The sequence below is a fragment of the Manihot esculenta genome, chromosome 9, assembly GCF_001659605.2.
Source record: "Manihot esculenta cultivar AM560-2 chromosome 9, M.esculenta_v8, whole genome shotgun sequence".
Lineage (NCBI taxonomy): Eukaryota > Viridiplantae > Streptophyta > Magnoliopsida > Malpighiales > Euphorbiaceae > Manihot > Manihot esculenta.
In genome coordinates this window covers 28,644,487-28,716,575 of record NC_035169.2, presented here as the reverse complement: position 1 = coordinate 28,716,575, position 72,089 = coordinate 28,644,487, and the positions used below count along the sequence as shown (strand labels likewise).

The window sequence follows — 72,089 nt, the reverse complement described above, 5'->3', positions numbered from 1 at the left end:
GATTCACGCATCATGAATGCCATGAGATATAATAGGTTGCTTGCATTAGATTTCACGAATATGTTGCATTGCATATTATGTTGATGATGTGGATGAATGTTGAATGATCCTCTAGTCCTCGTATGGTATGATATGATGTGATATGGTATGACATGATGTGATATGGTATGGTATGGAAGTCCAGGTCGAGGCCCATTCTACGCCCCTGGCACTACAGTAAGAGAAAGACCAGGTCGAGGCCCATTCTACGCCCCTGGCATTATTGGAATGTTACGTTATGTATGTTATGATAAGAGAAAGACCAGGTCGAGACCCATTCTACGCCCCTGGCATTATTGGAATGTATGGAGGACTATTGGTGACAAAATTCATCATTGATGTGATTAGCTATGATGTGATGCATTCCATGTTATCATGTGTTTTAATTATAATGTTCCATTATTCTGCTCACTGGGCTCTAGTAGCTCACCCCTCTCCCTTAACCCCCAGGTTTGCAGGTACATGGTAGACCAGGAGGTCAACAAGAGTAATGAAGTTATGGTCATGTAATAGCTAGTGTGGACATGATAAATGTTATTATGTTATGTTAGTACAGTCATGTAAAAGTGTAATATTGAATGTAATGTAATGATGTTTATGAAAGTTTAGAGTTGTGCTTGACCATAGTAGTATGTCAATCCCTTCCTAGTACATGATCTTAATGTTTAGTGATGATCATTGTAAACCAAACTTAATTTATATTATGTCACCCCATTGGAGCATTGATGAGGACTCCAAGGTGGGGTTAATGTTTATGTTTATGAATAGTGCATGCACAGGTTGAGTTTGGTGGTTGAATGGAAAGAAAAGTTCAAAATTTTTATGTATATTGTTGATCATGTATGGGATTGAACAGGTTCACAGGATGAATGTTTGGCTTGCTACGGGTCCCGACGGCTTTAAGCCGATCTGGATCCTAGCGCCGGGAGCGGTCCGATTTTCGGATCGTTACAGAGTGAAGCGGAATAATGAGATGACTTATGGAAATATATAGAAGCCTGGGACCCTAATCCATAAACTCGACTCTTTTTCTGCCCGCCAACCGCTTCGTAGTAAAGCTGGGCCTCATTTATGGGTGTCGGCTCATTGTTTCCCTCCTGTTGCTGTGTTGCTGCCTCCTTTAGTTGTACGTATTTATCCTGTATTATAAATTTCAAATAACGTATTAGTAAAGCGATTTAAGTACATCAAAATTGTTTATAACTACATTTATTATCAACTTATATAAATAGTTTTTGACCTAGCATCAACAAACTTCTCAGTCCCCTTTCTCTTATGTGTGGCCTCGAAAAGCTCATGAGGATGTGGTTCTCTTCCTAGTCTTTCTCTATGTTACCAATTATAAGAAGGATAACAATTAGCATCGCAAAAAAGTATTTATAACAAAATAAATATTAAAGGGATTACTAATACCATCCTCTGCTGGTGGGTATACTGTGAAACTGATCCGCAAGTGTGCCTGTAAATGCCAAATCCTGACCCTCCAGCCTCACTGCGCCTATTGGCAGAAAACTTGTCACACTTCTCTTTAAATTCAGAAGTGTTCCAAGTTTCCTGCCACTTCCTCAAAACAGAATCTGGTGTAGCTAGATTCTTCGTCTTCCCTTTTCTGATTTCCCACATTAAGCCCCTGTATCTCTCAGCAGCATTTTTCTACCATGCAATTTTGACCAAGCTGTCAATTGCTTGGTCCCATAGAAAGTATTTCTGTAAAAAGATTAAAGTATATGAGTAGTTAGTAATTACACATTTTATATTATAGCTCAAAATGCTTAAAGAATTATGCTTCTTGAATTCCTGCCAATAAAACTCCTTAGTGTCATTTGGCACTGTCTTCCAACAGTGCCCTTCCGCGACCAATCTTTCTTTTATTATCAGAGTAATCCTGCGACTACACATCTCCGACGGATGTAAACTACATGAACAATAGTGAGTTAGTATAGGAAAACATTGAAATTAATCGTAATTAAGAAATAATTAACTATTACTTGTTATTAATGAGTGAAATGGTCTGTCAGAATGACTGTGTGCCGCCTACAACAGTGGTCAAACCCGCAGATACTGGAGCAGATGATGGAGTAGATACTGATGCAGATCCTGTCCCTCTAGCTGATGTAGTAGCAGAAGAGGATGCAGGTTAAGCTGACTGTGAATGTGATACCGAAGGTCATGGAGCTGGAGTGGGACGGTGAGGAGCTATAGTGTGACGGTGAGGAGGTGAAAGGGGACGGGGAGGCAATGCATCGACACATGGTGGAACTGGTGGACATGATCGATCCCTATGACATGGCTGTACACCGGATGCAAGTGGTACTCATATCTGAAGCTCCGTATCCCCAAGTCCCGTCAATGTCCGTGGTAATTGCGGCTCATGCTCTTGTAAGTCATCTGCAGTCGCCTCCTCTTGACTTGTATGAGCAGGAAGTCGAACCAGTCCTCTAGGCTTCTTAACCCTTCCACGACCCCTCATCTGTGATATCATCCAGATTTACTTCTGCATAATCAATATCATCTTCTTGAAAATGTTCATATGTCTTTGAAGACGTTTCAGATACTTCAACAATGGGTCTACCTCTAACTTTCATCACAGGCCACCAATCATTTTTGTCACGATGCTTGCTCGGGTATGAAACATAAACGACCTGTGTTGCCTGAGAGGCTAATACAAATGGCTCGTACTTAGTGAATCTTCGCTTATTGTTAACATCGACTATTCTATACTGTCTATGCACCTTGGTACTCGTATTTGGTGTTGGATCAAACCAGTCACATTTGAAAAGTACAGTCCGCTTAATTGGTAACCCTGGATACTCCAACCGCAACACCTCAACCAACTGTCCATAGTAGTCACTTTCTTCAGAACTGTAATTACTTCCTTTTATACATACACCAAAATTTATTGAGTTAGTACTTGAATTTCTATTGATTGTGTTGAATTTACATACATTAACACAATACCCATCAAAAGTGGTGACACTTCTGAGTGCAGTGGATATGGCAAGACTGGAGAACATGGCAAGAAATAAAAAATTTTACAAAAATCAAAAGTTGGGAGATGAGGAACGTTCTGACCCCAACCCAACCAAAAGTTGCACAGATTATGACAAGACTGGAGAGCATGGCAAGAAATCACAAATTTCACAAAAATCAAAAGTTGGGAGATGAGGAACGTTCTGGCCCTAACCCAACCAAAAGTTACATAGATTATGGCAAGACTGGAGAACATGGCAAGAAATCACAAATTTCACAAAAATAAAAAATTTCACAAATATCAAACATTTCACAAAAATTTCACAAGACTGGAGTACATGATTATGGTAGAACACGAATCAGGTAAAACATGAATAAAAAATCAAGCAGAACATGAATTAGGAAGAAAATAGTGCACCTGTGGACACTGTCTGTCGAGAATGGCAAGACTGGAGAGAGAAGGGCTCACTCGTGGACCGTGATGCCAAAAAGGGCGCACCTGTCGACGGTGGATGGCGGCGGACGATGGATGGAGGTAACGGTGAAAGTTCCAGAGGTTCGACACAAATTCGGATTTCAGAGAGATTTTAATTTTCCAAGAACATGATCTAGGAATTTCATATAGGATATTTTGTATTTCGGTTTATAAAAATATAATAAAATCACCTACAAATTTTTAACAGAAAATATGTCCATTAGTATTTCACTAACGGACCTGTGACGGATGGTTACGGGCGTATTTTTCACTAACGGAAATATTAACGGTTATGTACATGCGTTAGTGGATAATATGTTTTCCATGTTCTGTTAGAGATATCCGTTGGTATGATTAACGGATTTCAATCCGATAGTGTGATGGTTTTATTAAAGGGTGTTTTTAAAATTAAAAATATTTTTCTTTTTTTTGATAGATTTTTTGACGAAAAAATTTTGATGGGATAAAAATATAGAGATTTAAATGTTCGATTTTAAAAATAAAAATATAGAGATTTAAATATTTAATTTTAAAAATAAAAATATTATAAATTAATTTTAGTTTCTATTAAATGATTTTCCTAATTTTAATTAAGTGATGGAGGACCGTAAATTTATTTTTTTTCCTACGAGTCTAATTAAATGTTTTGATTCCGAAATAAACTAATATAATTGCTTGTATAATATTTAGAGTCACTATATACCTTAAAGTTTGATTTGTTACTCTGAATTGTATTTGTAATACTTTTCAGTTTGATATTATGTCAAAGTTTTTTCACTTTAACTTTTTAGGTTTTAAATTTAAATTTTTTATACAAGCTAGCCCGTCTGAATTAAAATAAATTTTCTAAATTAAATTTTTCTTGAAATTTAATAAAATTTTTATTTAAAAAACAATTCAAAAGTATGAATGAGAAATTTATGAAATTATGATCAAGTTATGCCTATAATTTTTAATATATAATAAATAATAACTAATATATAAAAATTTTAATCTTATTGTAATTTCTAGGAAAATGCTCATTGTATTCTAATTAGTAATAAATAACACTACGTAATTTAAAGACAAAATGGTAAAAGAAAATTCAATATTTTTGTAATTATAGATTTATCCTTTACAGATTTTAGCTTGTGTTGATGGCTTTTTCGGATTTTAGAGTTAAAAAATAAATATTTATTTTTTTAAATTTAATTTAATATTATTTATTAAATAGCGTAGACGGTTAGACCTGTCATTTATTTGACAGACTGTCTGTTTGAAGCGCTTGTTTGACAGACTTTCTATCTAGGTCGCATATCATACAGATGCCTCATCAATTTTTTTTTAAAATTAAAAACAAGCCTGCGCAGTAGGCAATGCAAAGCTGCAGCAGGCTTTATTTGAAAAAAAATATATTTTTTATTTTTTTAATTAATATATTATAATAATATATTTATATTATTTAAAATATAATTTTTTATAATAATAAATTTTATTATTTTTAACATATTAATATAATAATAATATAATATTATTTTTAATTATAATCTTATTATACTAATACACCTAAATTTGACGCGAAAAAATAAAATAGATAAGTATCATTTTTCATTTGTGCAAGTTCTAATCAACCATCGTTGTTGATTTACATCAATAAATTCATAAAAAATGTAAGTCATTTTAGCATATTAAAGAATAGAAAGTAAAACATATCGATAAAAAAGCCTCTGTTAGGGTAAAAAGGAGTAACTTTTAGAAAAGATAAAGTCATTGAATGATGAGTAGACTCTGTTACCAATCAAAAAATAACTTTTGCCTCACTCACCACTTGAAAAATGAAATAAAGAGATGTTGCATAAAATCAAAGATAACCAATCGAGAAAGAAAAGAAAAAACAACACACAGGCATAGCAGAAGAAAGGCTCCCTCACCATGAAGCTCAAATTTGTCAAACAACGTGAAGAACACACCAAAATAATATTTACACCTCACCTGAGTGAGGAGGAAGAAGAACCTACTGTCGAATGAGGCGGAGGGAAAGATCGACTGTTTCAAGAAAAAATTAAAGTCGTAGAGAATAAAACTCTAAAAATTTGAAGAGAACTAAAAGTGCTGATTGAATATATTTTTTTAATGATAATAATATATAATAATTGTTATGAATATACCTAATAATTTAAATTAATCATTTTAAATGAAGTAAAAAATAAATTTAAAAATTATTTGTATTAATTTTAATTGATTATTGCAAAAAAGCAACTGAACAAATAAAATTTTAATATTTTCTTGAAACTTGAAGTTTATAGTTGAATTATCCCAACTAATTAGCTAATTTTGATTGAAATAAATTTGAGAAATACTAATTTATAAATTATTTTTCACTTTTATTAAATGCAATGGGATTTAAGTTAACAGTAAACATATTATTGAAGTATGGTTTTGTAAATTTGATTCATATCAAATAAGTTTGAAAAATTATATCTAAGCACATGAAAAATGGATTAAACATTTTCTCACCTAACATTGACTTTCCCTCAGAAAGAAAGAAAAATAAAAAAGAAAAGAAACAGTTGATGACGAGGCAAATCATAGTTGGAAATGAAAGAGGGATATACATAGTCAGACATAGTAACCCATTGGGTATTTTTAAAATGTTTAATCTAATTAATTTTATTAAAATGAGTTTAATTACTGTATAACTGTGTTTAATCAAACTTGATTTTAAAAGTTAATATCCATACATTTTGATATTACAATTATTTTCAAATCTGAAAATTGTTTAAGTTTGAATTTTAATATAAACTTATTGTATAAAAAAAATATTGATTAGTTTGGATCAAAATTAAGTTTCAAGTATTAATATCAATATACTAATTTATTTATAAAAAATGACTAATTAAATATAAAATATCTATAAATTATAAATATTATATTTAAAATAAAATTTACATATTTTATAAAATTATTTATTTATTTTATACGAAAATTATGTATAAAAATCAATTCGCTAAAATAGTCTACCAAGAAATAAGCAGATGGGTAAATTCAAACTTAAAATTTCAGTCCTTTACTTTTTATACTTCATAATGAAGTAAGAAAATAGAGTTGTTTTGTAATTAGCTAAATGTGCAAGAGAGAGGATGTGAGGTGGTAGGTGCTTACGGCAGCCATTCCGACACTAAGTCAGTAAATTGGAGAATAGAAAAAATATAAGAAATTGTTTGGAATTCAAATATAGTTATGTAGGAATTGTGTATCTTTATCTCAGTAATCGTTTTCCTGTTATACTGTAAAAAAATAGAGATAAATATAACATTTCTTAATAATCCAGTGATGATGTGTCTGGTTGCTTGATAAGAAATTTCTCCGAGTTAACTGGTCCGAAATCATGTGATTACAGGCGTAACAAAAGTCCACTACATTGTACTTGCTAATGGTAACTTTATGCTGAAACTCGACTTATCCAAGAGAAGGCGAGTCTTGATAATGAGCCGAATATTAAGGTGTCTGAGTCTTCTTTTCCTTCGGTGGGACCACATTTGTAACAGCCCGGACGTGATCCCCGGCACTGTTACCGTTCACGGCCCAGGGCTATCCCTCGCCTGGCCTCTTGCCACCTCGGGCTTTCCACTGGCGTCGTGAACAGCTCTTAACATCCATTCACCCTCACGGGTTCCTGGCAGGATTTGTCCCCTTGGGTTCTTGCATCGAATGCATCATTCCCCAAGTGGATTTGGCCCAAATTTCCCTTTGGAAATTAGATCGCCTCCCCCACTACTCGAACCCTTGACCTCCCACTTTAAGGGAATAGTCTGGTGAGAGTGAGTACCAATTGTTCCAATGCTTTCGGCGGCCGAACATGGAAAGGCTTCGGGAGTACTTTTGGCCTCCGAAAGTCTTGTTTGAACGAGCCAAGGTTCGGCCGCCGAACCTCAAGTTCGGCCGCCGAACATGCATGAGTTTAGGGGGCACGTTAGGCTGCCGAAGGTCTTTGACCAGGCCACCTATAAAGGGCCCTCAGATCGGAAATGGGTGAGTTTTCTCCCCATTCTCGAGCTCAGGTGAGTTTTTGTCCTCCCTTGGCCGTTTTCATATTTTTCTTCATCTCCTTCATGTTTTCATGAGTTCCATGGCTGTTTTGAAGAGTTTTCAAGCTTAGATCAAGTTTTGGGAACTTGGAGACCCAAGGAGTAGTTTCCTCCCATCTCCAAGTTAGAGCTCGCACAAACCCTCGATCTTCAAGAGGTAAGTGTGGATCTATGCTTTCCTTTACGTTTCATGAAGTTTTAAGTAAGTTTTAAGAGGTTTTAATGGTTAAGTATGAGTAGATATGCATGTTAGGCTTTATGTGGGTTTTTATGCAAATGTATGTTTATATGATGCTATGTTGAATGTTTAGGCTAGGTTATGCATGTGGGAGAGTGTATGCATGAGTGGGAAAGAGCAAGTGAGATTATGGGTTGTTTTGATGGTTTTGGCCTATGTGGGTCATAAGCTATCTATGTATGTTTTGATGTTGTTTTTGGAGTTTAATCAAGTTATTAAGCTCCTTTGTGTATGGTTAAGGGTTTATGCATGTTTTGGTAAAGTTGGGTGCTTGTTTTGGGGTGTTTGGAAGGTTTGGGAGGCTTGAATGCATGAGAAGCTGAGTTCTGCCCTTCTGGGAAGAACTCAGGTTCGGCCGCCGAAAGTAGTTTCGGCCGCTGAACCTGCCTTTGGATGCATGGATTGGCCGTCTAACCTTGCCCCCGAAAGCTGAGTTTTGGCTTGAAAGCAGACTTTCGGCCGCCGAAGGAAGGATTCGGCCGCCGAAAGTGCCTGACTTTCGTCTCTGGAGTGGGACTTTCGGCCGCCGAAGGTGCCACCGAAAGTGCCCTGTCCAGCCTTTTCAAGGTTGTTTTCTATGCAGGTTTAAGTGATGTTTTAGGGGGTTTTTGGGGAGTTGTTTATGAGTTGTTTAGAGTGTGTTGGCACCTCATTCGAGTCCACCTGTGTAGGATCGGACCCGAGGGATCGAGGAGGCCATCAGCGTTAGCAGTTGCAGAGTCGGTCCAGCGTCTGCCAGAGGTGAGTAGAACTAACTAAATCTTTTATTTTATGAAATCAAATGCCTAGAGCATGTTCATGCATCATGTTTATATGTAATAGGTTGATTGCACTAGTTACACGAATATGAAGCATTGCATTATTTACTGTTGATGGAGATTGGACCAAGGATGACCCCACTAGCCCTAGAGATGTTGTGAGACCTGGCCGGGCCAGGCATACATATACAGTTGTTGTAAGACCTGGCCGGGCCAAGCATACGAAGGTTGTGAGACCCGGCTGGGCCGGGCATACTGAGACTGGAAGGGATGTTTTGGGGTTGGGTCCAATCCGTGATATAACTTGTTTGTGCTGTGACGCATTTTATGAAAGCATGTAATTAATGAACTGTTTTCTTTGTTTCTACTCACTGGGCTTTTTAGCTCACCCCTCTCCCCTAACCCCAGTTTTGCAGGTCAGTGGTAGGCCAGGAAGACGTCAAGAGTAAAAGTTTTGCTTATGTAATAGTTTTATATTAGCACTTTTAGTGTGGACATGTATTATATATTGATAATGATTTGTAAGAGAATGTAATGTAAAGTTATGTTTATGGATTAGTACTGTGCTTGGCCCTGAGACTTGGTTAGTCCCTGTTTAATACATGATGTATGTTATGCTAGATGTTGAGTTACGTTTGAACTAATCTTGTGGCATGTGTTGTGTACCACGCTATGGTAATGGATGAGGACCCTAGTGGAGGTCTTGTGTTGTGGCTTGATGCATGCACAGGTTAGGTTTGGTTCTCTGGATGTGACTCCGGCTTGATGTATGCTATGTAGACCCAGCTAGAGTTTTGATGAGGGCTCTAGTAGGGATCCTTTTATGTTTTCAGTTATGTCGCATACAGGTCAGGTTCGGTTTGTACTTCAGATGTTTGAGTTTTTATGTTAAAGTTTTGATCATGTATGGGATTTGACCAGGTGATAGGAGGTATGTTTGGCTTGCTACGGGTCCCGGCGGCCTTAAGCCGATCTGGATCCTAGCGCCGGTGGCGGTTCGGGCCGTTACGGTAGGATATCGGTTTCCGGGTCGTTATAACATTAATCACTTAACAGATTCTTGCCACGTAAATTTATTTTGTGGTAATAGCTCATAGCTTACTTTGGACAATTATTATGTAACATCAAAGGTTCCCCGCTAGTTTTTGATTTTTCATATTCGAAGGTGATGGTTTTTCTGCTCTAGGACACGTGGCACGATTTGGTTAGTATTTTCTGTTTATGTCGTTTTGCCTACTTTTTTCCATAAATGATAATTACCTTATTTCTCGAGCCGTATTCAAAGTTTTGCCAGCTACGCCACTGTACAAGAGCCCCCTTTTCTTTTTCTACTTTAGCTTACAACTTATATGTGGAAAAATGAATAGGGATACTCTCTTTCCTTTTTCTTCCCCCATTGGTAGAAGTTCTACCTTCGGCCCTTCCTTCGTTAGGGGTGCTTCCTTTTCTTCTTCTATGGATAACCAGATCCATGCGAAGGATACCATCATGGTCTACGGAGAGTAGCTGAAGACGGGCCTTCATAAAGGTACAAGTATAGTGCTCGGCTCTGCGTATTGGCTGAGGACTGTAACCAGCCTGACTATAATAGTTTTTAGTGCCACAACCCCTGGGAGGAGGGTTGGATTGTGCAAAATTGATTCTGAGGGTCAGACCAGGAAGACAGTTAGAGAAACGGTTCTCTTCATAAAGTTTTACTTGGATAGATGACTCTTTTCTGGAGGATGAGGCCAAGCAAGAGGGCGAGAGACAGACTGAGAAAAACCCCACCGATTGGGTCTCTACTAATAACGTAATAGCTGTTAGAAAATTCTTATGTAATAGAGTTTTGTGAGGAGTGAGTTGAAGTCCTCCTTCTCCCCCTGTGATCTTTGGTAATGAAAATATATTTTTTGAATATCTATTCTTAGGTGTTTATATGTTCTGTATCTATCCCGTACAATCATCGACTTAAATAACTAGTTAAGCGATTACCGCCTCACTAATCCCAGAACCTGGTGGTCATCGTCTTTTGTCCAAAAAAAGGAGGCTAAAGCAAGTTCATTTAGCAGGACCTAATCCCCTATTAGTGGTCATAAAATAACCTTGGAGAATTTTTATAAAGCAGGATTAAGACCTGAACATATGGTATGGTGGACTCCCGCTTTATGAGCATGAAGTGCTTTAAAGAAATTTTGCAATATGGGACTTACACCCGGTCCCCAGACTCGCCCCGTCAACTTTAATTTTTTGATTGGCACCTTCATGTTTTTTTTTTGGAGGTTGGCACCCATAGGTTTGCCTATCAATTGCTTACCCAATTAGCCTAGCATAAGATGCCTTGTTTTTTAATATTGGCACCCGGTCTTCTGGCTTGATAGAACCTGCCTTATGGCATGGCGTGAATGCCTTGATTGGAGGGACTGATGCCCAAATTGTGGTCTGGCAGAACTCGCCTTGTGGCTTGTCCTTACAGAACCTACCTTGTAGTCTTGTTTAGTGGGATTAACGACCAGATTATGACCTAATGCATACTTGTCTTATGGTCTGGCTTAGTAGAACCCGCCTTGTAGCTTTGTTTAGTGGAACTGACACCCAGATTATGGCCTAGCACATACTCGCTTTGTGGCCTGACTTATACTCACCTTCTGGCTTGGCCTGGCGGAACCCTCCTTGTGGCCTTGTTTAGTGGGACTGACACCCAGATTATGGCCTAGCGCATACTCGCCTTGTGGCCTGTCTGGCAGAACCCGCCTTGTGGCCTTGTTTTGTCTCCTTAATCTTTTTGAAGAAGACAATCTCATCGTTTCTTATCACTAAAGAGAACAACATATGAAAACACTTCATTAACTATTATTGATAAAATTTTCTCAGATTACAAATATTTCAGGAGTTGGGGATGATTCGTCCATCTAGCTTGGTCAGTTTATCGGAACCTAGGCGAATGACCTTTGAGACCCTAAACTGTCCTTTCTAATTCTCCTCCAACTTTCCAGATCCAGCACTACCACTTGTTATATCTATTCTTTTGAGGACTAGGTCCCATATATTGCAGCTTGACCTTACAGTTGAACATTCTGGACATTTTGTTTCTATAAACCGCTATTCTTATTATGGCGTTCTCTCATAGGAATTCGGCTTGATCCAAATTAAACTGCATTTCTTCGGGATTCTCTAAAATTTCAGGATGTTGTGTCAGGGATAATTGCCTTAGCCCCGTATATGAGAGAAAATGGCGTTTCTCCCGTGGCTATTCTCAGGGTTGTTCTGTATGCTCATAGTGTATGGGGCAATTCCTTAGGCCAGTTGCCTTTGGCTTGGTCGAGCCTTTTTTTTTAGCACTTGTATGATAGTCCTATTTGTTACCTCAGCCATTCTATTGGTCTGTGGGTGATAGATTGAGTTGAACCTCAAGTCAATCTCCAATTTCCTACAAAAATCTTTAAACTTGGAATTCGTAAACTAAGTTCTATGTTCGGTGATTACTACCTTTGGAATTTTGAACCGAGTGAAGATATTTTTGCTAACGAAGGAGATTTCTTGTTGCGTGGCAATAGACTACACTGCCTCAGCCTCAGCTCACTTGCTGAAATAATCCACTGCCACAATCATGAACTTCATTGACCCGGTTGCCTTCGGGAACGGGCCAAGAATGTCTATCCCCTACTGAAAGAAAGGCCAAGGGATTCCAATTGCTGCTTGCATTTCTCCTGGGGTCTTTAGGATGTTCGTATGTACTTGACAACTTTGACACTTCTGTACAAGCTCTTTTGCATCATGCATTATCATTGGCCAGTAGTACCCTTGTGTGAATGCTTTCTGGTTGATCGTCCGGACTCCTGCATGGCTCCCACAATCACCTTCATGAGTATTTTTTAGAATTTCAAAGCCTTCCTCCTTCGTAACAAACATAGCCATCGCTGAGTTGAGGACCTTCTGCACAACCAACCATCAATTAGTGCATATTTAAACTATTTTCTTATTACCTGTTTGGCAGATAACTCATCGGTTGGTAAATCATCTTGTGTCAAAAATTTGTATACGAGTGTCATCCATGACTTCCATTCTTTTACGGAAAAATACTCTTTCTCATCAGTCATCGGAGTATGCAATTCTTCAAAATGGAACGGCTGAGTCAAGTGTTGCTCATTCGCCGTCGCCATTTTAGCTAAAATATCTGCTTCTTTGTTGTCGCCTCTAGCCACCTGGTGAAGCTCGCAGCTGCCATGCCCATCTTTAATTCTTTCCATCAAGGATCAAACCTTTTTTTCGCACTTTACAATGTTCGATTCTCGAAAACAAAGCATACAAATAAAATTATTAGGTGGGGATTTAATGCAAGTATAATAATATATGTAATTACATTAAAAAATAATAAAATTAAAATTAAGTTGAGTAGAAAATAATTTATTTGATATGACATAACGATTGCCTAAAAATTTCGATTTGTTGATTTATGTTTTTATTCATATTTTATGATTACATTTTCTGAATTGAATTAAATGAAATTTGATTATACATGTCATGTCATTCGTTCTCGAATGCTAGACATTCAGAAATCCAAAACTCATCTATCATCGGCAGAGCCCAATCTTTCTTTCATAACCATTGACAATTAATGATATTTATTACACAATAATTTCCAAAATTTTTATAAATATGAAATTTTTTATCTATCTATTTGCAATTGAGATTCGGTCGAAAAAATGTTTTTCAAAAGAGAAACATAATTGTGTTGAAAAAAACAGTTTTAAAAACGCAATTTTATTATTTTTGTATTTTTATAATTATTTTTAAAATAATTTCAATTCAAATTTTGAATTTATTCTAACTATTATTCATAAGAAAGTGCAATAAACCCATCCAGTAACACAAATATCAAATTGAAGTCCCGTTCAAATATGAGTGCATGAAAGGTTTACACTTGTTGATCGGCTTTAAGTTTAAATTTACTAATCAATTCGAGTGTCCATTCCGAATGAGACAGGAGAGTTTAATATGTTCATTATTTTTTTATTGTAATTTATTTAATGAAATAATAAAATTATAAATGTTTTTAAAATAAATTTAATAATAATTTTTTTTAAAATTTAAATAACTATGAATATATTAAAAAAAAAGCTCTAAATAACTTGACGTGTGTGGCTGACTTGATAGAAGCGTAATAAGCAAGGGTCATAAAACTGTATAATGCCAAAAGCTTGTCGTTAAGCAGGAAAAAAACAGATTCCCGCAGTTCTATTCTCGTGAGAGTCGGTAGGGTCTGCGCCGAGCTGTAATTAACTTCAACCCATAAAGCATAAGACTTCTTTAGATATTAAATAGATAGAGATAGATTAGGCATCGCTCTTCTCTATGTAATGCCTTCACTCTCGTCCGTATTCTCTGTAAGTGTCAACCCATGTGTCACAATTCCTACGTTTTCTTGTCCCTGCCTAGAAATTCGAGTTCCTTCCCCAACTTCTTTCTCTTTCAACAATGGAGACTCAGACTGACCCTTGCTTGTTCTTTCTTCAAAACCACTCCAACCTCTCCATCCTTTGACAGATTTTAAACTTATATTAACCCGCTTTTGATTTGCCAATTTCTTGATTAATTTTTTCTTCATCTATATACATGGCCTTTCCTGTCTGGTTCTTCTCAGCTTTTATCTTCTTGTTGATCTCAGTCTCATGTCAGCCCAGTGAACTCTTCTTTCCTGGATTTAAAGGTGTTGATGACACCAATATAACCTTGAGCGGAGTTGCAGAGATTGATGAAGATGGTGTTCTTCGGTTAACCAATGAAACCAGTAGATTAATGGGCCATGCTTTTTATACTTCTCCATTTCAGTTCAAGAACTCTAGTAATGGCAAAGCTTTCTCTTTTTCTACTTCTTTCGCTTTCGTTATTGCCCCAGAGTATTCAAAACTTGGTGGCCATGGCCTCGCTTTCACAATCTCAACTTCAAAGGATCTAAAGGCTCTTCCCAGTCAGTATCTGGGTCTTCTCAATGCAAGTGATGCAGGTAATTTTACAAATCACCTTCTCGCTGTTGAATTCGACACTGTTCAAGACTTCGAGTTCGAAGACATCAACGACAACCATGTTGGTATTGACATAAACAGCTTGAAATCCAATGCATCTGCTCCAGCAGCATATTACAGTGACGATTCTTCAAAGCAGGATTTAAATCTCAAGGGTAGATATGCCATCCAGGTTTGGATTGATTATGATTCGCTGCAAAATCTTCTCAATGTGACTATTTCACCCACTTCCAAGAAACCCAGATTGCCAATCCTTTCATTTCCTGTAGATCTCTCACCAATATTTAAAGAGCATATGTACGTTGGATTCTCTTCTTCAACAGGTTTGCTTGCTAGCTTACATTATATACTGGGCTGGAGCTTTAAGATTAATGGGCAGGCTCCAGCTTTGGATCTTTCTTCTCTGCCTTCACTTCCTGCTAGTCCCAAAAGGAAGCACATGGGTTTAACAATAGGTGTCTCAGTCCCATCGGTTTTTCTCGCAATTGTCTTTATATCATCTGCTATCGTCTACGTAATTAGAAGAATTAAGAACGCTGATATAATAGAAGATTGGGAGCTGGAGATTGGGCCTCATCGATACTCTTATCAAGAACTCAAAGAAGCAACCAATAGTTTCAGCGAGAAAGAGCTGCTTGGGCACGGTGGTTTTGGCCAAGTTTATAAAGGTACACTACCCGATTCAAAGGTTCAAGTAGCAGTCAAGCGAATTTCAAACGAATCTAAACAAGGCCTGCGCGAGTTCGTATCTGAAATCGCCAGCGTTGGTCGACTTCGTCACCGAAATCTCGTTCAATTGTTGGGTTGGTGTAGGCGAATAGATGATTTTCTTCTCGTTTATGATTACATGGCTAATGGGAGTTTAGACAAGTTCTTATTTGACGAACCAAAAATGATTTTAAATTGGGAACAGAGGTTAAAAATTATAAAGGACGTTGCTTCTGGGCTTCTTTATTTACACGAAGGCTATGAGCAGGTAGTGATTCACAGAGACGTTAAGGCCAGCAACGTTCTCCTGGACAGTGAACTGAATGGTAAACTTGGCGATTTTGGACTAGCAAGAATATACGAACACGGCTCAAATCCCAGCACAACGAGGGTCGTGGGCACTTTGGGTTATCTAGCACCAGAATTGTCAAGAACAGGAAAGGCTACAGCGAGCTCAGATGTGTATGCATTTGGCGCACTTCTGCTCGAGGTTGCTTGCGGGCGCAGGCCTATAGAACCCAAGGCATTGCCTGAAGAGATGGTTCTGGTGGAGTGGGTGTGGGAGAGATTCAGAGAAGGCAAAGTCCTTGATGTGGTGGACCGTAGGCTCAATGGGCAGTATAATGAGAGTGAAATGGCAATGGTTATAAAATTGGGAATAATGTGCTCAAACGATGTGCCAATAGCACGCCCGACAATGAGGCAAGTGATGAGGTTTTTGCATGGAGAGTGTCAAGTGCCTGAAAGATTGAGGACTCCAGATCAGGGAGCATATGCTGATGGGTTTGATGATTTTGGGGTGAATTTTAGTTATTGTTCTTCAACTCAAATCGTTGTACCACGATGATAATTAAATATAAATTAATATTATTTTTATATAAAATTAATTTATATTTAAAAAATAATAAAATACTATATCTGATATACCATTTCACTATCATATTTTAATTTTTTAAAATTAACTAAAATTACTCTCAATATAAAATATTGGTATTAATTCATGTCCTTTTTACTATTGTATAGTATTTGTTTTTAAATAGTTAACGATTTAGTCTATTTAGAAAAAAAATATTTTTATTTATTTATTTAAGTAGTTATTTATCTGTGAATTATTAAAATGCTCTTTCCAGTAATTAATATCTACAATTTTAAAATACAATTATTCAATCCGTGCAATTTTATGTGTATAATAATTTACAACAGCAAAAAATGTCTATAATAATTTAATATTTTCATTTTCAAATCATAACTTGACTTCTTGTAATTTCAAATCACAATTATTTAATTTTTACATTTCATAATAAAGACTAAATAATTAATAATTTAAAAATATATAAATTAATTAATATATTGATGATGTGTCCATCACTGCTTCCTGATCGTGGGGTTGAGTTTGAGTGTCATCCAGATCATGAAGAATGGGAGAGGGAAGAGAATTTGGGAATTGAAAGAGGGAGAGAGCACATTTTCATGGGTAGATTTTCCTTTTTTTAAGGAAGAATTTCATTTTAATTCCTAAACTTTACAGGTTATTCAATTAGGTCTAAATTTCCAGGTACACATTAATTTATTTTTCTTACTTTCCTAAAAAAAAAAAACTCAATAAAATAATTAAATATATTAAATAAATAAAAATAATTATTTAAATAAACAAAGTATATGTAAAATATACTATAAAAATTCTTTTTATATTGCATGTTTTAAAAATAACTGGATTTAGATTAAACTGACTTATTTTAAAGATTCTTAGCATAGTTAACTCCACGGAACTGATGCAGAAATAAATATTTAAAAAATTATAATTTACATATTAATTAATAAAAAATCTCTAATTTCATATTTTTTAAAATGGAAATCAACTTTTATTATTAAAAATAATTATATAATATATTTTAGCTATTATATTAGCTCTTTTAAATCACGAAATTATCAATGACTGAATTATGATAATTAAATTTTTCTATAATATCTTTTTTTATATATAATAACAAATAATTAAAAATGAGTAATTTGTTATGGAGTTTATTGTGCATTGAATAATTGAATATAGATTAAAATAAATTTCTCAGGGCTAATTACTTTAAAATACTTTTTATGAATTGAATAAATTAAAAATATATATTAATAAATTAAGAATTTATCACCAAACTGAGCAAATAAATCACTAATTAATAAAAATATATTCAAATAAACTTTAAAAATAAGCTTAATTGATGAAAAAAAAATAAAATTACCTAAAAACCTAAGAGTGAAGAAGTTGTGGGTTGTCTATTAGATTTTTTTTTCTCTATAATGAGATTTTTTATATTTATTGTTAAATATTTTTTAATTTTTATTTCTTTTTATTAGTAATTTTTTATCCATTTTACTTTTTACATATATTAATAAAGATAATTTTTTATTATTTTTTTAATTATATTTATTTAAAAAAATAATAATTAATAAAAATTTGTTTTGAAAATAAAATAAAATAAAATAAAATTATAATAATCAATTTATATATAAAAAAATGACAGTAATTTTAAGATAATAAAAAAATAATAAATATTATAGAAAAAAAAGTATATATTATATATAATGGAAGTTGGATATTTGAGAGTTAGGCCAATTTTTAAAAAAATATTAGAAATTGAGGAACCACAGCCACCCTCTTATAACGTGTGGCCGCCCTTAATTAACACATTTTAAATGTTTAGCGTACTAAATTTTATTTTTTATATAGGGAATGATGAGTAAGCACTTGTGTGTCCGCCCTTATTACCTCATTTTAAATGTTTAGCGTACTAAATTTTATTTTATTTTTTATAGAGAATGATGTGTAAGGACTTGAAATGAATGTAAAGTGAATTAAATATAGTTTTAGCTGTTAAACCAATTTAAAAGTATATTAAACCAAACTCCTAAAACTGCATCTATAGTTAAATAATTAAGAAGGTGAATTATTTTTAGGTTGTATTTTTATTTTTAAAATTAAATAATTTAATTAATATATTTCAAATAGATTATGAGCTGTTATCATAAAGAAGTTCACTCTTAGAAAGGAAAATTTCGATATTATAGTATCCAATTTTTTATTAAAATTAATTTTTCTCTAACTTTCATTGAGATTTATTTTCTTTTAAAAAGATTGAGCCTATTCTTCATAAGATTTACTCTTTCACGAAGAAGTCGGATTTATTTTTCATCAAAATTCACTCTCTTAACTATAAAGTGAGACTCTATTAAATTACCGTCAAATTTTCGTTATGTATGTAATCACAGAATTTTCAACCTATTAAACCGACAAGATCACTTATTAATTAACTGGTCAAATTATTATCAAATTATCATAAAATATTATAGTTAATTTCTATTTTTACACTATGAAAAATAGTGATTACAAAAATAAAAATATATAATTTTTATATAATTATTCTTGAATTCTAAACAATTCCTAGTACTCACCTCATTTTTCCGTTTATTAATTTAAATATCAAAATGACTACAATAAATATTAACTATCTCATATCCTCTTCTTGGCAGGATTGATCAATCACAGCTTTCATTCCAGACACATCATCAGTTTTGTTTCAACATCACCTCTTTTAAAATTAAACAGTTTTTTAACTGCATTCAAAAATATTATATTTTTTCCTTATAATAAAAATTAAAATACAAGCATTAAATTATTTATTTTTTAAAAATTAAGTGGCATAAATATTAATATTTTAAAAAAAATTATAAAACAATTAGATAAACTAATTTTCTTTTATGGAGATAAAGTAAAAGAATAGAAAAATTAAAATTTGAGATTAAGATTAAAAAAATAAAAAGAAGGTGACAGGGCAACTGGTATTTCGTACTAATTTGTGCCGCTTAATAACTTTAGTTGAATAGAAAATGCGAATTCTTTATTTTTTTTTTCAAAGAATTCTTTGTTTGTACGTATATAATATAAACATAGTCAGGGAGGAATCGTATTCCATATTCCTTTTCTAAAGAAAATATAAAATATTTTGTAAAGTTGATGAATTATTGACGCAATTAAATATTTATCTAAACCTAAAATAATGTATTCACATGATCAATGATTTAATTGTTCTTTTTAAATTTATTTTGAAAGTATTATGGTCTTTTAAATATAAATTAATTTTAATTAAAGTTTCAATCGAGATTTTTTGATATTAAAGATAATTTAAATATCAATACATTATAAGCTGAAAGTATTTTAAAATAATTATAAATAAAATTAATGAGAAAGAAGTCAATAAAGAAAGGCATAGATGATGAAAGTTGTAGAATAGTGCTCCAGGTTTTTGGTTAAAGTATTTCGTATATTTAGCTTGTGGAATTCTTCCAATGTACTTTTAAAAAATAATCACTTTCTTTTATAAGAAAAAAAAGTTTAATAATTATTTATAAAGTTATATATATTATGAGTGTTGAAATCACTAAAAATAATTTATTTAAATTTAATAAATATAAATTGTATATTAGTGGATGGGATTGAATTTATAAAAAGAGACTAAAAATCTCTGCTGAATAGCTAGCATAGATAAATAAGTAAAATGGAAATTTAAGGATTCAACTAAATTACAAATCAAAAAGTTTTAAAAAATAATAATAAAGAAAAAATTAAATACAAATTTGAGAGAATATCAATATAAATAAATTTTAATTGAAAATCACAGTTATGAGAATCCATCATTGAAATAAAAATATTTCAATTATGAGAATTGATCATCAAAATAAAAATATTTTTATTAATTTTAATAAATTGAATTTAATTATGGAAAATACAATTAATCTTTTTTTCAAATATAAATTAATTAAAAACTATTTGCTACTTAATATTAATTAATAAATAATTAAAAAATATTTATTAGATTTAATTCATTAATCATTTTAAAAATTAGAGAGATTTAATTCTAACTAACAACATTCTTAAAATTTAATTCTAACTAACAAATCAAATTAAATTTTGTAATTATTTTGATTATACTAATTGTTAATCATTATTGAATAATTCAAAGATACTAAAACATTTAAATTAACAACATAGTATCTTAAAAATATGAACAGAATCTATTAAAAATAATAATAATAATAATAATAATAATAATAATAATAATAATAATAATAATAATAATAGTAATAGAAAAATAAAAACTAAAGATGAATAATAAAATTTAAATTTCACAGACTCTATTAAACCATCAATCAAATAATAATAATAATAATAATAATAATAATAATAATAATAATAATAATAATAATAATAATAATAGGAGAATAAAGATGAATAATAAAATTTAAATTTCACAGACTCTATTAAACCATCAATCAAATAATAATAATAATAATAATAATAATAATAATAATAATAATAATAATAATAATAATAATAGGAGAATAAAGATGAATAATAAAATTTAAATTTCATAATTTATGAAAACTAAAATTTTAACATATTTTCAATGAGAACAATTAGAATTAAAATACATGTTGACCGATACATGTTGACCGATAGAAAATACAAAAACAAAAAAAATTTTCTGTAAAAAAGAGAAAATATGTCTCCTAATATTGAAAAGAGTGTTTAAATAGTAAAATTCTATAAAAATTCTTTTAAAATTTATTCCTAGAAAATTTGATTTAAATATTTTTAACAAAATAAGTTTTTTAATTTATTTTCTGGAGAGGATATAAATTTTCTGAATTTTAAAAGAAAATTCTGATTTGAATGCTTTAAATAGAGAATTCTGATTTTTTTTTGCATTAACTGATTTTTTTTTGCATTAAATATATTTCAACTGTTGTTCAGGTACTTGCCTAGAGACTCAGCATCAGACTTTTGTTAAGGCAGTTGAATCACGGTATATAACGTCTCTTTTCTTTAATTTATTTTTGCTATTTTTTATATTTTTATATAAAATTTATAAAATTATTAAAATAAATAATATTTACATTTTATTTAACTAAATATTTAATTAAAATACACATTGAATATGTGTATAATTAATATGATTGCATCCCATTTTAAAATAAAAATTTTTTAAATTAAAATGAATTAAAATTTTATTTCTAAATAAAAAAATCATTAAAAAATTAATCAAATTAAATACTTTTAAAATTTTCGATTTCAGAAAAGCATGGAAGCTCCAAATCTTGTCTTCTGCACTAAACTTGATCTGGTAAAGGTCAGATTGATTCCCATGTTCCTGAACTTCTCTATATAAAAAAAAAATGAAAAATAAAAATAAAAAGGGAATAAAAGAAAGCTGCTAAACACATGTGAATTTTTGAGTTCTTATGTGATGCACACGTGTTTATAATTTTACAAATATCCCCACGCGCATGGCGCGTGAATTCAAACTGCTTTTAAAATAAAAATTCTTCCATTAATTGATGGTTGATATAATGTGAAATCGGAATTCTTCTGATGGTAAACGTCTAGCAAGTCTTCAAATAAATAAACTAGTTAGCCAATTCTAGGAATTCTTGCAACTTTTCCAAAACCATCCACATATAATCTAACTCTATCCTGTTTAAAATCCATGGTAACGAAGCAATCAGGTAGAATCACTTGAATTTCAGCTCTTGGAAAATCTTCCTTTATCTTTCTTTCAGCTTCTTCCGCCGTGAGGCCAACTAGTTCCGGCCATGTTGTTTTTGCACCTGAATTTGATCCAACTAATTGCCCATGAGTCTCTCCATTTATCAAACAAAATCAAAATTTCATTTTATAATTAGAATTGTAACTTACTGGGCAACAAGGATGGGTTTGATTCAGGTGGGTGTTGTTGAGAGAGCTTGGTCTCTTGGTTCTCTGCCATTTTCCAAAGATCAAAGCTGGATCTATCCCTAATGGAATGGTAATTAACTAGCTAGAGATATAAATAAAATATGCAGGCAGGTCTAGTGGATTTTTAAATTTAGATTTCTTCGCCAATTCATCTTCCATTTGGGCTTTCGTAATTGGGTGGATAAAAAAAAATATAATTAATTTTCATGTTCTTGGTTTTGCCAATTCAATCTTGTTATCGCCGTATTATATTCTCACATTGGGCCATTTCTGTTGGCCGGCCACGTGAAAAATATATTCTATTATTTATAATTTTCTTTATCGCAAGGGTGGAACAAGAATTTTCGTTGAGGTGCCAAATAAAAATCTAATTTATTAATCAAAAAAGTTTGATGAATTGAATTTTCAGTCCATTTTAAAATGCTTGCTGAATCAAATGAGATTGTGAAAAAAATAATAAAACTCATATAGATATGAGTAAAGACTCAGCGATTTGAATTTAAGTCTTTTAAGTGATTAACATTCTTTTAACTACCGATTCAAGCTAAATAAAAAAATATATATTTTTTTTATGAATTTATATATATAAATGAAATAAAAGTGCTTTAAAAAAATGAAATAAAAGTGAGAGCATTTGATATTTTTTAAAATTGATATTGAATAAAAAAATTTCAACATTTAAAATAATTTAAATTTATATCTAATAAATATTAGACGATAACGTGAAATTTTTTAAATTTATCATAATTATAATAAAAAATATTAAATTAAATTTAAAAAAATTCATCATAAATTACAATATAATTCTTAAAATTTTATATTATTAATAAAATATATAATCTTTTAATTTAAATTTTATATTGAAATTAAATATATTTTATATTTATTTTTTGTAATATTAAATATATTATATTAATGTCCACCCAAAATAAGTCATGAGTTATCACCTAAAACGAGGGTTATGTGGCAGAGATCTGACAAGTGGAAAACGTTTTCCCATTACAGAAAGAGAGACCCGAATACTTTAACATCCAGACTATCGTTAAGACTCGCCCTCCCTTGATAGGCCGAATCTTGACACAGGATTACCGTTACTAGATACTTTCCCGCTTTGTTTATGATTACAGGATCATTAATCCATTGGCCGGTGATATCCATTATCCAGCAGCCGGCTATATTATTGCCGGATTTTCAGAAAACACCATATTTATCCTCATCTTCTTATGGTATAAAAGGAAAACGATTTCAGAGACAAAGATGCGCTATTTTCTAACACAAAACCTATAAGCAATTCGTTGCATTCTCTCCTCGTCACGATACTGATTTGAGTATCAGAGTGGTTGTTGTGACACCCACCACCACCTCACATTTTCTTTCTTACAGGTTCTAACCAATCGCAGCTCAATTCCACTTTGGCTACGTCATCATTCTAATCTCAACAACATCATTTGGTTTTGTTGCCGGGAGGTTCTAGCCAATCGCAACTTAATTCCACTTTGGCTACGTCATCATTCTAATCTCAACAACATCATTTGGTTCTGTTGTCGGGAGACCCATTAGATTCTCTCTATCCATTTGAGTTTTTCCTCCTTGTTCTTGGAAATGGCTAGAAGTGTACATATCATCACCGAAGAACCTGACAAGGGTAAGGGAAAAAAATAAGCAGGTAGCGGAAAAAATAAGCGGGTAGCAGAGAGTGTTCTATCTGTCCATCAAGAACCATGGACCAAACAAGAGGTAAGGTTCGGTCCCGCGGATAAGGTGATTGAATTCTTTCAAAACGACCCGCTGGTCAGTAAAATCCTAAACCGGTATGAGGTAAGGAGGATTCTGGTGGATACAGATAGTTATGTTAACTTTCTTATCTTAAATGTTTTCAAAAAGTTAGACTTGAATAAGGGCAGCCTTGTGAGAGTCTCCTACCTCTTGACAGGGTTAGGAGATAAGACCGTGACAGTTTTGGACACCATCAACCTTCCCCTGATACTCAAGGACGAAAAGTATAGGAAAAAACTGTATGCAGAGTTCGCGGTGGTAGACATCCCATTTGCATACAACGTGATACTCGGCCATCTGGTCCTAAATTGCTATGGTATCATTATTAACATGGGTGCTATGTGTCTTAAGCTTTCAACCCCTAAGGGAATAGCAATGGTTCGAGACAGTCCGAGATCGGCCAAAGAAAATTACAAATACCCTGTAAAAAGCCTCGAAAAAGCGACCATACCCATTGACTTGTTGGAGAAGCAAGAATCTCAAATAAAGTCAAAACTCGCAGATCCAATAGAGGAGATCCAGGTAGGGAAAGTGCAAAAGATGCAGTTGGAAACTGCACTAACCGGGAAAGGAAGGCTAGATTGATAGAGTTGTTGAAAGACCGAGTGACCACTTTCACTTGGTCTCCAAAAGATATAACAGGTATAGACCCGACACTCATCACTCATAAGTTATCCATTGATAAGATCGTCAAACTAGTCCAACAAAAGAAAAGAAAGTTTGCACTAGAGAGGCAGCAGGTGATCAAAGAAGAGATTGGTAAGCTTTTAAGTGTAGGACTAATAAAAGAAGTCCAATATCCCATGTAATATCCGGCTAGACTCCGGTATCAGAATTCCTACCTTCCGGTGAAATCTCGGATGTCGGAACTCTCTAGTAGGGTAAAATGTGTTTTTATAAATATTTTTCATGTTTTTAATGATTAATTTTGAGTTAAAGTTTTTAAGAAAAGAAAAGAAAGAGAATGAAGGAACAGCCCAGGTTCGGCCGCCGAACCTCATGTTCGGCCGCTGAACATGGTATGCATGCGGAGGCACGTTAGGCCCCCGAAAATGGCCCTGTAATACCCTGCTAGACTCCGGCATCGGAATTCCTACCGTCCGGTGGAATCTCGGATGTCGAAAACCCCTAGAAGGGTAAGACCATGTTTTTATGAAATGTTTTAATGTTTTTTATGATTTTAAGTAAAAAGGAAATGAGTTCTTGCATGAGAACAACCTTGGAGGAAAGCTCAGGTTCGGACGCCGAAACTCAAAGTTCGGCCGCCGAACATGCATGCGTTTCGGGTGAGCCTTAGGCCCCCGAAGGCATAAGTGAGGGAAGTCCAGGTTCGGCCGCCGAACATGGCATGCATGCGGAGGCACATTCGGCCCCCGAACGTGGCCTGGGCAGCCACTATAAAAGGGTCCCTTAGCCGAAAACGGGCGAGCTTTTCCCCATTTTCGGCCAAGGTGAGCTCTCCGCCGTCCCTCACCGATCTTTGATGTTTTTCCTCTAGATCTTTCAAGTTTTTCATTTGTTTTAACTTTGTTTTGAAGATTTGAGCTTTTGAGCAAAGTTTTGGAGCTTTGAGGTTCAAGAACTCAAATCTCTCCCAACTCCAAGTTTGGTCGCCTCTACTCTCGATCTTCAAGAGGTAAGAGTCGATCTCTAGCTTATATTATGTTTTAAGTAAGTTTTATGAAGTTCATGGGGGTAGAATGCAAGTTTAGGTTATAGTTATGTTTATGGGTATAAATGTATGTTCATGAACAATGTGGCTTGTAATGTGTGTTTGATGTGTTGTAGTTGGGGTTTAAGGTAGTTTGAGACCCCTAGGAGCTTGTATGCATGTTTTGGTTGAGCTAAATGCATGATGGTTTGAGTTTGGAGGCATTTGTGCATGTTTGAACCAAGTTTCTGCCCTTTGGGAGAAACCAGGTTCGGCAGCCGAAGGGACTTTCGGCCGCCGAACCCTCTTGTGGAGGCAGCCATCGGCTGCCGAAGCTTGCCCCCGAAAGGAGACTTTCGTCTCTGTCTGGGAGTTTCGGCCGCCGAAAGTGCCGCCGAACATGCATGAGTTTCGCCTCTGTCTGGGAGTTTCGGCCGCCGAAGGTGCCGCCGAACCTGCCTGACTTTCGGCTCTGGAGGGACTTTCGGCCGCCGAACCTGCCGCCGAAAGTGCCCTGTCCAGCCTTTCTTTGCATATTTTGCCTGGATGTTTTGAGATGTTTTAGGGGGTTTTTGGGGGATGTTTTTAGAGTTATGTTCTAGTATGTTGGTCCCTCATTTGAGTCCACCTGTGTAGGTTCAGACCCGAGAAACCGAGGACCCCAGCAGTGAGTCATTAGAGCTTCAGTCAGTGTCAGAGCTAGCCAGAGGTGAGTGGAATGACTCTTATGCTTTTAAATAAATAAATAAATCAGTTTTGAGCATGTTCATGCATCACGGATGCCATGTGATATTCTAGGATGCTTGCATTAGAAATCACGAATATGTTGCATTGCATAATATATTGTTGATGTGGGTGAATGTTGAATGATCCATTAGCCCTCATATGTTATGACATGATGATATGGTATGGAAGTCCAGGTGTGGCCTGCACTACGCCCCTGGCACTATGTAAGAGAAAGACCGGATGTGGCCTGCACTACGCCCCCGGTATCATGGATTATGTATGTTATGTTATGTTATGTTATGTATAAGAGAAAGACCAGGTGTGGCCTGCACTACGCCCCTGGCATGATTGGATTATGTAGAGGGCTAAATGGTGACAAGTTCATCCTTGATATGATTAGTTGTGATGTGATGCATTCCATGTTATCATATGTTTTAAATGCTTTACTATTCTGCTCACTGGGCTCTAGTAGCTCACCCCTCTCCCAAATTTCCCAGGTTTGCAGGTACGGGTTAGACAGAGAAGTCAAGAGGAGTAAGGAAGTCTTTTGTATGTAATAGTTAGAAAGTGGACATGACAGATTGTATAATGATGTATAGATATGTAATGTAATGATATTGAGGTTAGAAGTGTGCTTGACCATGGTATGATGTAATCCCTTTTGAAACATGATCTTAATGTTGTTGATGTCCATGTTTAGCCAACTCAACATATGTATTGCCACCCTTTGGGGGCATTGATGAGATCCCACTGAGGGGTCAAGTTTATGATTATGTATATGTCCAGTGCATGCACAGGTTGAGTTGGCGTATGATTTAATGTATGAAAGAAAAGTTTTAAATTTTTATGTATGTTGTTGATCATGTATGGGATTAAACAGGTTTACAGGTTGTATGTTAGGCTTGCTACGGGTCCCGGCGGCCTTAAGTCGACCCGGATCCTAGCGCCAGTAGCGGTCCGATTTTTGGGTCGTTACAGAATGGTATCAAAGCCCTAGGTTCATATGGTCGGACCTAGAGTGTCGGGCTCATAGATGTTATAGAATGTCAAGCACAGTAGGAAAGGTCATGTCCACTAGGATAGGATATGGAGTCCTGTCTTACATGATGATGTGAAATGCTATGATATGAATGACATGCTATGATGTGTGATGCGGGTTCATGTGTGCCCACATGAACCATATGATGCTAATGTTTATGTGATGTGTAACGACCCGAAAATCGGACCGCTACCGGCGCTAGGATCCAGATCGGCTTAAGGCCGCCGGGACCCGTAGCAAGCCTGACATATAACCTGTAAACCTATATAATCCCATACATGATCAACAACATGCATAAAAATTTAAACTTTTCTTTCATTCATTTCTCATACACCAAACTCAACCTGTGCATGCACTAAACATAATCATAAACTTGACCCCTCTGTGGGATCTCATCAATGCCCCAAAGGGCGATATACATGTGTTGAGTTGGCTAACATCTGTATCAACAAATATCTAAGATCATGCATCAACAAGGGATTACAATACTCATAGGGTCAAGCACATCTATAACCTCAATATACCTCATTACATAACATACTGTAATCTCTTACATTACATCATAGTACAATTGTCATGTCCACAATCTAACTATTACATAGACATACTTCAAAACTCTGGCTAACCTCCTGGTCTATCCTGTACCTGCACATCTGGGGTTAGGGGAGAGGGGTGAGCTACAAAGCCCAGTGAGCAGAATAGTGAAATCATATCATAAAATTTCATGCTTTCATGAAATGCAACATATCACAACAAATCACATCTCGGATGGTATTGTCACCTATAGTCCTCTACATAGTCCAACTGTGCCGGGACGTAGAATGGGTACAACCGGTCTTTCTCTTAACATAACATATCATAACATACCAATGTGCCAGGGACGTAGAATGGGTACAACCTGGACTTTCTCTTACATCGTGCCAGGGACGTAGAATGGGTACAACCTGGACTTCCATACCATATCATGCCGTAACATCATCATACATATGAGGACTAAAGGATCATCCAATAACCAATCCACATCAACATCATAAATGCAATGCAACATATTCGTGAATACTAATGCAAACAACCTACTATATCTCATGGCATTCATGATGCATGGATCATGCTCAAAAGTCATATTTCATTTATTTTAAAACTTAAGGTTTATTCCACTCACCTCTGGCTAGCTCTGACAAACTCTGTAGCAGCTGGCTCACTGCTGGGGTCCTCGGTTCCTCGGGTCCGAACCTACACAGGTGGACTCCAATGAGGGACCAAACATACATAAACATAACTCTAATATACTCCCCAAAAACCCCCTAAAACATCATAAAACAACTACATGAAAACATGCAAGAAATGGCTGGACAGGGTGATACGGATCCAATAGGACAAATTTCTAACAATGGTGTGGAGCAAACTTATATCATTCCAATGGATCCAAGAGTAGTTCAAAATCATATTCATATAATCCATATATATTTGGGGCGTGCTTTAATTCATATGGGACAGATTTGGTGCAACACTTGCAATCATAGGCTGAGGGAGCCTAATCAAACCTATGGGCTAAAACTACATAAAGGAAAGCCTAAAGTGAAGATCAAGTAAGGCTTTTGTGAAGATTCAACTTTGTTATGATGGGCTTGCTAGTTTTATTATTTAAACACTTGTTTTATTTTAGTTTTGTTTGGGCTTGTGTTTTGGCCATATTTTATCTTTTAAGTTTTAGAGTGTTGGGCCATGTTGTGGGCTTATATTTTAATACCTATGTGTTATTTTAGTGTGTGATTAGGCTTGGGTCTTATGTGTTTAAGTCAGGCCCAAGAAGAGTGTCTTAGGGTTTTATTTGTTTTTCTCCTTACTATATAAGGATAAGAAACAATTGTAAGAGGCAGTTTTTAATCAAACTTTTCAGAATTTCTTTCATGCCTTTGGCGTGTATTGCTTTGAGTGAGAGTGAGGATTTGCTTTCATCAATTGCACCAGGAATCTTGGCTAACTTATCAACTATTCGTTGTGGCGTTTGTCGGATTCTCATCTAAATCCTTCGATCATTGGTGTTTCAGCTTCTCTAAGTTTGGGGTGCCATAGGAGGTGGGTTTATCAGATATTTGGATTCCGTATCTACTTGTGCGTGTGGGTTTGAGGCTTGTGCCATAGGGTTCCGCGTCAGTTGGTATCAGAGCCAAAAGTGAGGTAAATTCTTATTTATCTTAGGATCTAGGGTTTTTGAGTTTTCCTTTGTCTTTCTTGTTGATTTCGGTGAAAGCTTTTGTATCCATGGCTGCACCTCCTTGATTATTAATCTAAAAAAAAAAAAATTGAAATCCAAAAAAAAAAAAAAATCGCCTTTGCCTTATTTATCTTGATCTGGCCAAAATTGTCATATACTTCTTTTTTCGTCCATATTACCTTACCTATTTCAATTGATTGCAGTAAATTATAGGAATTAATTTTGAATTTTAAATTTTGAATTGGGTTGAATCCAGATTATGAGATAAAAGAAATTCTGCCTATTGCCTAAAGTGCACATTTAAGGCAATTGCATCTACATTGATTTAATGTCAATCCCTTCTTTTAACACCAGAATTTTCGTCCATGTCTCTGATCTGAGAGAAATTTACAATTTTTTTTTCTGATTCTATTTGCAGTGTTTTGATACTTTCCTTTTTGGGTAGATTTAATTAGATCCATATTTAATTTGCTTTGAAGTGAATTAATTTCAAACTTTTGTCCAGGTTCGTTTTTATTTGAATTCAAAGTTTCTTTTTTGATTTAAACTTGCTTTTGCTTACTTGACATTGCTGGAGTATTGTTTGCTTGGGTCTATACTCTAGGTGATATTTTCAAGTAGCACAAAACCTAGTTCGTGTGTTACTTTCCAAATTGTCAGTGTCTTCTTTCTAGTTTTTGCGCTCTTCGTTCTTTCTTTAGGTTTTCTTTTTTTTGTTTCATTAAACGCACCTTGTGGTTAGTTGGTTGACCTTAGTTTCTGAAGTGCAATTGAAGAATCAGCAAAAGAGTGGTAAGTGTGCAAACATTTGAGTTCTTTCTTTTCTAACACAATATTTGCTAGTTCTCTCTGTTCTTTGTTGATTAAAGGTAGGATGAGTAAAGATCAGAATGTCTCACCAGCGTCCACTTCTACAAGAATACCTCAAAGAACTCATAATTGCAATAATGACTGTGATGATTCGGATGTGTTTGTTAATAATGTGTTGCTTGCTGCACATTGTGAGATGCTTGTTGCTAGGCGTGCTCTGAATATGCAGGTTAAGGAAGAAAGCCTGAAACAGCGGGAAAACATATTTCACACTAGGTGTTTGGTTAATGGAAAAGTGTGTACTGTCATTATTGATGGAGGTAGTTGTGCAAATGTGGCTAGTGTGTATATGGTGGAGAAATTGGGCTTGGCTTCTATTAAACACCCTAAGCCATACAGATTGCAATGGTTGAACGACTGTGGTGAGGTCAGAGTTACACGCCAGGTGGTTATACCATTTTCTATTGGTAGGTATAAGGATGAGATCTTGTGCGATGTGGTACCTATGCAGGCAAGCCATATATTGTTGGGTAGGCCGTGGCAATATGATAGAAAGGTGCAACATGATGGGCTCAATAACAAGTACTCCTTCACTCATGAAGGACAGAAGCTTATACTCGCTCCTTTATCACCTCAAGAGGTATATGCCGATCACATAAAAATGCTGGAGAGGGAGAGGGAGGCTTCGGCCTTGGCTACAAAGGTGAGTGAGAGCTTGAGTTCTATGGAAAAAATGAGAGAAAAGAGTGAGTTTGAGGGTAACGAGGCTGGAAAAGAATCAAGACTAGTTCAAGGAGGGAAGATGGAGAAAGAAAAGGAGAAAGAAGAGGCTAAAGTTCCAATGTCAACTTCCATAGAGATTCAAATTGAAGAGGAAGTTGTAATGCAATCATCTAATGTAGTTGTTCTTGAAAATTCCATTAATGAGCTTATAGAAGAGGTTGTGAATGATGGTGGACATGGGGAGCACATGATTGATGAGGTGGAGGAGGTGAATAAGACTGTTTTGGAAGTTGTAGAGGAGAATGGGTCACATCCACATGATATTTCTATGACTAATATTTTTATGTCTAGTTCATTTGTTCTTGATGTGCAGGTTGTTGATGAAAACATCCATGATGAAAGTTTTATACTATTTCCACCTATTCAAAAGGAGGTCTTTGAAGATACATGGGTGCCTAAAGCTTTCCTTCTTGACATAAATATCAGCAAGATTCGAGGACGAATCTTTTCTAAAGAAAGAGGGAATGATACGGATCCAATAGGACAAATTTCTAACAATGGTGTGGAGCAAACTTATATCATTCCAATGGATCCAAGAGTAGTTCAAAATCATATTCATATAATCCATATATATTTGGGGCGTGCTTTAATTCATATGGGACAGATTTGGTGCAACACTTGCAATAATAGGCTGAGGGAGCCTACTCAAACCTATGGGCTAAAACTACATAAAGGAAAGCCTAAAGTGAAGATCAAGTAAGGCTTTTGTGAAGATTCAACTTTGTTATGATGGGCTTGCTAGTTTTATTATTTAAACACTTGTTTTATTTTAGTTTTGTTTGGGCTTGTATTTTGGCCATATTTTATCTTTTAAGTTTTAGAGTGTTGGGCCATGTTGTGGGCTTATATTTTAATACCTATGTGTTATTTTAGTGTGTGATTAGGCTTGGGTCTTATGTGTTTAAGTCAGGCCCAACAAGAGTGTCTTAGGGTTTTATTTGTTTTTCTCCTTACTATATAAGGATAAGAAACAATTGTAAGAGGCAGCTTTTAATCAAACTTTTCAGAATTTCTTTCATGCCTTTGGCGTGTATTGCTTTGAGTGAGAGTGAGGATTTGCTTTCATCAATTGCACCAGGAATCTTGGCTAACTTATCAACTATTCGTTGTGGCGTTTGTCGGATTCTCATCTAAATCCTTCGATCATTGGTGTTTCAGCTTCTCTAAGTTTGGGGTGCCATAGGAGGTGGGTTTATCAGATCTTTGGATTCTGTATCTACTTGTGCGTGTGGGTTTGAGGCTTGTGCCATAGGGTTCCGCGTCACAGGGCACTTTCGGCAGCCGAAAGTCCCTCCAGAGCCGAAAGTCAGGCAGGTTTCAGCGGCACCTTCGGCGGCCGAAACTCCCAGACAGAGACGAAAGTCTCTTTTCGGGGGCAAGCTTCGGCAGCCGAATGCTGCCTCCATAAGGGGGTTCAGCGGCCGAAAGTCCCTTCGGCTGCCGAACCTGGTTTCTCCCAAATGGGCAGAAACTTGGCTCAAATGAACCTCTTGCCTCCCAAAACCTCAAATCATGCATAAACTTGTTCTAAAACATGCATACACATCATACATCACACCTAGGGGTCTCAAACTATCAAATACCCCAACTACAACACTTCAAACATGCCATATTGTTCAAAAACATAACATTTGCTTAAAAACTCATACAACCCTATACATGCCATTCTACCCCATAAAACCACTTAAAACTTACTTAAAACATACATTGAGCTTAAGATCGGCTCTTACCTCTTAAAGATCGAGAGAGAGACGACCTAAACTCGGAGATCCAAGCAAATGAGCTCCTGAGTTCCCAAAGCTCCAAAACTTGTCTTAAATGCTCAAAACTTGCAATGAGAGGTGAAAACTCAAGAAAGATGGAGGAGATTTGGAGAAAGAACACAAGATTTGGGGAGAGGGAGGTCGGAAGCTAGCTGTGGCCGAAAATGGGAGAAAGCTCGCCCATTTCGGCAAAGTGACCCTTTTATAGGTGGCTGGCCAGGCCACGTTCGGGGGCCGAAAGTGCTTCCGCATGCATGCCATGTTCGGCGGCCGAACTTGACTTTCGGCGGCCGAACCTGGACTTCCCTCACTCATGCTTTCGGGGGCCTAACGTGCCTCCAAAATGCATGCATGTTCGGCGGCCGAACTTGACTTTCGGCGGCCGAACCTGGGTTTTCCTCCAAAGACTTTTCATGCAAAAACTCATTAAATTTTCATACTTAAAACCATGAAATACCTTAAAACATTTTATGAAAACATGTTTCTACCCTACTAGAGGCTTCCGACATCCGAGATTCCACCGGACGGTAGGAATTCCGATATCGGAGTCTAGCCGGGTATTACATGATGTGTACTGTTTTCATAAAACAGGATGAGAGGAACTCGTCGATCAGCAAGATTGACTGGAGTACCACCTGAGGATGAGGGCACGAGCGCCCGTCCTCCAGCATTGCCTAGGGCAATGTCTAGTAGGTCTAGCCGAGAAAGAGCAGTAAGAGACCCTAGAAGGTCTTTGGATCTGGGAAGAAGCAGATCAGTCAGAGGAACAGTGTAGGGAGGAGCGTCAGAGGACGTGGGGGATGATATGGATGTAGAGCAGAGGAGGGATGACAGTCTGGGAGTCAGTATGTCAGAAGAAGGAATGGGAGAATCCCAAGGAGGCACTCAGGCCTCGGGATTTGTTCAGCCACCTTACTACCCACCCTTCTCACAAAACCCTGGGTATTCGATGGGAGGCACATCAGACTACCACAGCTTTAGCCCTTATCCCACACAGATGCCATACCCACCCTACTACCCATCATATTCACAGTACCCAATGTATCCACCTCCACCTTACTATCTAAATCCAGCAAACCCTACTCCAGGGGATGCTGCACCTCCTCCTCCCCCAGCAGAACCAGCAGCCCCAGCTACCCAACCTCCTAGACCTAGCTCAGCCAGTGGGAGCAAGGTCAAGATGACCGACTACATGAAGTTGGGTGCTCCCCAGTATGAAAAAGGGGATGACCCATTTGTGTATCTTGAGAGGGTCAAGGTGATCACAGATGAGATTAGGACTGATGATAGTAGAGCCATTCAGATGGCTGGGTTCACACTTAAGTGCAAGAAGGCACGAGAGTGGTTCAAGAATTATATGAACCCGAAAGTGGATATCATGTCTTGGGAGGAGTTTGCAAACGAGTTTGCAGGATGGGCTTTCCCAGATAGTTCAAGGGAGCTGAAGATGATAGAGTTTGAGCAGTTGAGGCAGACTGATGAGATGGGTGTAGAGGAGTTCACAGATAGATTTTTGGAGCTGTTGCCTTTTGCAGGGCAAAGCCTTGACTCGGACCAGAAAAGGTCAAGGAGGTATATCATGAAACTCCACTCCAGATATTCCTCCTTGATCCAGTCAGCAGATAGGGAGAGCTTCCATGCCATAGTGGATATGGCTCGGAAAATGGAGGCCAGTGCCATCGTTCAGGGGACAGTTAAACAGTCAGTGGCACAACCTTCTGGTTTTAAGACCCCAGGCTCTTCTTCAATGAGTGCAGCAACCTCAGGTAGCAAGAAGTGGGACAGAGGTCCCAGGAAGTCTAAGAAGAACAAGTTCTGGAACAAGGTTAAGTCCAGTCTGGGACTAGGGAATGGCTCAAGCTCTGGTGCAGATAATGCAGTTTGTGCAAGGTGTGGTAAGCCACACAGAGGAGTATGTCGGTTTGGGACGACAGCCTGTTACAGATGTGGTCAGGAGGGGCATATGTCTCGAGATTGTCCAAGAGCAGCCCCGATGGCACAGTCCCAGCAGACAGCTTCAGGCAGTGTAGCACAGCCAGCAGCTCCCGCCATGACGCAGGCCAGTGGCAGAGGCAGAGGGAGAGGGGCAGCCTCTTCCTCAGCGGGTTTCAGAGGTGAAGGTCCATCAGCTCCAGCACGGATCTTCACGATGACTCAGCAGGAGGCAGATGCATCTAACACTGTGGTGGCAGGTAATTTAGTCATTGGTTGTTCAGATGTGTATGCCTTAATGGACCCTGGTGCATCTCATTCTTTTGTTACACCGAGAGCCGTCCAGAGGTTAGGGTTGATGATCTCTGAGTTAGAGTGTCCTCTCTGGGTCAATGGACCCAAGTGTGATCCATCAGTGGCAGAGTCAGTCTGCTAGTGTAGTCCTGTGTTTGTTGAGGGAAGATGCTTGTCCGCCGACCTTGTGGTTCTAGACTTGACAGATTTTGACGTCATTCTAGGGATGGACTGGTTATCTACCCATGGTGCTACCTTGGACTGCAGGGACAAGGTAGTCAGGTTTAGAGGTCAGGACGGGTCAGAGGTTGTCTTCAGAGAAGACAGGAGGGGTACACCTAGAGGTCTGATATCAGCTCTTCAGGCTCGTAGGTTGCTTAGGAGGGGATGTCAGGGGTATTTGGCTCATGTGAGAGAGCTTAGCAGTCAGGTTAGAGAGCCCACCTCGGTGCCAGTGGTTAGAGAGTTTCTAGACGTCTTCCCAGACGAGCTGCCAGGTTTACCACCTGCTAGGGAGATAGAGTTCGAGATAGAATTGATGCCTGGAACCCGACCGATCTCTATCCCTTCCTACAGGATGGCTCCAGCGGAGTTGAAGGAATTGAAAGAACAGTTGCAAGAGCTGGTAGATAAGGGCTTCATCCGACCGAGTACCTCACCCTAGGGTGCTCCAGTTTTGTTTGTCAGAAAGAAGGATGGATCCCTTAGACTTTGTATCGACTACAGGCAGTTGAACAAAGTCACTACCAAGAACAAGTACCCTTTGCCAAGGATCGACGATCTATTCGACCAGCTAGCAGGAGCGGGTTGTTTCTCCAAAATAGATTTGAGATCTGGGTACCATTAGCTGAGGATCAGAGATGAGGATGTGCCAAAGACAGCTTTCAGGACCAGATATGGGCATTTTGAGTTCCTTGTAATGTCGTTCGGGTTAACTAACGCCCCTGCAGCATTCATGGACCTCATGAACAGAGTGTTTAGTCAGTACCTGGATCACTTTGTTATTGTCTTCATAGATGATATCTTGGTGTATTCCAGGAATGCAGAGGAGCATGCCCATCATCTGTGGTTGGTTTTGCAGACCTTGAGGGAACATGGCTTGTATGCCAAGTTCTCTAAGTGTGAGTTCTGGCTGAGGAGCATTTCGTTCTTGGGGCATGTAGTGACAGAAAATGGGATAGAGGTGGACCCCAAGAAGACAGAAACTGTGGCTAACTGGCCTAGACCCACTTCAGTGACGGAGATCAGGAGTTTCATGGGTTTGGCAGGTTACTACAGGAGGTTCATTCAGGACTTCTCGAAAATAGCAGCTCCTCTGACCAGACTAACTAGGAAGAATCAGAAGTTTCTGTGGACCGACCAGTGCGAAGAGAGTTTCGAAGAGCTTAAGAAGAGGTTGACTTCAGCACCAGTTTTAGCTCTGCCATCTAGTGATGAGGACTTTACAGTCTTTTGTGATGCGTCCCGTGTGGGACTGGGTTGTGTACTAATGCAGAATGAGAGGGTGATTGCTTATGCTTCTAGGCAGCTGAAGAAGCATGAGTTGAATTACCCCACACATGACCTTGAGATGGCAGCAGTAATCTTTGCACTCAAGATGTGGAGGCACTACCTCTATGGGGTAAAATGTGAGGTCTTCACAGATCATAAAAGCCTGTAGTACATCCTGAGTCAAAGAGATTTTAACTTGAGACAGAGGAGATGGGTGGAGCTGTTGAGTGACTGTGATTGCAAGATTCAGTATCATCCGGGTAAGGCGAATGTAGTAGCAGACGCCCTAAGCCGGAAGTCACTAGGCAGTCTATCCCACATCACGACAGAGAGGAGACCAGTGGTGAAGGAGTTTTACAAGCTCATTGATGAAGGTCTACAGTTAGAGTTGTCTGGTACCGGTGCTTTAGTGGCCCAAATGAGAGTGACACCTGTGTTTCTGGAGCAAGTGGCTCAGAAACAGCATGAGGACCCAGAGTTAGTGAAGATTGCCAGGACTATTTAGTCAGGCAAGGACAGTGAGTTCAGATTTGACAATAAGGGGATCCTCCGCTATGGGAGTCGATTGTGTGTACCAGATGACATAGGGCTAAAAGGAGACATTATGAGGGAGGCTCATAATGCAAGATACAGCGTTCACCCCGGAGCCACCAAGATGTATCAAGATTTGAAGAAAGTTTATTGGTGGCCAGCGATGAAGAAAGAAGTGGCACAGTTCGTGTCAGCCTGCGAAGTATGTCAGAGGGTGAAGCTGGAACATCAGAAGCCGGCTGGAATGCTTAACCCGCTACCTATTCCAGAGTGGAAATGGGAGAATATAGCTATGGACTTCGTAGTGGGGTTACCGGCAGCGTCCAACAGAGTGGACTCCATATGGGTGATTGTGGACAGACTCACCAAATCTGCTCACTTCATCCCTGTCAGGAGTGGCTACTCTATGGACAAGTTGGTGCAGGTATATGTGGATGAGATCGTCAGGCTGCATGGGGTTCCGGTTTCGATAGTGTCGGATAGAGGGCCCCAGTTCATCTCCAGGTTTTGGCAGAGTCTGCAGAATGCCATGGGTACTAGATTGGATTTCAGTACTGCCTTCCACCCCCAGACGGACGGACAGTCCGAAAGGACCATCCAGACTATCGAGGATATGCTTAGAATGTGTGTGCTGGACTTTGGCGGTTCTTGGAGGCAGCACCTACCTTTGGTGGAGTTTGCCTACAATAACAGCCATCATGCTAGCATCGGGATGGCTCCATATGAAGCTTTATATGGGAGGAAGTGCAGGTCACCTGTTTGCTGGGAGGAAGTTGGAGAAAAGGCCTTGGCAGGGCCTGAACTAGTAGAGATCACCAGCAGGGTGGTACCCATAATCAGAGAGAGAATCAAGACTACTGCAAGCAGACAAAAGAGTTATGTAGACATCCGCAGAAGACAGGTAGAGTTTCAGGAGGGGGATCTGGTATTGCTCAAGGTGTCTCCAATGAAAGGAGTGGTTCGTTTTGGGAAGAAAGGTAAACTAGCCCCACGATACATCGGACCCTTTGAAATCTTGCAGAAGATTGGGAATGTGTCGTACAAGCTAGATTTGCCTTCTTCAATGGCAAAAATCCATCCGGTTTTCCATGTTTCAATGTTGAGGAAATTTGTGTCAGATCCGGGCAAGGTTCTTAGTGAGCCTGATGTGGAGATCCAAGAGGATCTCACCTATGTTGAGCAGCCAGTGCGGATCATAGACACCCAGATCAGAAAGCTAAGAAACAAGGAAATCCCGATGGTGAAAGTCCTATGGAACCACCACAATTTGGAGGAATGCACTTGGGAGACACGGGAGTCCATGCTCCAGCAATACCCTTATCTTTTCTAAGGTTAGTTTCTTATTTGTATCATGTGTTTTATGTGTATGATGTGTGTATGCCATGCTATGTGTTAGTTGAGGAACATTAGGGGACGAATGTTCTTAAGGGGGGGAGAATGTAATACCCGGCTAGACTCCGGCATCGGAATTCCTACCGTCCGGTGGAATCTCGGATGTCGGAAACCCCTAGAAGGGTAAGACCATATTTTTATGAAATTTTTTAATGTTTTTGATGATTTTAAGTAAAAAGGAAATGAGTTTTTGCATGAGAACAACCTTGGAGGAAAGCTCAGGTTCGGCCGCCGAAACTCAAAGTTCGGCCGCCGAACATGCATGCGTTTCGGGTGAGCCTTAGGCCCCCGAAGGCATAAGTGAGGGAAGTCCAGGTTCGGCCGCCGAACCTCAAGTTCGGCCGCTGAACATGGCATGCATGCGGAGGCACATTCGGCCCCCGAACATGGCCTGGGCAGCCACTATAAAAGGGTCCCTTAGCCGAAAACGGGTGAGCTTTTTCCCATTTTCGGCCAAGGTGAGCTCTCCGCCGTCCCTCACCGATCTTTGATGTTTTTCCTCTAGATCTTTCAAGTTTTTCATTTGTTTTAACTTTGTTTTGAAGATTTGAGCTTTTGAGCAAAGTTTTGGAGCTTTGAGGTTCAAGAACTCAAATCTCTCCCAAAACTCCAAGTTTGGTCGCCTCTACTCTCGATCTTCAAGAGGTAAGAGTCGATCTCTAGCTTATATTATGTTTTAAGTAAGTTTTATGAAGTTCATGGGGGTAGAATGCATGTTTAGGTTATAGTTATGTTTATGGGTATAAATGTATGTTCATGAACAATGTGGCTTGTAATGTGTGTTTGATGTGTTGTAGTTGGGGTTTAAGGTAGTTTGAGACCTCTAGGAGCTTGTATGCATGTTTTGGTTGAGCTAAATGCATGATGGTTTGAGTTTGGAGGCATTTGTGCATGTTTGAACCAAGTTTCTGCCCTTTGGGAGAAACCAGGTTCGGCAGCCGAAGGGACTTTCGACCGCCGAACCCTCTTGTGGAGGCAGCCTTCGGCTGCCGAAGCTTGCCCCCGAAAGGAGACAAGAACTCTGTCTGGGAGTTTCGGCCGCCGAAAGTGCCGCCGAACATGCATGAGTTTCGCCTCTGTCTGGGAGTTTCGGCCGCCGAAGGTGTCGCCAAACCTGCCTGACTTTCGGCTCTGGAGGGACTTTCGGCCGCCGAACCTGCCGCCGAAAGTGCCCTGTCCAGCCTTTCTTTGCATATTTTGCCTGGATGTTTTGAGATGTTTTAGGGGGTTTTTGGGGGATGTTTTTAGAGTTATGTTCTAGTATGTTGGTCCCTCATTTGAGTCCACCTGTGTAGGTTCGGACCCGAGGAACCGAGGACCCCAGCAGTGAGTCAGCTGCTTCAGTCAGTGTCAGAGCTAGCCAGAGGTGAGTGGAATGACTCTTATGCTTTTAAATAAATAAATAAATCAGTTTTGAGCATGTTCATGCATCACGGATGCCATGTGATATTCTAGGATGCTTGCATTAGAAATCACGAATATGTTGCATTGCATAATATGTTGTTGATGTGGGTGAATGTTGAATGATCCATTAGCCCTCATATGTTATGACATGATGATATGGTATGGAAGTCCAGGTGTGGCCTGCACTACGCCCCTGGCACTATGTAAGAGAAAGACCGGATGTGGCCTGCACTACGCCCCCGGCATCATGGATTATGTATGTTATGTTATGTTATGTATAAGAGAAAGACCAGGTGTGGCCTGCACTACGCCCCTGGCATGATTGGATTATGTAGAGGGCTAAATGGTGACAAGTTCATCCTTGATATGATTAGTTGTGATGTGATGCATTCCATGTTATCATATGTTTTAAATGCTTTACTATTCTACTCACTGGGCTCTAGTAGCTCACCCCTCTCCCAAATTCCCCAGGTTTGCAGGTACGGGTTAGACAAAGAAGTCAAGAGGAGTAAGGAAGTCTTTTGTATGTAATAGTTAGAAAGTGGACATGACAGATTGTATAATGATGTATAGATATGTAATGTAATGATATTGAGGTTAGAAGTGTGCTTGACCATGGTATGATGTAATCCCTTTTGAAACATGATCTTAATGTTGTTGATGTCCATGTTTAGCCAACTCAACATATGTATTGCCACCCTTTGGGGGCATTGATGAGATCCCACTGAGGGGTCAAGTTTATGATTATGTATATGTCCAATGCATGCACAGGTTGAGTTGGTGTATGATTTAATGTATGAAAGAAAAGTTTTAAATTTTTATGTATGTTGTTGATCATGTATGGGATTAAACAGGTTTACAGGTTGTATGTTAGGCTTGCTACGGGTCCCGGCGGCCTTAAGTCGACCCGGATCCTAGCGCCGGTGGCGGTCCGATTTTCGGGTCGTTACAGGCCTGGCCAGCCACCTATAAAGGGGTCCCCTGTCCAAAATGTGCGAGTTTTCTCTCCCTATTTCCGACCAAGGTGAGTCTCCGCCCTCCCTTGTCGATCTTGTCTTCTTCCTTCAAGTCTCTCATGATTTTTAACAAGTTTTATCTTAGTTTGAAGATATTTGAGCAAAAAGAGTGAAGTTGGAAACTTGGAGACTCCAGGAGCTCGATCTTTCCCATCTCCGAGTTGGATCGCCTCTCCTCTCGATCTTCAAGAGGTAAGAGTAGATCCTCACCTCTTTTCAAGTTTTGAGAAGTTTGAAGGGGTTTTATGCATGATTAGGGTAGTTGTAAAAGGTTAGGGTCATTGTTGAGTTTATGGATAATGTATGTTATAATGTGTTGCTATGATGTGTTGTTGGGGTGTAGGTTAGTTGTAAGCCCCTATATGCTGGAAAATGTGTGTATGCATGTTGTAGAATAGCTAAATGCATGATTTGAGGGTTTTGGGAGGCAAAAATATGCATGAGGCACGAGTTCTGCCATTCTGGAAGAACTCAGGTTCGGCAGCCGAAGGACTTTCGACCGCCGAACCTGCCTGTGGAAGCAGCTTTTGGCTGCCGAACTCTGCCCCTGAAAGTTGGACTTTCGGCTTTGGAGGGCAGTTTCGGCCGCCGAACCTGCCGCCGAACATGCATGAGTTTCGGATCTGGAGAGAACTTTCGGCCGCCGAAGGTGCCGCCGAAGGTGCATGACTTTCGGATCTGGAGGAGGGTTCGGCCGCCGAAGGTGCCCTGTCCAGCCTTCCTTTGCCTGTTTTGCATGAATGTTTTGAGGTATTTTAGAGGGGGTTTTTGGGGAGTTGTTTAGAGTCGTGTTAGTCTATGTTTGGTACCTCATGCAAGTCCACCTGTGTAGAATCAGACCCGAGGAACCGAGGACCCCAGCAGCAAGATAGCTGCTTCAGAGTCTGTTCAGAGTCAGCCAGAGGTGAGTAGAACTGGACTATGTATGAAAATAACAAAGTTTTGAGCATGTTCATACATCACGTATACCATGATATATTTTAGGTTGTTGCATTAGAATCTCACGAATATGATGCATTGCATTCTATGTTGTTGATGTGGATGAGTGTTGGATGATCCATTAGCCCTCAATATGTATGATGATTAATGAAAGTCCAGGGCTGCCCATGTCCACGCGTCCTGGCATTGTATGTTATGATTAAGAGGAAGTCCTGCGGAGCTCCGTCGAGGGCCGGGCATATTGGATATGTAGAGGGTTATTGATGACAAGTTCATCCGTGATGTGAAATGCATGTGTTGTGATGCATTCCATGAAAGCATGATTCTGATATATGTTTTATTGTTCTGCTCACTGGGCTTTTTAGCTCACCCCCTTTCCCTTAACCCCCCAGACTTACAGGTTCAGGATAGACAGGGGAATCTTCGAGGTTGAAGTATGTTATGCCTATGTAATAGTGTTAGTAGTGGACATGTATTGTAAAAATAGTTAAGGATGTTTTGTAATGCAAAGTAATGTATTGAGATTTAGAATTTGTGCTTGGCCCCAATGTATGATTAGTCCCTTTTAGTACATGATCTTTCATAATGAAATGTTTTTTTGATGAGAAATGAAAGTCCAAGCTTGATGTATGTTATGTTAACCCACTAGAGCATTTGATGAGGGCTCTAGATTGGGGTTTTATGTTTATGGTATAATGCATGCACAGGTCAGGCTTGGAATATGAAAAGATTTAAATTTTTATGAAAATGTATGATCATATATGGGAGGTTATCAGGTATCCAGCAGGTACAGGAGGCTTGCTACGGGTCCCGGCGGCCTTAAGCCGATCTGGATCCTAGCGCCAGTAGCGGTCCGATTTTCGGGACGTTACATCCCATATGGCTAGCCAATGCAGTCCTAATAAAGAAGGCTAACGAAAAGTGGAGGATGTGTGTGGACTTCACTGACTTAAATAAAGCATGTCTGAAAGATCACTATCCGTATCATCCATTGACATATTGGTGGATTTGACCTCAGCACATGTGGTGATCTCCTTCATTGATACTATTTCAGGATACCACCAAATCATGATGGATACCGAGGATGCAAAAAAGGCCGCATTCATAACAGATGAAGGAGTGTACTATTATAGAGTAATGCCTTTTGGTTTGAAAAATACGGGGCGATGTACCAAAAGTTGGTGTCAGGAATCTTCAAAGAAATTATGGGATTAACAGTGGAGGTGTATGTGGATGACATGATGGTAAAGAGTCGATCCTTGGAGGACCACCCAGAAGATATCTAAAAAGTTTTTGACGTCTTGAACAAGGCAGGTATGAAGTTGAATATTAAAAAATGTACCTTCAGAGTAAAAGCTAGAAATTTCCTCGGATATATAATCTCGAAAAGAGGTATAGAGGCAAACCCAAAGAAGATCAGCATCATCCAAAACATGAAAGCACCAAAAACCATTAGTGAGGTGTAAAGCCTAAATGGGCGGGTCACTGTCCTGGGTCGCTTCATATCATTCTTGGCTAGAAGGTGCCTCTCGTTCTTCAAGACTTTGAAAGTCAAAGACAAGTTTGAATAGGGAGAAGAGTGTGCGGAGGCATTTGAAAGTCTAAAAACCTTCTTATCATTACCTTCGTTGCTAAGTCTGCCCATTGAAGGGGAAGTTTTATTTCTAAAAGAAACAGTTTGGTCAGTGCTTGTTCGTGAAAATAATGGGAGCAAAGTTCCATATACTATGCCAGCCAAGTGTTGAAGGGGGCAGAATTGAACTATCATCTCTCGAGAAGCTGGCATTTGCAGTTCTAATATCAGCCACAAAGCTATGACTGTACTTCGAGTCACATACCATAGAAGTCAGAATCGATTACCCTTTACGGAAGGTCCTACACAGACCAAAGTTGTCAGGGTGATTAATTGGGCAGTAATACTATCAGTCTATGATATCAGGTCTGTCCCAAGAAAAGTAATGAATGCTCAGGTGCTAGCCGATTTTACAGCATAGATGACTCCACCGTTATAACCTTTAGAGTCCTCAGAGGAGGAAATAAAGGATTGAAAGGTCTAGGCAGAAAAAGCTTGCAAAGCTAGGGGTTCAAGAATCGAGATTCTGTTACAATCTCATATAGAGATAAAGTTTCGATATGCGGCCAAACTCGCCTTTAATACCACTAATAATATAGCCGAATACGAAACTGTTATAACGGCCTTGAGAATCATCAAAGAGTTAGATATACAAAAATCTATTATTTTTAGTGGTTCACAATTGGTTGTTAATTAATACCAGAGATAATTCAGGGTCTAAGAATTGAACCTTATCAAATACAAGGAGAATTTTCAACCCCTGATGAATAGGATTAAAGATGGGAAAGGCAACTACAAACTTTGCCAGGTAGCCAGAGGCAACAACGAAGAGGTGGATCTTCTGGCCAAGTTGGCAATGGTTGGGAACAACACTTGACCCAACAATTTCAATACGAGGAGTTGCAAACTCCAACAATGGCAGAAGAAGATTCCTTCCCTATAGAAGGAGGGGAATCATGGATGACGCCAGTATACAAATTCTTGACACAAGATAACTTCCCAGCCGATGAATTATCAGCCAAACAGGTAATAAAGAAGTCTTCTAAATACATAGTAATTGATGGTTGGTTGTACAGGAGTTTCGTGACACATCCATGGCTGCAGTGTGTTATCGAAGAAGAAGGCCATGAAATCTTAAGGAATATCCATGAAGGTGATTGCAAGAGTCACGAAAGAGTCCGAACAATCACTCAAAAAGCATTTAGATAAGGATATTACTCGCCGATGATAATGAAAGATGTGAGCAGTTTGTCTAGAGGTGTAAAAGATGTCAGGTGCTTGCAAACATCCTAAGGACCCTGGGAGAAATACAAGCACTCATTGGAAGTCCCTAACCTTTCTTTCAGTGGGGAGATAGACATCCTTGGCCCATTTTTTAAGGCAACCGGGTCAAGAAATTTCATAATCATAGCAGTAGATCATTTCAGTAAGTGAGTAGAGGCTGAAGCGGTATAGTCCATCACCACCCAATAAGCAATTTCGTTCATCAGCAAAAACATATTCACCCGATTCAGAATATCGAATATAGTAATCACCAATAACGAAACTCAGTTTGTAAGCTCCAAGTTCAAAGGCTTTTGCAAGAAATAAGAAATTGACTTAAGGTTCTGCTCAGCCTATCACCCGTAGACCAATGATATGATTGAGGTGACTAACAAAACCATCATACAGAGTCTAAAGAAAATACTCGATTAAGCCAATGGCAACTGGCCCGAAGAGTTGCCTCACATACTATGGCAATACAAAACCACCCCTAGGATAGTTACAAAAGAAATGCATTTTTCTCTTGTATACAGAGTCGAGGCTGTCATTCCCATGGAAATCCAAGTAGGCAGCTTTAGGACATAGTATCCTTAGATATCAGGGAATTTCAAAGAAATACATTTCAATTTCGACCAAGCAGAATTCCTGAGGGAAAAGGCTGTAATCAAAATGGCAGTTTACAGAAACAAAATATCATGAATGTTCAACAGTAGGGTTAGGTTGCATGCCTTCAAAGCAGGGGATCTAGTCCTTAAAAGAGCATATATAACGGATGGCAATGCCAAATCTAGTAGGTTGAGCGAGAATTAGAAAGGACTATTCAGGATCTCGAAGGTTATGTGCCCAGAGTCATATAAGCTGACCAAGTTAAACGGTCAAGTCATTCCCCATTCCTAGAACATTTGTAACTTGAGAAGGGTTTATCCGTAATAAATTAACAAGATATTTTCACAAATGGTGTTGCCTACCTCGAAGGCCACAAGGCAACCTTAGCTAGGTCAGGCCATAAGGCAATTTTCGCTAGACCATTCAAGCGTAGGTCCCACTAAGTAAGGTCACAAGACAATCTTAGACAGGTCAAGCCAGGCCATAAGGTAGTTTTCGCTAGGCCATTCGGGCGTGAGTCCCACTAAGCAAGATCACAAGGCAAACTTAACTAGGTCAGGCCATAAGGTAGTTTTTGCTAGGCCATCCAGGCGTTGGTCCTACTAAGTAAGGCCACAAGGCAATATTAGTTAGGCTAAGCCATAAGGTAGTTTTCGCCAGACCATCTGGGCATTGGTCCCACTAAAAAAAGGCCACAAGGCAATCTTAGCCAGGCCAGGCCATAAGGCAATTTTCGCCAAGCCATTCGGGCATTAGTCCTACTAAATAAGGCCACAAGGTAATTTTAGCCAGGCTAGGCCATAAGACAGTTTTGGTCAGGACATCCAGGAGTTGGTCCCACTAAGTAAGGCCACAAGGCGATCTTAGCCAGGTCAGGCCATAAGACAGTTTTCACCAGGCCATCCGGGCGTTGTTCTCACTAAGCAAGACCACAAGGTAATCTTAGCCAGGTCAGACCATAAGACACTTTTGGCTAGGCCATCCAGGAGTGGATCCCACTGAGTAAGGCACAAGGCAATCTTAGCTAGGTCAGTCCATCCGGGTATGGGTCCCACTAAGTAAGGCCATAAGGAAATCTTAGCCAAGTCAGGCCATAAGGCAGTTTTCACCAAGCCATTTGGGTGTTGGTCCTACTAAGGAGGGCCACAAGGCAATCTTAGCCAAGCCATGCCATAAGGTAGTTTTCGCCAAGCCATCCGGGCGTTGGTCCCACTGAGTAAGGCCACAAAGTAATCTTAATCAGACTAGGCCATAAGGTAGTTTTTGCCAAGCTATCCAGATATTGGTCCCACTAAGCAAGGCTACAAGACAATCTTAGTCAGGCCAGGCTATAAGGCAGTTTTTATCAAGATGTCCGGGCGTTGGTCCTACCATAAGGCAATCTTAGCTAGGTCAGGCCAGACCATAAGGCAGTTTTCGCTAGAATATCCGAGCATTGGTCTCATTAAATAAGACCACAAGACAATTTTAGTCAGGTCAGACCATAAGGCAGTCTTTGTTAGACCATAAGGCAGTCTTTGTCAAACCATTCGGGCATTGATTCCATAAATCAAGGTCTGATAGAGCATATTTTAGTCCTTTTTATCTTGATATAATTGATGATTATTTACATGATTTCTGCTTAATTTAGTGCTCTTGGTATTGTTTTGCAGAAAATGGTGAAAAAGGACATTTTGGAGAAAATCCCCTTAAAACTGCCTTAAATGGAGCAAAGGAGAGCAAGCCTGCCAAGTTGAAATCAAGTCAAGCTAAATAAGGAAAGTTCTAAATAAGGAAAGTGACAAATATGGAAATAACATTCAGCCAAAGCAATTTGAAATTCAAATTTCAAATCTCCAAGTAGCCTTTTCCTTATTCAAGAAGCCAAATCTCAAGTTGCCATATATGAAGAGCTAAATAAGAAAAGTATCTTAAAATTCAAATCTTCAAGATTCATATTCAAATTTTGAATTTCAAGATTCAGCTTGCCAAAAAAGCCAAAGAAAGTCACACATGCCACACATGCCTTGCACATTCAAAATTCAAATTGCAAAGAAGGCTCCACCTTCCTTATTAGTGCATGGGCAGCAAGGGGAGTGTGAAGGCAAGTCTTGGGCACCTTGGGCAGCATCTTGAAGACATTTGGGCAGCAAACAAAGACCAAAGAGCCCACTCCTTGCAATTGAAGACAAGTCCCACATTTTCCCCTCCACACATGTGCATAGATGGCACACCTTGGACCAAGGGTATTTTGGGCAGCCTCTAAAAGGTACATGGACAGCCAAGAAACCCTAAGCAGCTTCTCAAGACATATTTAAAGGCTTCAAGAAGACCAAGAGAGGCAGATTGCCTCTCCCCCTAATTCGGCCAAGCAAGGGCAGCCGGCCCTCCAAGGGCTTCTCCTCTCAATTTCGATTCTTCTTACCTCTTCTTTTCTTTAATTTTCTGTTTTGGATCAGCCATGAGAGGCTGAATCCTTTTATTCTAGTTGAAGATTGGTTGAAACTAAGGTTGTTTTATGGATTGTGAGATCTGAACATAAACTATTTGTCTTTGATTAGTTCAATATTCATGCAATTGTGTTCTTGAATCTAAGATTGCTTTGTTGTTTTGATCAAATTGGCCATTTGATTCTTAATTGTAAGGTAATTGATTGTTAGTTGGGATAATTTTTAGTCCGTAATTGCTGAAATTATTCTGACCTAAGAACACTTGGTGTAAAAACTAAGGAATTGCATGATCTAGCAACATCCCATGCCTTTGAGTAGCTAGGATTGGATCTCTCTCTTTCTTAATGCAATTGACAATTGTTTTGATGCCTAAGGCCCAAGGATATTCCTTGGCAATTTGTTAATTAGTAATTGATTAGAGTACGTTCCCTAATTGATTTAAACATAAGGAGAGACATAGTAGTAAGAAGCATCTTCTATCTCCATAACTAATATATTGAACCAATCAAGATAACATGAGTTTCAATGTTCAATCCAAACAACCAAAGTGGATCCATCTCTTTAACTAGACCTTTCTCATATTGAATTTCTCTTTTATTTAATTATTACTTGCTCATTTAATTGCTGTTCGTAGTTTGTTAAATCAAATCAATCTCAAACCCCCCTTTTTACTTTTACTGCACTTTACTTTTGATCCGTTTTCAGCTGCTTGCTTTCAGTTTCTGATTTAATTAATTCTCTTGGTTTTATTAAGAAAAATAGATAAGTTTACAATTCTCTGTGAATTAGATCCTTTACTACTATCTACAGCTGTAAAATTGTTGATAACCGAAAAGGTTATTTTTGACCGGCTTCGACAATCGCGAGTCAAGGTCATAAGGTAAAATTTCACTAGGCAAGGTCATAAGGCAAAATTTCACTAGGCCAGGTCACAAACCCACCTAAGGCATTTCACGACGGAAGAATGACAGTCTGCCGGGCCACAGGTCTAAGTATCAATCCTATTTTTTTAGTAAATATTTTATAACTAAACGGACAATACGCTTTAGCCTCTTTCGTTCGGCAAAAATGGTGGTAATAAAGAAAGTGCACAAAAGCATATAAAACATATAAAACATTATAAGGAGTCAAGAAAGGAATTTGAATAAAATCTCTATTATATCAAAAGTCTCTATTATATCAGAATCATTAAAACTATGAAAGGAAGTCGTTTGAAAGGCCATGAAAAGAGCTATCTCTCCAACTACCTTTCTGGCCTTGCCTTTGGAATCAATCTAGCACAATCCAACCCCTCAAGGTTGCGACACTGAAAAACCATTATAGTCAAGGCTGGTTGTAGTCCTTAGAGCTAAGTAGCATGCTTGCACCTTCAAGAAGACTCGCCTTCAATTGCTTTTCCAAAATCCTCCACACAGATTTGGTAGACTATGATGATATCATTCACACAAGTTTGAGAGAAGAAGAGACATTCGCTCCTCTCTCCCATGAGAAACTATTGTGAAATCAAAAGAAGAAGGGTTCTTATATAGGAAAAAAACCAACAAAGTTCTAAATAGGCACAAAAGATAAGACAATCAACAAGCAAGCAAAACGACACTCACAAATCAGATCATGCCACGTGTCCTAAACTGGAAGGCAAACGATCATTTTTGAACCTAAAGAGTCGAAGACCGATGGAGAACCTCTGATGTTACATAACATCTGCCCTAAATAAGCTATGAGTTGTCACCACAAAATGAAAGCCACGTGGCAGGAATCTAATAAGTGGGAGAAGTGGTCCTGTTATGGAAAGGGAGACCGTGATACTTTAATACCCAGACTATTATCAAGGCTCGCCCTCCCTTGATAGGTCAAGTCTTGACACAGAATTATCGTTACTAGATACTTCCCCACTTTGCCTATAATCACGAAATCATCAATCCATTAGCTGGCGATATCCATTATTGAGCAGTCGGCCACATCATCATCGGATTTTCAAAAAACACCATATTTATTTCTGTCCTTCTACGATATAAAAGGAAAATAATCCCATAGGCAAATATACACTATTCTCTAATATAAAAGTTATAAGCAATTTATTGCATTCTCTTCTCGTCATGATACTGACTTGAGCATCGAATTTCACAACTTTTTTTTTGCTGATTCTAGCCAATCAGAGATCAATTCCACTTTGATTACATTATCGATTTAATATCAACAATATTATATATTAAATAAATATTTAAATAAAATTCTATTATATAAAATCACATATAAAAAATATATATTAAAATATTTTACTGAATATTTATACTTAATATTATAAATTATATATATTTTTTTTATATTTAATTTTTCAATTAATAATATTTTAAATAAAATGAAATATTATATATTTTAAACTGTAAGATTTTATTTTTTTTATATTTTAATTTTTTATTAATATCTACACTATTATATAAAAGTGAAAATAGAGAATAAATGATGATATTAATACATAATGACATTGTTACCATAAAAATATACATTTAAAGACTATTTTATTATTTAAATAAAAATTTAGGAATTATATTATAATTTACCATTAACTTATATAAATTCAATTTAATTCTTTTAACTATAGTTGTAGCAAATTACAAAAGTTTCAGTTTACTATCTAAGATTTAAAATATTATATTGAATATAAATATAAATTATCATAAATGTTTAGATTCTTTTATTCAATAATATTTTTAAAATTTAGAAGAATGTATTTAATTTTAAAAAATTAAATTTCAACCATAAAAATTACGAATTTAATTAATTTTTGAATAAAAAATTTAAATGTATAAAACGATTCTTTTGCAAATAATAATTTATATCCATCTTTAAAATTATATAACTATACAAAGCCCATCCCCAAAATAGGTTAAGGGGAAATGATAAATCCCAAACTCTACCTTGTGTAATTGCCCAATATATTCAAAATTTTCATTTTTTTAAGGAAATTGAATTTCAATTTTTTAATAAACTTTCATTTTTAATCATAATTATAATAAATATAATTTATTATTTTTATTATTATTATTATTATCAATATGTGACTTTTAAATTTTATATTTTTAATACAACATATTAATAATAAAACAATAAAAATTTTAATACATTTTATTTGCTAAAACATATACTTAAAAAGGGTATATATATATATATATTCAATCTCAAACTAAACTGCTATTTATTGTTTGAATAATTTTTTCCAAAATAATTAAAACTATCTAATTAATAATTTTGGAGAATTAATAACTATAATAATATAATAATAAATTTAAAAATTTACGCTTTTCTTGCGTATTGTCGATAAATCAGTGTGATAGTACGGAGTCAAATATTAGAAAATTTAGAAGTTTCTATAAAAATGGAAAATGCCCTCAAATCCAAACAAATATTTAAATTAAATCATATTTTTTTATTTTTGTGATTTTTATTGAACCATAAAAATTTTTTAAATAGAATTGAATGTATTTCTTAATTTTTTTTTCAAAAAAAAAAGAAAATTTCTACCACTCTATCTATCTATAAGATATTTCAAAAATACAAAAAAAAAAAATAAATTTCACATAGAAACATTCTTTAATAGAACTTTATCTACAGGCAAATGGCTAGTTTATCATTGTTTATAGCAGATGACTTCAAACAACAAAACTCTTATCTAGAAGGGAAAAAAAATTAAAAAAGAAAAGAGAACGCCCTAGGAAGAAGGAAAGTAGCGTAGAGAAATGCGCAATTGATGTTGGCTTGTTTTTCTTTTCCAAGCCCGATTGACCACCTCCTTTGTAACCCTTTATTGGTTTTTTTCTACCACAATCAAAATCATAAAAACTAATATGTTTTCATCTTTTCTTCCCAAATTAATCGAGTTGACCGAATTTTAAATAGCTTAAATTTAACTTGATAAAATTTTTTTAAATTTAAATTTTTATTTTATTGTATTGACTACAGTAATATTTTAGTATCATACGGCCATTTAATTTCGTTTAATGATTTTTAACATTTCAAAATTTATTATCTTACCAGATTAACAGATATTAAAAGTCGGATTCTCCACAGCATCCAGCCCATTTCTGTCAGGACAAGGAGTAACTTATTTTTTGATAATTTCTTGTAGTGGTGCGCACGATAAGAGAGTTTTACCAATTTAAATTCCTACTAAATATTTTGGTTTGGTTTCTCTATTACGCAACGATAAACAGACAAAAGGTTTGTTCCTTATCCTTTGAGATTTCCTTGTATACATCACCACAAATTACAGTCCAACTCTTCAAAGGAGTTACCTTATCCTTGGGCAGAAAACAATGTTGTCCGTTTTAATATTCTCTTCCTTGGAAGGCATCAACCACAGACGAATCCGAAACCATTTTTATTAAATTTTTAAATTTAATATTTTTTTGTTAAGTGTGTAATATTTATTCACAACTTTTTATTTTTTTAAATTAAAATAAAATAGAAATCCAGTTTTATAAATTTGAATATATTCATTAAATAAAATATTAAAAAAAATTCATACAAATTACCTTGGTTTGGGAGAAATTTTTGAAAATAAACCTTTTACAAGGTTCAAAACCCTTAAATAGAAGTTTTTTTAAAATAAGGTTTTTAGAGATTTTTTAAAATTTTTAATTTTAATTTGCGGGTTAAAAATATTTTCTTTTAATTTTTTAAAAATATTTCTAAACATTTTTTTACATATAATAAAAAATTATTAAATTTTAATTCTATATGGTATATTGTTTTATTTTAAAAAATATATTAAATATTTTTGAAATTTTAAAAATTTTATTAATAATTCTTAAAAAATATAAAATATCCTTAATAAAAGGAATTAATTAATTTATATTTTTATAAAATTAAAAAATAACTAATAAATTATTTTATATTATATAAATCAAATAATAGAATATTTAGTAATTAAAATTAATGAAAGACGGTTTAATATATTCTTTTAATATTTTAAATATATTTTAATATATTTTATTAAATAGTGAGATTTTTATATTATGGAGACTAAACAATAAATTATCTATATTTAAAAATCATAGAAAATTTTATTTTATAAAATCATACCTTTTAAAATTTTATTTTACTCTTTCAAATAGAGTGTTAGTAATTAAATATTTGTTTGTGTTGTTTTTTTTTTTTTGAAATAGTTTGTGTTATTTTATTAAAAATTCAGTTATATAATAATAATATATATTAATACTAATATTATGATGTACAAATATTTTTTTTATAATTTTAAACGTTAATTTTAAATTATTTTAATTTTAAACTAATTTATTAACCTCAATTTTAAAATATATTGAACTTGACAGTTAATTTTCTCGTTCTTATCTCAGAGTTAATGGAGTACTACCCAAGAAACTTCAAGGTTTCTGCTTGGATCACGGGTCCCCATCTCAAAGCAAGTTGACAGATTTAGCTGAACTGTGGACCAATGTACATGGAATAAATGGACAGTGTGATCTTACCTAATGATTCCATGCTTAGCTCGCAAAATTTGACTACTCTGCCCTCTTTGGCTGCTTCCTTCCTTCGAGAATTTCATGGTCAGGATCTCATTATTTGTTTCGTATGGGGACACGACTTGGATGAGGCTGCGTGGACTCATGTTCTCATATATGCCTGAAGAAATTTGGTTCAGGCAAGGGCAAGCTAGCCATGTTTTTCCAAGCTGTCCTTCTGGTGTCCAGCTTAGTTTGTTTAGCAGTTTCTCAAGATCTCAGTTTCCTCTACAATGGCTTCCGATCCGCTAATCTAAGCCTTGATGGTTTAGCTGAGATCACCTCTAGTGGCCTTTTGAAGCTCACCAATGACACAAAGCAGCAAAAGGGTCACGCCTTTTTTCCAAACCCAATAAATTTCAAGAACTCAAATGGCTCAGTTTTCACCTTTTCTACTACTTTTGTTTTTGCTATTGTACCTGAAATTTCAAGTGTTAGTGGTCATGGGATTGTGTTTGTGATTGCACCAACAAAAGGCTTCCCTGGCTCTCGTCCCAGCCAGTTCCTTGGGTTGTTTAATGAGACCACCAACGGTAATAAGACCAACCATGTTGTTGCAGTAGAGCTTGACACCATCTATAGCAGCGAGTTCGGTGATATCGATGACAATCATGTCGGAATAGATATTAATGGGTTAAGGTCTGAAGTATCTGCTTCAGCAGGATATCGTACTAATTCCAGTGGGAAGCTCACAAACTTGACCCTTATCAGCGGCCAACCAATGCAAATTTGGGTGGACTATGATGGTGCAAGGAAGCAACTTGATGTCACTTTAGCTCCAATTAATATTGGTAAACCCAGGTTTCCTCTTTTGTCTTTAGCTCTTGATCTGTCTCCAATCTTGCGAGATACCATGTACGTTGGTTTCTCATCATCTACAGGCTCTGTCCTAACATCACATTATGTGTTGGGTTGGAGCTATAAGATGAATGGCCCAGCTCAAGCACTGGATCTTTCTCAACTTCCTAAGCTTCCTCGAATTGGACACAAGAAGAGATCAAAATTTCTAACAGTTGGGCTACCTACAATTTCTGTAAGTTTGGCTTTTATAGTAATCTCAGGTTTAGTTTATTTCATAAGAAGGAAAAGGAAGTTTGCAGAAGTCCTTGAAGATTGGGAGCTTGACTATGGGCCTCACAGATTCAAATACAAAGATCTATACATCGCCACTAAAGGATTTAGAGACAAGGAACTATTGGGTAGTGGTGGATTTGGTAGAGTCTATAAAGGAGTGTTGCCAACTTCCAAGATTGAGATTGCTGTAAAGAAGGTATCCCATGAATCAAGACAAGGAATGAAGGTTTTTGTGGCAGAAATTGTTAGCATTGGCCGGCTTCGTCACCGGAACCTAGTAACGCTCTTGGGCTATTGCCGGCGAAAAGGAGAACTACTTCTGGTCTATGATTACATGCCCAATGGAAGTCTGGACAAGTACCTGTATGATCAACCACGAGTCACCCTGAATTGGGAACAAAGGTTTAAAGTCATAAAAGGTGTAGCTTCAGGACTGCTCTATCTGCATGAAGAATGGGAACAAGTAGTGATTCACAGAGATGTCAAGGCCAGCAATGTGTTGCTAGATGGTGAATTGAATGGGAGATTGGGAGATTTTGGCCTTGCTAGATTATATGACCATGGAACAGATCCTCAAACTACTCATATTGTTGGTACTCTTGGTTATCTTGCACCTGAACACACTCGAACAGGAAAGGCCACAACAAAAACTGATGTGTTTGCTTTTGGTGCATTTTTACTTGAGGTTGCCTGTGGTAGAAGGCCAATAGGTCGAAGAGAACAAGCAGAGGATCTAATCTTGCTTGACTGGGTGTTTTCTCTGTGGGTAAGAGGTGAAATGCTTGAGGCCAGAGATCCAAATTTGGGTAGAGACTATATAGCAGAAGAAGTGGAAATGGTGTTGCAGCTTGGCTTGTTGTGTTCACATTCTGAGCCTGAAATTAGGCCAAGCATGCGCCAAATTGTGCAGTTTTTGGAGTGGGATACTCCTCTTCCTGAGTTGTCATCCCTTGGACTCTCTGCGAGTGGCCTAACTTTTGCAAATCCTGAAGGTTTTAGCGATTTTGCTATGTCTTATCCATCTTCCATGAACAATGCATTCTCACATTCATCTTCTATAGCCGAGTCCCTTCTCTCAGGAGGCCGCTGATTTTCTTTCTTCCTTTTTTTTTTTTTCTCCTTTTTGTTAACATCTGCTGATAATAATGTCGTTGTCTTCCTGGTTTTGTAGATGTTAGGGAAGAAATAAAAAGGCATACAGCAAGAGCTTTTTGTTCTATAGAACCTGTGAGATTTCATCAATATATTCCTGTAAAATTTGCAAATAAATAAATGATAAATTCCAAGCTAAATTTGATTTCGACTTCCTCTGCAATTTAAATTTTTTTGTTGATTTTCATCAATGTATACACCGATGCTTATAAGAGTTACCCATTAACACAGGAAATTGTCAAGACTGACATTAAGCATATCATCATAAGCCAGAAGAAGCTCGCGTAAATTAGACAGTAACCAAGAACCCAAACCAAATTTGGGATGTTGCAGCCGACCAATTCTGCCAATCTCCGCCAATAAATTCTGTGATTCCTTGTTTGGAATTGTGAGAAATTCTCTTCACAGCCGCAAGGGTATTTGACATAGGCAACACCCCTTTATAGACCTCTCAAAATCCTCTTTTTCCAAGAATCTCCCTCTCAGTAAAGCCATTGGAAGCCACAGATAGCTCCCTGTACGAGAACCTATGACATCCAAAATCAATTTCCCAGTCGTCAACTATCTCTATGACCTTGGCCTTCTTGCTTCTCCATGAAGTGATGAAAGTGACTATTATTGCCACCAGAGTCAGTTCTGCTGACGACAATCCAACTACCAAGCCCATCAAATTGAAAGCTCCAACCAAGAACATAATGATTCTGATCTGGTTTGGTCTGTTGAGGAAGAAAAACCCACAAACATTCTGTCCAAGATGACCAGTGAGATATCAATATCCAAACACAAAAGTGGAAGGTTAGGCTTACTAATTTGAATATGAATTGGAGACAAAGTAATATTAAGTTGCTTCTTAATGGCATGATATTCCACTCAAATCTGGAAAATTATTACACACAATGTGGAATGATTTTATTATAATTATCGAACATGAGAGAATTTATATGATTCGCTGTTAATATCTAATTACAGGTAAAATAGAATTAGACGGAGTCAAATAAATGCTTCAAACATGTCGTTTTTTTTTTAAAGGTCAAGAAAGTTCTTGAAAAAATCCTTGTGTCTACTGCTTCCATCACCACCCGCGAGAATAATATTGAAAAATAGTCTCAACGTTCACAGTAAATGAACAAGATTAAGCATATGCAACCCAGAAATTGAAGACACCTTGAAGCATCAAAGCTAAAGAAGATTGCTAGAAATAAAGAAGCGCCATTATGCTTTCGCCTGAACCATAGAGAAGTAAGCTGAGAGAGCTCAACCGGCCATCTCTTTGTCTTGAGGATCTCCCACTCATGACGAGGGGAATGTTACAATCTCGACATCAATAAAAAGTTTAACACCTCCACAACTGAAAAGAATAGAACTCTAACTAAAGATCACATATGAAGAAGCGAGGAAACTGAAAGAGGGATCTTACAACGTCTGGAAAACCGCCCCTGTCAAGCTTGAAATAATACTCGAACGATGCAAGAAGTCTCTGAGAACCTGCATGTAAGCACAAACCCACAACAAATATGCACAAAAACAATCGAAAAACTAGATACAAAGGTGTCCCATACAAAAAAGCGTCGATCTGGAAGGAAAACACAAACAAGAAAACAAAAAAAAAAAACTTTATTTATCCACAATCCTACCAGGAAGCTACAGAAACAAATAAGAAACAGAGAGTTGAGAGAGTCTCTCCCTAGTTTCAAACTAGAGAGAAAAGGTTTTAAGATTTTTTAAACGTGCTTAGTTAGGATGTTTGATTCTAATTCTAATATAATTCTAGTTAAAAATTGAAATCAGAATCAAATTTTAAGTTTTATTTTATTTTTAAAAATTAGACCTGCAACTAAATTTTATTATGGTTTGATTAAGTTTAAGAATTTTAAGAATTAGACCTGCAACTAAAACTTATTATGGTTTGATTAAATTTAAGAAATTACATTATACATAATTCATAGTAAAAATATTATTTCAACTAATTAATTAATGTTTAAAAGCACTATATTATATATTTAATATGTACGTATATAGAAGGTTTCCAAATTTTACATTTTTCTATAATAATTTTCATATCTCATAAAATTGACATTAATTTGATAAAGTATAATAATTAATACTAATTTTATTAAATTACATAATATTAAATAATAAAATTTAATAATTAAAATATAATAAATAAATTAAATATTTTCAATTTAATCATTCCACTATAAATATAATAATCAAACAATATCTCATATTAAGAAAATAAAAGGATTTCAAATTAGAATATAAAACAATAATACTCTTCATATTATAAAAGAAAAATTTTTATTATCGCATCTTTCCACAGCACTGGAGAATGGTGAAACAACTCTTGGGTAACACAAATCACTCAATGGCAAAAAGAAGAAAAAAAAAAAAAGAAGAAGAAAAGCAAAATCCTTTTATTCCCTCACACAGGAATTATCAAAAAGAAAAGAAAAGAAAATTGTGAATAGGCCATGGAAAGGCCTAACGCTGGATGAATTAAATAACACAAATTAGAAAATTAGTGTATGAACTGAGAAATCAACACTTGGGTAAATCTGCAGGAGGAGGTGGCAATTTCTGACTGGGGAGGTTTCCATCTAAAACGATCCAAGCCATTCTCAAACCCCAGCTCAGGTGAACGTCGAAGTGACAATGCATTAGCCACGCCCCTGTGCTCATCACCATCAATACAACAAAATTTAACATAAAATATTATATATATGCTAATATTCCATAATTTTTATTCTAAAAACGTATACGTAAATTTATATTTATATTGAAGTAAACATTATCTAAATGGAATAAGTTTTTATAAATTCATAGACATTTTCAGTCCAAATAAAGTAAATCTGATTTGAATTTGATGGAGCACCAAACCCTTAGTATATTCTTCAGAACTAGCTAGTTAAAGGCAAAATCTTGAATATCAATATTCTAAACTCACCAGGATTATCTGCTCGAAATCGGATTGCCACCCAACCGCCGGAAGGCACACCGATGGTGTTTCTTTCAACAGGATCAACGGTGTTGAAATTTGCAGGGTCACTGTTGGGGTCAAAGTTCCCAAACCCTGAAGCTAAAACAAAGAAGTTGTAACCATGCAAATGGAGAGGGTGACTTTCATTTCCAAGAATACTGGTGTCCTGCAACACAACCTCCACATTAGTGTTAAATGGCAGAACCACAACTTTGGTTCCATTAATCACCATCGTGTTATTGGGCGGAGTCCCCGTATAATCGAACGGAATGATTGGCTTGCTAGGGAAATTTGTTGTGTAAACACCGTTGGATTTTCCAAAAAAGTAAGATTGGAGCAAGGCTGTTGTAGGGAGTGCAAAAGATATGTTGTTCATAGAAGCTGAAAACTTTGTTCCATTGGGTCCTTGGCAGGTCTGGTTTTTAGGGCAGGGACTGGTTCCTAGACCGACAGTGAAGAAGAAGCGTTTGTCCACTGTCTGAGGAACATTAGTGGGATATTGAACACTTGCCAAGCTACGAAATCTTCTTGAAAAATTAAAAGCAAAGGGAGTGTCATTGAGAGATGGCAGAGTTGGTTTTAATGGAGGAAGTTGCATAATAGATAAAAGGGTACTATTCGTTGGTGACTCGTATTCAAGAATGGCAGCAACAGTGGAATTGTCGAATGTGCCTGTGCCTGTTGCGTATGGTCTTGCAGCAATGAAGAAAGTGGCATTTGGGTAATAAGGTTTGGTCTTGAGAAGAACGTTCATGGTCTGTCCTGGTGTTATCAGAAATTTATCTGTCTCAAATGGTTTGATATAAGATGCATCAGCTTCAACTACTGTGACTGTATGATTCGCAATGCTAATGAAAATCTCATCATTGAGTGCTGCGTTGATAAGGCGAAGAAGATAAGTTTTTCCAGGCTTCACCTTCAGCTTGTATGTATCTGCCAAAGTTAAACTTAAAATATATTAGCAGATAACCATGAATTTAAAGCAAAAATCATTGATAATATAACATTATTTACATACCCTTATCGCCGGAGCAGTTATACAGTGGCCCTGGAAGTCCATTGATGGTATAGGCAACAGAAACATTTGGGCCTCCACCAGTTTGGAGGGACTGGTTAATTATTGCTTCAGGATCTGCATTGAACCACTCTCCTGCAATTCAGACAGTTGCACGTTGTTAAGATCAATACAACCAACTCGAAAACTTAAACATTTAAAAAAGCTCCTCAGACATAGATTCACTTACCAAAGAGGATGGGAACTTGCTTGTAAGGTTTGGGAAATGGATAAGGGACACCACGTTTAGGTAGAATGATTATGGGGCCATAAAGAGTTGCTCTTAGCCAACTAATATGTGCATGCCAAAATAGAGTCCCTCTTTGGCCAACAATGGTGAAATTATATACGTAAGTCTGACCAGTTTGAATCGGACACTGTGTTATGTAAGATGGACCATCGTACCATCCACTTTGAAGCTGTCGAATTCCATGCCTGTGCTCCAGACACAATTTTTTTTTGGTAATCAATAATGTAATTTTTCTACGAAAATATAAAATTGAGCAACAACAATAATAATAATTACTATATACCAATGAATGGAAACATTTTTTGGAGAATGGTTGACAACTTTTACAACAAGGCGATCGCCCTCTCTGACTACAATGCGAGGCCCCGGAAACTTCCCATTTGCTGTAAGGATGGCCGTGGTGTTGCAAACCCGAGTCACATTTTTTAACTTAATCTACAAAAAGTAACTGAATTATTAACAACACAGTATTCCTAGGAAACAAACATCAACCAATATAAGTAGACGTTATAAGTTTTACATACATCAAACTTGTAGTGCCTCGTTGTGGCTGCTAGAGCAAGCTCTTGGAGGAGACACAAGTTCAGGAACGAAAAAACAAAAACACCCAAAAGATGACCTCCCATCTCTCTCTCTCTCTCTCTCTCTCTCTCTGAAGAGTGTGTGCCTCTGTGGAGAAGGTGACAATGGTGTAGCTAGGTTTAGTGGGTTAACTTCAAAATGGGATATATATATATACACACACACAAAGGAGAAGGGTCAATCTAGCTAGGTGCTCCATTGGTTGATAAATTTGTAAAATTTTTTTCCAAGCTTTCAGTAAATATTAAAGAAAGGACAGGCTCTTGTTTGAGAAGATCTTTAGAGTGTTGTCGAAGAAAATCCAAGTGTTTGAGCTATTTTTCTCTTACTCTCCAAAACTTGCCTATTTTGTATAAAAATCTTTCCAAATAATTAGGAGCTTGGGCTTGACTTCAATTCCTAATGGATGCATTAAGACAATATTAAATTTCTTCTTCATTAATTTTTAGGTATACAGTATATGTAGTATTCTAACTTTGACATTGAAGTTGTGGATGAAGATCGCCTACGAGTTTGCTCTTTGATGTGGACTCTTTAAATTTCTTAATTGCAAAACTTTGTAATCAAGTAAAGACAATAATTTGCATCTACGGCCTTACCCTTCAAAGCCAAGTGTTCATCACCTTTTTTGCATTTTGAAGCATTCAAGTAGTATACTTTTACTCCTTTTTTATACACCAACAATAAATTTAAATTATTAATTAAACTCTCAAATTTTTAAATTTAACTTCTTAAAATTGAATAAATATCTTTAAATTCTTATCGATTTTTCTATTTTTTTTAGTATTTTAATATCTATTTTATAGTATATGAATATAAGATTAATTTTTCATAATTTACATTTTAACAATATTTTCTTCTTCGATATCGAACATAATTCTCACCTTATTATCATAGTATGAAACTCTCTTGTGATTAGTTTCTTCTATTAATTTTTTTAAATTAGTTCTTTCGCAAATGTGCCTACCCTAATTTGGAACAAAATATTTATATTTTATTTATTAATATATTTATCCAGAATCTTCGGTAGCACAGACGAGACAGTGACGAATTTTTTGCTCTTGCGGGGATGGAGTGTCCGAAATTTTGAGAATTCAAGAGAAAGTTACTGCGAAATGAGCCGTTTATCATCACAATAGGTGTCAAGTAGAAGTGCAATGATGTATGCAGCTTAGAATTCTAACAAACATGTAGATTTGAACTTTATTTCTACATGATTCAATCAATTTGATTAGGTACTCGTCATGTTTCATGTGCAGTTGATCAGATTTTCTATTTTTAAATTTTGAATGTGTATTTTTTTTGTATTTTGATGTTATGAACTAGCCGAGTATATTTTGCTTTAGTTTGTATTGATATAAGTTTTTATATTCAGATTTATCTTAGATCGATATATTTGAAAGTCTGATGATCATCCTACTAAATTTTTCCTGATTTATTAATAAATTTTATTTATCGAAAACAAAAACCTAATGCACTTACTAATATTTGGAATGTATAGATAGTATTTTGATACAAATATACAAGACTTGAGGATCCAAATTCTTGTCCAAATATAAAATTAAGATGATGTATAAGAAAAAGAGAAGGTCTGAATCGAGATGTCGTTTAGAAGTGTGGTTACTAGTACAAGGTTGTCAATTTCAAGAGGCAAAGAGTTTTCAAAGAAGCATTAGTGAGGAACATCCGTTGGTTGAGAAGTTGCAGTTAAAGGAGTTTGTAAGCAAGAGAGGAAGGATTAATTATTATATATAATTAATAGGCGTAATCAATAATCAGAAATTTAAACCAAGTTTAGGGTTTTGATTACAAAGTTAGCAATGTCCAGCTCAGTTCAATTATAAAGATTCATGCAAAATCCAAAGTAAGTTCACATTAATTCAAATTTTTAGTTGTACCAACTATATGTTACATGGGTCTAGTCTCTAGATAGGTGGTTCTTGATGAGTTCTTTTCCGGATAGCGAACAAAGAAGCCTCTGCTCTCAATTTCAATTTCAAACCACCGCTAATACTCGTTCCGTACAATAATTTTTATTTATTTTATTTTTTCATATATATTTAAAAATATAATTATTTTATTAATTTTTTAAACTATATCTATTTTAAATTTTATTAAATATTAAGAGACTTTTTAAGAAATTTTTTAGAAATAAGATAAAATTAAATAGAACTATAATAATTGATCTATATGGTAATATAGTCTAAAAACTGTGTATAATAATTTTAAAACAATCAAAAAAGAAAACATAAATAAAAATTATAAGATAAAGTAAATAAATAAAAAAATAAAAAAATATATTATTTAATTTTTCTAATATAAAAAAATTAATTAGTGATATTTGATTTTAAAAAGTATATTAAATTAACGTTTATAAAATTTTAAAATATATATTAATTAGCCTTTTGTAAGTTTTAACTATTAAATATTTTATTATTTAATTTTTATATTATAAAAAAATATATTAATTTTATAAAAATATATATTTTAATATATGTTAAATTTTTTATAATATTTAATAGTTAAAATTAATAAAATATTAATTGATAAATTTAAAATTAATAGTAAATTAATTGATAAATTTTTTAAAATTTTAAAGGTATATTAATATTTTTTAAAAAGTTAAATGATTAAATAGTGATTTTTTATGGTATAAGAATTAAATGGTAATTTTTTAAAAATATATATATACAGTGAAGTCAAAATGCCCTTTACCTTTGAAGTCATGCCTTACTGTGACCCACGCGTGGGCCATGACGTTTGGTTTATTTATTTCTAGAAATATATATTATTTCAAGAGATTTGATTCTTGAAATTTAACGTTCTGAAAAAGTAAAAAGTACGTGAACATAGGAAAGTTACGTAATTACAATTATATTTTTGCATTTAGGAATTTAATTAAATTTTATCAAAAAGTAAATAAATTGAGATTAATATCGACGTGTCTCCAGCACACGCCAATGCGTGGGACTATCCAACAACCAGTGGGATGTTACACTAGACGATCGACCTTTGGCTCCACCAAATCACAATATCTCAACCGTTAGTGGGCGGTATTTATTCTATTCAAATAAAAAAAATCCATCCAATTAAAGATAATTTAAAATTTTAGTTTAAATTTTCATTATTTTGATTTGATTTAATTTTTAATTTTAAAAATTTTAATTATTTTAATTTAATTTAATTTTAATAAAAAAATTAAAAAAATCAAAGCGAATCGATTAGTGATAATAATATAAGAATATAGAAATATTAGATCATATCAAGATTAAAATTTTCTAATAAATTTTAAAATATTAAAAGTAAATATAAAAAATAAAAAAAATATTAAAAGTTTAAACTAATCAAATTGAACCGAATTAAATCAAATTAAATCAGTTCGATTCAGTTTGATTTTTTATTAAAATCAATTTGATTTGATTTTTATAAATACTAAAATTTTTATTTTCAATTTATTCAATTCAATTCGATTTTAAATTAAACGGATCAAATAATCACCCATTATAATTAAACTTTAAAATTAACCATTTTGACACGAATGAAAATAATAAAAAAAAAACTTAGATTAATTAGTTTGAACTTGTATCAAAATTACTCTAAATTAAATATATTTTATTTTTAAAAGTGACTCTAAGCCCATTTTGTAATCTATTTCTTGTTTCCTAATACCACTAGTTGTAGGAAAACTTATTATTTAATTCATATAAGAAAAATTTATAAATTGATTTCTCAATTTTTAAAAAGTATCTCTAAGATATTAAAAAATATTCACATTAGTTCTTCTATTAGTTTAGCCATTAAATATTTACTATTTAATTCATGTAATAAGAGAAAATTTATTAATTAGTCTTTTAATTTTGTAAAATATTTACTAATTACTCGTTTTATATCGAGAGCATTTTAAATTTTTTGTAATATTTAATAAACAAAATTAATAAAAGAATTAATTAGTATAACTTTTTAAAGTTTTAAAAAAAATTTAATATATTTTTAAAATTAAATAATTAATTAATAGTATATTATAGAGACTAAATAATAATTTTTTATTTTTATAATACTTAATAATTAAAATTAATATAAAAATTAATTACTAAATTTTTTAAAATTTAAAAATATTTTAATATATTTTTAAAATTAATAAACTAACTAGTAAATTTTATTATATTATGAATACTAAACAATAATTTTTTATTATAATATTATATATTTTATGAAAATAATTTAACACTCATTTTTATGTGTAACTATTTATAAAATTATTTTAAAAAAAATATTTACTTTTATATAATAAAGTATAAACTTATTTTTATACGAATAATTTTTAATAATAAAAAAAATTAATTTAAAAAAATAAAAAATAAAATCATTTTAAAATTATATATTTAAATTATAAATATAAAAAATAAATTAATTATTTACTATTTCAAAAAGTTACTTTTCCTCTTATTTTCCTCCCGAACATCCGAGAAGGAAAATAACATTTTTACAACTTTTATTTTCTTTCCTTATTTTTCACTCTTACTTTTTTTTGTCTCCTAAAATTTATTCAAACAAGGGGGCAATGGGACAAAGTCTTTATGGTTCTTAGGATCGAACAGCATTCCAACGAACATAACAACCCATGGTCCATTGCCCAGCGACTACCTGTAGGTCCATCTCTTCTTTTCTATTGGCCCATACAAATGAAAATAGCAATTACCTTAACTAGAGCAAATGGTGGATATAATTTCTTGATTAATTGATCTCAAACCAATAATTTAATATAATTTATTCTATTAAAAAATAATTTAATTAAATTTTTATTAAATCAAATATGACTTTATTTTTTTGAAAATGTAAATTTTATAAATTAAAAAAATCACTTTCTCATTTCAAATTAAAAAAAAATTAATTGAATTAAATTAAATTAAATTAATTGAATTTCAGTAAAACCTACAAATTGTTTCATTTGTTATCAATGATAAACAATCTAATCCTTTATTTTTTATTATATAATATAAAAATTAATTATTCATTTAATTTTCTACTTTAATCATTATTGATTTCCTCATTCATATTCAACAAAATAATTTGATGACTTAAACCTCAGAAGATCTGCATAATCAAAGATAAAATAAAATAAAATATTACTATAAAAAAGTATATACATCTTATAGATTTTATATTTTACAAACACGGAAGATATTTTTTTTAAAATATAAAGTCTAAATTGAGGAACTTGTTTGTTAATAAAATAAAATCTCATATACTTAATTATTCACATTAAACATATGTGCATTATAATCATTTTCGCCAACATTAATAACAACTTTTTTAAAAATTTAGATGAAGAGGTAAATTTATGTATATAATTGATGTGGTTGAAACGAAATTATAGTATGATTATCCATCTGTTACAAAAAAAAATAAGGAAATTGGTATTTATGACGGCCATTCTGATTCTTAAGTCAATAAATTGAAAAAAATAATAGTGTAATATAATACTTTGAATTTAAGAGTAATTGTGTCAGAACAACGTACATGGATCTCTATATTCATTAGCTTTTATATTGTAAAAAGATGGAGTTAGTTATTGTATCTCTTGAAAATCCAACTGATATCAGCCAGTGGATAAGAGATCTCATGATTATAAGTGTAATGAGGATCTGTTAGATTCTATGCGCTAATGGTAACTTTATGTGAAAATTAAACCTATTCAAGAGAGAGCAAGTCTTGGCATTCTGAATACCGAGTGTTACGATGTCCCGGTTTTTCTTTTTATAGGTGAGACTTCTGCAATCGCGTGTCATAACTTATTAGGGTCTTGCCACATGACTCTATTATGTGGTGACAATCCATAACACACTTTGGCGAATATTGTGTCATATCAGAAGTCTCCCATCGGGCTTTGATTCTTCATATTCGAAACTTACAATTATTTTCCATGATTTTAGAACTAATACTCGGTCATGTGCCTAGCGGTTACCCGCCTCATTGCGCTTTTTGGCAGAAACTTAATTTTATCTTTTAGGACTAACACCCGAAAATTCGCCTTGCAGTTATCCACCTTGTGGTGCTTTTTGGCAGAAACTTGTCTTTATCTTTTAAGACTAACATCCGAAGATTCGCCTGGCGGTTACCTGCCCTTGTAGTGTTTTTTGGCAGAAATTTGCTTTTGTCTTTTGGGACTAACATCCAAAGACTTGCCTAAGAGTTACCCGCCTTGTGGTGCTTTTTGGTTTATACTTGCCTTTGTCTTTTGGGACTAATGTACTTTTCGGCAGAAACTTGCCTTAGTTAACGAGGCTAACACTCGGTCATTGGATCTGGCCGATACCCACCTTGTAGCATGGACATAAAATGTCTTAAAATTTTTTATAAAATGGGACTAACACCCGGTTGTTGAACCTGACAGATATCCACCTTATGGCCTGGGCATAAAATTTCTTAGTTAACAGGACTAACACCCGGTCATGGGCCTGGCGGATACCCACCTTGTAGCCTTGGCATAAAATAGCTTAGTTAACGGGACTTACACCCTGTTATGGGCTTGGCAGATATCCTCCTTGTAGTCTTGGATAAAATGCCTTAGTTAACTCATGATTTAACTCTTCCACCTGTATTGCTTTTGCATTAAACCGTGAGATAAAACTCCTTAAAAACTCACCCTCTCCTTAGCAAAACTTTCACAAGTTAGAGAAGAGCTTTTTAGGAAGTATACAAGGAATAAACTTGGATTTAAATAACATAGCGAATTGTGTAAAGTTCTGAATTGAACATAAACTCAGATATTGGTACCATTTCTGAGCAAAACTTATGAGTATTGATAAAAACACTCGGCACAATACAAAATCGTTGACATCTTGAAGCTGCATTATTGTCCTGAAAATCGCCAGGTGACTTCTGGGATCTACTGTTCCATCGTATTTATCCAAACTTGAAAGTTTGAACTTGGCAGAAAATGTCTCTTTCAAGATCTCTTCTGACAGGGGGCAAGACATCATCCATCCCATAATCCTCCTCCTGCTCCTTCTTGTATCTTTGCACGGTCCGTATCAACTTCCAATCGACATCCTTTGGAGTCTCGTCCGACGAATCTTCTTTCTCCAGCTTGGCCTTCCCCTTAGACTGTGTTTGAATTTCCTCTGTCTGAGTCCCTAGGGTATCAATGGAAGCTTCCTCCCTTATTTTGAGAGCCATGAAAGAGGTCTCCTCCTGAGCTTTATACTGCTCAAGAGTAGCCTATAGTCTTTTTATATATTGAAGCATCTGCTCATGATTTAGATTGCTCATATCAGCCTCATTCACCAATGATGAGGTGTTTTATCCCTTACCAGGAGTGGATGGAATAATGACGCTCTTTTTGGCAGCAGCCTTAGTAGCAGCTTGTGAACTGTCAGCCATTTTAGAGAATAGAAAAAGAAAAAAGTTTCTTTTAGGAGAAAATGAATGAAAGACCGATTTCTACTCCAATTGAATAGAGAAAATCCAATGGAATATCTGGCCAATGGAACCAAATAATGTGGCTGAAATGAAACTGTGCTGCTATTGGTCAATCTGCAAGAAAGAGAAAGTGAGGGCAGCCACTTCGATACTCAAGTTAGTAAATTGAAGAAAATGGTGAGCGTAATATAATGCTTTGAACTCAAGAGTAGTTATGTCAGAAGAGCGTACCTTGATCTCTGTGTTCATTAGCTTTTATACTGTAAGAAGATGGAGTTAGTTATCACATCTCCTGAAAATTCGACTGGCATCGGCCAGCTTTTATATTGTAATAAGATGGAATTAGTTATCACATCTCCTGAAAATTCAACTAGCATCGGCCAGTAGATTGGGGATCCCATGATTATAGGTGTAATAGGGATTTACTGGATTGTATTCGCTAACGATAACTTTATATGAAGACTCGACCTGTTTAGGAGAGTGTATCGAGTGTTACAATGCTCTAGCCTTTCTTTTTACCGGTGAGACTTCTATAACCGCGTATCATAGCTTATTAGGATCTTGTCACGTAGTCACCACATGATACACTTTGGGCAAATATTGTGTCATATCAATAATAAATGAAAAAAATAAATTATTTAATTTTGAAAATGTATGAATGAAGTTTTTTGATTTTAAATAATTTCGTGGATTCTACTTTATTAGAATTCTACTTTCCAAAATTATTTTTGCTATCTGCCTATAATTGTACTAAATTTTAAACATTAATCCAAGATTAAATTTTTTTAGATATAATCTTAAAAAAAATATAAACTTTGGATTTTATTATCCTTTTGACCTAAAGAAATTATTGAGTATTATATATAATTGTTTATTTTTTTGAAATTTAAGAGAGGTTTCATTATTAGAGATCAGATATCAAAACATCAAGAAGAAAGTTAGGAGAGACAGGACCCCACTCCTAAAGACCAGACTGAGAATCTTCGTATGTAGCTAAAGTGTGAGTCACAGTATTCGCTGATCTGCAAACAAAAACAACATAGCAATTTGAAAGCTCAGACAAAAGAGAAACACAATTAGATATAATGGCCCTAGAATAAGAAAGACTGCTAAGATTCTCCTTAATAGCTTGGATTAGACTAAGAGAATAAGACTCAAAAATAACATTCGAGTAGCCATTGTTTTTTGTCCAACTCAAAGCTTCCTTAAAGGTAAGAGTTTCAGCAAAAAAGGGATATGAAATCTTCGTAGTTCTACGCAGCAAGCATGGATCAGGAATCCCTATTCATCTCTAAGGACTCATCCCGCTTCTATTTTGTTTAGGCTTGATAAAATTGCAGCATCAGAATTGCAGTTGAAGGAGCATGGGGTTGTCTTCTTCCAAAAAGAAACGTCTTGTGGGAGAGTCTAAAAAAATTACAAGTTACCATAGACCAGCTACGAAGAAATAGAGAGGCGAAGGAGATAATCTGTTGATGAGAAATAGGCGCATGATTCTAGAGTCACTCGTTTCTACTTTTCCAAATGGCTCAAAGAATTATGCATAGCAATTGGCAATTATCCTCACTCAATGAGAGGAAATTGTGCTCCAGCCATTCTTAGAAGTTAACAGCCGAGAGTCTGAGGGATAGAATTTTGCAAATATTCTTTGGCCACACAACACTGGGAAAATAGATATTCAAGGGATGCTTTGGCATCATTACAAAGGACACAGTGGACTTCTAATTGGATATGCCTGTCACGTAGGTTTGTCCGAGTTGGTAGGCAGTTCGAGTAAGCTCTCCACATGAATTTTTGACCTTGGGAGGAACATTCAGTTTCCATAAAGAGCTCCAAAAATGATTATGTTGTTGATTAAAAATACTCCACTAGGTTAATTTGTTGGCACTTTTCATTGAGTAACAACCATTTCGCTCCTCATATCAAAAACAAGTATCTTCATTATCATGTTGGCTTGTAGGAACCGGTGAGGTTGGGCACTGCATTAACAGAAAAAATGAATGTTCGCCTAATAGAGTTGTTGGAGAGTCGAGTAACCACTTACACTTGGTTTCCAAATGATGTAACCGGTATGGACCCAGCTCTCATCACCCATAAGTTATCCATTGATAAGACCATCAAACCGGTCCAACAAAAGAAAAGAAAGTTCACACCAGAGAGAAAGTAGATGATCAAAGAGAAAGTTGATAAGCTTCTAAGTGTAGGGCTGATAAAGAAAGTCCAGTACCCCATATGGCTGGCCAATTCCGTACTAGTAAAGAAAGCTAACAGAGAATGGAAGATGTGTGTGGATTTGACTAACGTAAATAAAATATGTCCAAAATATCATTACCCATTACCCATCCATTGATAGACTAGTGGACTCAACCTCAGGGCATGCAATGATCTCCTTCCTTGATGCCATTTCAGGATACCACCAAATCATGATGGACGCCAAGGATGCAGAGAAGATTGCGCTCATAAGAGATGAAGAAATTTACTATCACAAAGTAATGCCTTTCGAATTGAAAAATGCAGGGGCAATGTACCAGAGCGTGGTGTTGAGAATCTTCAAGCAAATGGTGGGATCAACAATTGAGGTGTATGTGGATGACATAGTAGTGAAGAATCGATCCTTAGAAGACCATCCAGAGGATATTCAAAAAGTTTGACGTTCTGGACAAGGCGGGTATGAAGTTGAACCTTGAAAAATATACTTTCGAAGTAAAAGCTGGAAAGTTCCTAGGATATATAATCTCGAAAAGAGATATAGAGGCAAACCTTGAGAACATCAGCACCGTCCAAAATATGGAAGCACCCAAAACCATTAATGAGGTACAAAGGTTGAATGGGCGGGTCACTGTCCTAGGTCGTTTCATATCATGCTCGGCCAAAAGGTGCCTTCCGTTCTTCAAGGCTTTAAAAGGCAAAGATAAGTTTGAATGGAGAAAAGAATGTGCAAAGACATTCAAAAGTCTAAAAGCCTTTTTAAACTATGCTAGCCAGTTAAAGACAAAGTTTTATTTCTATACCTCTCTGTGACAAAGAAAATAGTTTGTTTAGTACTTGTTCGTGAAAATAATAGAGAACAAAGCCCAGTATACTATGCTAGCCAGTTGTTGAAGGGGGCAGAGTTGAACTACACTCCCTTCAAAAAGTTGACATTCGCAGTATTAATGTTAGCCACAAAGCTATAACCATACTTCGAGTCACATAGCATAGAAGTTAGAACAGATTATCCTTTAGGGAAGGTTCTGCACAAGCTAAAGTTATCAGGGTAGTTATCCACTTGAGCTATAATACTGTCAGCCTACGGTATCAAGTATGTTCTAAGAAAGACCATGAAAGCCCAGGTACTAGCCAACTTTATTGTAGAGATGACTCCGCTGTTAGAACTTTCAGAGTCATCGAAAGAGAATGTAGAGGAATAGAAGGTATGGGCAGATGGAGCTTGTGAGGCTGAGGATTCAAGAATTAGAATCCTGTTGCAATCTTAGACAGGGATAAAGTTTCGATATGCAGCCAAACTCGTCTTCAATGCCACCAACAATGTAGCTGAATATGAGGCTGTAATAACGGCCCTAAGTATCATCAACAAATTGGGTATATAAAAATCCATTATTTTTAGTGACTCACAATTGGTTGTTAATCAATTCCAGGAACAATTCAAAGTACGAAAACCAAATCTTATCAAATATGAGGAGAAGATTCAGGCTCTGATGGATAAGACTAAAAATGGGCAGGGTAGTTGAAAACTTTGCCAGGTAGCTAGAGGTAACAACAAAGAGGCCATCTTCTAGCCAAGATGGCAAAAATGGGTGAACAATACTTGACCTAACCATTTCAGCTCTAGGAATTGCACAATCCAGTAATGAAAGTAAAAGAGTCTTTTTCTATAGAAGAAAAGGAATCATAGATGACGTTAGTATACAAATTCTTGATATAAGATGACCTTCCAACTGATGAATTATCAGCCAAACAGGTAATAAGGAAGTCCTCTAAATACGCATTAAATGATGGTTGGTTGTACAAGAGGTCCTCGACACGTAATAACTGCGATGTGTCACCGAGAAAGAATGTAATACCCGGCTAGATTCCGGCATCGGAATCCCTACCTTCCGGCGGAATCTCCGTTGGAATCTGGAATTTTAATGATGCCAGAGTCTTCTAGAGGGTTAAAATATGTTTTCCAAAATGTTTTTACTGATTTCATGGTTTTAATTGAAAAAGAATTGAGTTTTTGAAAAGAAAATACCAAGGAGGCATTTGCCAGGTTCGGCCGCCGAAAGTGAAGTTTGGCCGCCAAACATGGGAAGGTTTCGGGAGTGCCTTTGGCCTCCGAAAGCCTTGTTTGACTGAACCAAGGTTCGGCCGCCGAACATGCATGAGTTTAGGGGGCA

The 72,089-nt window shown here is 35.9% G+C and overlaps 4 protein-coding genes across 4 annotated transcripts; 2 read left to right on the top strand and 2 right to left on the bottom strand.

Annotated features, from left to right (window-relative positions):
* Positions 1–13,862: 13,862 nt before the first annotated feature.
* LOC110622310 (L-type lectin-domain containing receptor kinase S.4) lies at positions 13,863–16,167 on the top strand. Its single transcript, XM_021766776.2, has one exon. It carries the CDS (start codon positions 14,143–14,145, stop codon positions 16,105–16,107), a length of 1,965 nt encoding a protein of 654 aa, XP_021622468.1. The 5' UTR covers positions 13,863–14,142; the 3' UTR covers positions 16,108–16,167.
* Positions 16,168–21,683: 5,516 nt separating this feature from the next.
* Positions 21,684–22,169, bottom strand: LOC110622283 (subtilisin inhibitor). The gene is made up of 2 exons (XM_021766748.2): positions 22,006–22,169; positions 21,684–21,917 (listed from the first exon to the last, which is right to left on the bottom strand). Exons 1-2 carry the CDS (start codon positions 22,073–22,075, stop codon positions 21,721–21,723), a joined length of 267 nt encoding a protein of 88 aa, XP_021622440.1. The 5' UTR covers positions 22,076–22,169; the 3' UTR covers positions 21,684–21,720.
* Positions 22,170–53,174: 31,005 nt separating this feature from the next.
* LOC110623165 (L-type lectin-domain containing receptor kinase IV.1) lies at positions 53,175–56,783 on the top strand. Its single transcript, XM_021768095.2, has 2 exons — positions 53,175–55,500; positions 55,657–56,783. The coding sequence occupies exon 1, from the start codon at positions 53,357–53,359 to the stop codon at positions 55,361–55,363; it is 2,007 nt and encodes a 668-aa protein (XP_021623787.1). The 5' UTR covers positions 53,175–53,356; the 3' UTR covers positions 55,364–55,500; positions 55,657–56,783.
* A 923-nt stretch (positions 56,784–57,706) lies between these two features.
* LOC110623166 (laccase-17) lies at positions 57,707–60,415 on the bottom strand. Its single transcript, XM_021768096.2, has 6 exons — positions 60,231–60,415; positions 59,990–60,141; positions 59,647–59,891; positions 59,421–59,552; positions 58,370–59,335; positions 57,707–58,094 (listed from the first exon to the last, which is right to left on the bottom strand). Exons 1-6 carry the CDS (start codon positions 60,330–60,332, stop codon positions 57,964–57,966), a joined length of 1,728 nt encoding a protein of 575 aa, XP_021623788.1. The 5' UTR covers positions 60,333–60,415; the 3' UTR covers positions 57,707–57,963.
* Positions 60,416–72,089: the final 11,674 nt, after the last annotated feature.

What these genes read in the sequence shown, in the direction of transcription:
- LOC110622310 (XM_021766776.2), top strand. Translation starts at nt 14,143, where the DNA reads ATGGCCTTTCCTGTCTGGTTCTTCTCAGCTTTTATCTTCTTGTTGATC.
- LOC110622283 (XM_021766748.2), bottom strand. Translation starts at nt 22,075, where the DNA reads ATGGCAGAGAACCAAGAGACCAAGCTCTCTCAACAACACCCACCTGAA. An exon ending in AAACCCATCCTTGTTGCCCA is followed by an intron (nt 21,918 to 22,005) that starts GTAAGTTACAAT and finishes GATCAAATTCAG; the next exon opens with GTGCAAAAACAACATGGCCG.
- LOC110623165 (XM_021768095.2), top strand. Translation starts at nt 53,357, where the DNA reads ATGTTTTTCCAAGCTGTCCTTCTGGTGTCCAGCTTAGTTTGTTTAGCA.
- LOC110623166 (XM_021768096.2), bottom strand. Translation starts at nt 60,332, where the DNA reads ATGGGAGGTCATCTTTTGGGTGTTTTTGTTTTTTCGTTCCTGAACTTG. An exon ending in CGAGGCACTACAAGTTTGAT is followed by an intron (nt 60,142 to 60,230) that starts GTATGTAAAACT and finishes TACTTTTTGTAG; the next exon opens with ATTAAGTTAAAAAATGTGAC. An exon ending in TAACTGCTCCGGCGATAAGG is followed by an intron (nt 59,336 to 59,420) that starts GTATGTAAATAA and finishes TAACTTTGGCAG; the next exon opens with ATACATACAAGCTGAAGGTG.